Genomic DNA, 72,089 nt, shown 5'->3' on the forward strand with positions numbered 1-72,089 from the left:
TATTTGAAGTTTATTAAATGACAATTTTAAATAGAACACTTAAAAAATTTTCTTGCAAGAAACATTAACTAACTTATTGCTTTTTAGTAAAATCAATTTCCCTTGATGTAATATGCCAATGAGATGACCCCTTAATCCACAATAAAAATGCTAAGTCAACATATTAATGCATTTGGTTGAATTAATTCGACCTTCAAAGCGAACTATAAGCCCTGGACCATTGGCATTAATAACGCTCTAAAAACTGAACCTCTCCACTTTGCAGCGCTGCGCCCAGGATTAAATTTATCGTTCTTCCTTCGACGGACGTACTGTCTACCATCATTACCTATTCTATTGAACTTGCTTTCGTCGCTAAAAATCGCTTTCGACCAATATGAAGAGGCATGATCTTCATTTCATCTAACGTAGTTTAGACGGCGCTTTCTGTTCTTTACATAAATAATTGGAACACAGCCTCACAAATTAAATACTTTCAATCTGTTCTTAACTATAGAAAGAGAGTAGTTTTTAACAAGATTACACTGTTGTTGGACTTGATGAGCCGTTTCAAATCTGTTTTTGAGGCTGCTGATCTTCATAGAATTGTCTTCCCTGTAAGAAATAACTTTGGGACGACCAGATTTAGGGACGTCATAAACACTTCTGGTGTTTTGGCGTTTTTGAACAATCATTCGTACCATTTTCTCGTCACATTTCAATCTGCAACCGATTTCTCGATTTGATAAACCAGAACGTGGAGATTAATGAGCCCCTGGCGATCACTAAGAGAGACTCGCGCTATATGGACTAAATGTTACGTTGTATAACCTAGGACTAATAAAAGTTACGATTAGAGCTGCTAAAACGTGGATATTTTAAGCTGGTTTTCAGCTGGTTTTAATCTCATTTGTTTTAATCTGATTTGTTTTAAGCTCATTTGTTTTAATCTCATTTGTTTTAAGCTCATTTGTTTTAATCTCATTTGTTTTAAGCTCATTTGTTTTAAGCTCATTTAGGCAAATTAAATTTCTTTTTAAAAAATGAAAAACAAATATGAAAGTAAAAATACTCCCGGCCAACGTTTTCCAGATACGACTAGTAAATCAAATATATAAATGGCTATGTCTGTCTGTCGATCGGTCTGTTTGTCGGTCTGTCTTTTTCTCTATATCTATCCATATTTTCAAAATCTATCTCCTCCGAAACTAAAAGTCGCTGAGCGGCACTAGGGGCCTCAAATGATTGGGTTTTCTACGGGCCGATCTTTTATGGGTCTTTAGCCGTTTAAATTGTTTTTAAGGCGTCAAACATGAATCAAAGTTAAACATTTTGTGCATTCATCTTAGTTTATTTTTAGTTTTGGATCGGTTGATACGTTTTGTCACGTTGGTACAGTGGTAACGTCACCAGCTCCAAATGCTACAATTTCGGTTTCGAGTCTAGCTGATGACACCTAAATACTTTTTATTTTACTTTTGAAATCGCTTTGAAGGTCGAATTAATTCAACCAAATGCATTAATATGTTAACTTAGCATTTTTATTGTGGATTAAGGAGTCACCTCATTGGCATATTACATTAAGGGAAATATTGGAATAAATGCTGAAAATTTACTTACAATTGGATAATTCTGGGGTGTTTATTGATTTAAAATAAAATGATGCATTGGTTTGTGCATAAAAAATACTCTCGAAGTCTCGTAACCTTGTTCTGTAGATTTATGTGGTACATGTAATTCTAGCACCGATAGAATACAAGGATGACACTTGGTGCTAGGATTGACACGTGGCGCTATATAGTTGACACCTCAATATTCCACGAATGACGTGAACTTACGTAGTTTTGTTTACGTGGAGTAGCAAGGGAATTACGTAAATTCGGCGCTCAATCCACAATTGAACAGATAAATAGAATAAATAAGAACCTGTACACGAAGACACAACCAAAAACAGGTTCGCGAAGAACAAAGAAGAAAAAGCAAGAAAAAAAAGTAAGTGTCGTTCTATATTATTTTCCCTGTGTGTCTCTACTCTTGAAAAATAAAAAAAATGTATATATATATATATATATATATATATATATATATTAAGTACGTATTATATACGCTTGAAACCAAAAGCAATGCATTATTACAAAATAAACAGACATTTATTTTGTTTGAAAATTAAACCAGAATGAAAAATGGAAGAAACGAAAAATTATTTTTCTTTTACACATGTCTATTTCAAATTTGATACGATGAAACAAAACTGTACAGTTTTGTTTCATCGTATCAAATTTCATCGTAAAAAATAGCATAAAAGTTTTTTTCGGTATTTATGCAGATTTTTCCCCCGAACTTTCACGGACATTTCTGGGAAGATATCAGGAAGAATAGGGATAAACGAATAAAAGAATAGAGGAACGCGATAAAGACCAAAACCCCAAATAACGCAAAATAGTTTCTAATATGTCTTAAGGAGAAAATAATTAAAACACCACTGGTAATGTTAAACTTTTATTTTAACAAGAAAACGAAAACAAAGTAAAAGAATTTAAACGAGATATGAAAAAATATTTTGTAGATATCTTTTTATAAAACCTTTTAATTAAAATAATTTTTTTTTATTTATTGTTGTTTGGGGGCCATTGTGTTTTTTTTTCTGTGGGGAAGGACAGTGATATGAATTTTATTTCTTGTTAGTTTATACTTTTCTTGTTAGTTTATACTTTTTTATTGTTTTTTTTAATTTTCTTAAATATCGAGGGTAGGGTGGTTGACAAATTTTCTTTTGCTGCAAGAGCAGACGATAACCGCCAAGATAGAGAAGAGTGAATAGAGAAAGTGGAAGCTGAGGGTAATATTTAGCTTCTTTTTTTTTTTTTTTTTTTTTTTTGTTCATTATGCAGTCGAGAGGATCTTTGAATTTCTGTATCCAATAATTCCATATTGAACCCACATTCGATTTTGTTTCTTTGCTTTGCTTCCCTCTACATTCTCTCAACTTGGTTCGGTGTCGCATGTGTAATAGGGTCAACAAAAATTATAGATTCATTATCTTAATTATCTGGAAACTTTGGCAGAAAAGAAGTTTATTAAAGTGTGAATTTTGACAAAAAAAAAACAATTGAATAAAAAAAATCATTAAATTTTATTAGCGTCTGCTAAACTGATTTCGATTGACTAGGCATATTTCGGTTCTTCCGGAAACGCTCGTGAAGGTTTGGAAAAATCGTATTAATAAAACTGTTTAAGTACCGTTTTGGGTTTTTTTTTCTTCTAAATTTTAATATAAACCAAAAATATCGTTAACTCGGTTTCTTTTTCTTTCTATTCTTTTTTAAGTGTCTTGTTCTTTTCTTCGTAATTTTATTTTTCTCCCCATTTATTTATTATTATCATCACTTGATCCTCCTCTATTTTATTATTATTATTCGCTTCGTTTCATGAGTTGATAAAGCAGGTCGACTGTTACGTGTCTTTTTTTGTTTTTAAACCACCGTTTCCAATTTTACTTACTGATTGAAATTACTGTAAAAGAAATTAATTACTAAGTATTTAATAATTATTAGTATAAAAAGAATTATTGCAAAAGAATTTTTTTAAATTAAAGAAATATTTAAGTAATGCAATTCGATCGCCTATTTATAGTGGACGATTTTACTTCATTTTAAAACTTTTAAAAAATTAATCAGATCTTCAAAAAAGCGAAAATGCAAGGAAGTCGACAACAAATCAGGTATTAACGCCGCAGACAATGCATGACATAAAATGGAATTTGCCAAATTCAATATCGTTTCATTAATATAATTTCCAATTATCTTTATTTGTTTGCCATTTTATTTGTAAAATTACGCGGGAATGATTCCATAAAAATCTAAACTTCTAAAAATATTTGTTTTTTCTGTTTGTTTTTTTTTAATTCCTGTATTTAATTAAAAGACGTTTAACGCCATTAAACAAAAATATTTCTAGCCTTGTTTATTGAAGGAGGTAAACGAATATATAGACAAATGTATTATATGCCAAACCAGAAATTTGAAGAAGCAGGAGTGCGATTTGTCTCCTTTCCCTTTCGCTAAACTGGCATTAGATGTTTCCGGGCCCTACCCAAAGGCTCTTTCGGGTAACCAGTACATAATAGCTTTTACAAATATGTATAGTGGTTGGCATGAGGATTTTGCGGTCCCTAATAAAAAAAAGTAGAAACTGTGGTGCATCTGTTGATTGACGAGATTGTCCCCAGATTCGGGGCACCACTCCAGTTTTTAACGGGCCCGAAAATATTAATAAACTAGCTGTACCCGGCCACGCGTTGCTGTGGTTCAGTTTGTTAAAATGGAACACATTCCTCAAGAAAAATTTCATTTTGTTCGTTTATTTACTTTTATTATTTTTTGCAATTATTTTTAATCAATAAAAGTTGTTATTTTTTCTCCCCAAAAAATATTAATTTTTTACCATAAATTGTTAGGTGAAAGTTGTTTTTTCAGGAAAACTTGCACTTTTTTTTAAGAAATTTGTCAGTAAACGGTTCTCTTTGAAAACGGAATTTTTATTATAAAAAGAACAGATGAATGCTTTACATGAACACTGTAAATAGTTATGTGAAAGTAGAGTAAAATTTGATTCTTTTTTTCAAGAGAATGTACAAATTATTTTTTTTAATAGATGTTCAGAAAATAAACAGAAAAATACTTCCATCATTAATTATGCAAAAAATAAATAAAATGTTGATTTAGTGTTTCAACACAATGCTTATAAATTACGATAAAACTTGCTGAGTATGTGCTGTTTTACGGTTGTTGTAAAAATGGAACGGAAACTTAAATTTCGCTTCGTTTTAATCTTTCTTAATTTTTTTAATTGTGCCCCCCTCAAACGAATATAATCAAAACAGTAACATTCAACAATTCTACTTTATGTATATAAAACACAAAATATTTATTTAAAAAAAAAATTAATAACGAAAGGGAAATAATTCCATTTTTAAACGAAAAAGTCAGTTTGGTATATCTTTTTGTTATTTTTTACATAAGTCCAGCTTACCATTCAGATTGGAAATGTCGAAATTTATAGGTTGTAGGGTACGTTTACAATGAATAAACACTCCAATCTAGTAGATGTATCAGAATTTTTTGCACCCTTATCACGAAACTGCGAATAAAATATAAAAATCTCGTAATTTCTCTTTTAAAAGTGGGTTGTATATTTTCTTTATGGATTATACCTCCAAAATAAACTATGAAAGTTGTTTTAAAAGTAATAGAAATATTTTTTTATTTTTTTTAAAAACTAGTGAATTTTACAATTTTCAATTTTTAAACTTTAAAAATCTATCAAAATTTTTCTATTGATTCTATTTTTACGATATTTTCAGGATCAATATGAAATTTCATGCTCTTTCCGAATATAATATTTTAGTCAAACGTTTTTTTATTCACGCCCCCCCCCATTTTCAAGTGTCTATTAAAAAGTAAATAATTAATTTACTCACCAAAGTTTTATATATCACAAATTGAATAATAATAATAATAATAATAATAATAATAATAATAATAATAATAATTATAACTATAATAATAATGGTCAATAAGTAATATATTCAAATTTAAAACAAAAAAGTAGTGTTTTTTAGAAATTTACCTGTAAAGTTCGAAGTTTAAAACCTGTTTTTTTAAACCACGTTGTTTGTTTGTTCTTTTGTTTTTGTTTTTTATGAAACCTTGGTCCTTGCTCCTTTAATTGAAAAAAAATTAGGGTTTGAATTACATTTTTCGAGTAGTTATAAGCTTGGAAAGACAGGGGGTCGAATAATTCACACCTCCCATTTTGACAAGTCTATTAAAAAGTAAATAATTTACTCACCAAAGTGTTATATATCACAAATTGAAGAGAAAAGGTCAATAAATAATATATTCAAATTTAAAACAAAAAAGTAGTGTTTTTTAGAAATTTACCTGTAAAGTCCGAAGTTTAAAACCTTTTTTTTAAAAAAAACACGTTGTTTGTTTGTTTGTTTGTTTGTTTGTTTGTTTTTTGTTTGTTTTTTTAATGAAACCTTGGTCCTCGCTCCCTTAATTGAAAAAAATTAGGGCTTTAGTTACATTTTTCGAGGAGTTATAAGCTTGGAAAAACGGGGTGGAATTATTCACTATTTTTCACGAAATTTCTGACACACCTACCAATCTACCTATGTTAAGAACGGCTTTCGGAATAGACACCCCCTAACCTTGCCAGCATATCCGAAAAGCTATAAAAAGTTGATGTGTCGAATGTGAACGATGAGTTGGATGTAATGTAAAAATGTACCGAATTTAAAAAGGAACGAAATTCAAATTTCCGTTCCATTTTTACAACAACCGTAAAGCAGAGCATTCTATGCAAATTTTACCTAACTTACTGTATTAATGCTAATAATATTTAGGTTTGGCTATAAATTCCTAAACTCATTTCACCCTAAATAATTTAGGTGACTGAAATAGGAATCTAATTGAATCTTTAATTTCCTGAATAGTATGCGAGAATTCATTTTTCTTCGAGTTATATTGAATTCATTAATACGAACTTTAGGGGCTTTTTTCGTAATGTTACTATGAAAATTATGTTTTATTGTTACAAATTACGATGCTTTAAAAAAAGCAAAAATAAATTCTTGCGTTTTTTATTTACTACTGAAAACCATAACTTTAGTAAAGGTATTTTTGTTAAAACAAAATAAAACATTTTCACTAAGAGTTAAGTATAAATAATTAATTCATTATATTCTGCGATCATTATTTGATAAATACTGCAATTTTCATTAAAATTGGTTAATTTCCTGATTTTTTGTGAATTTTTAAGTAAAGGGAGGGGTCAAAATGTTTATACACTTTGAACGTCGGCATTCACTTTATCTGTACCTACCATTTTTCGATGAATATTTCATAGGAAAGCGACCACGTGTGGTTAATTTATCAATAATCATGTGATTAAACCCATTGAAAATTTACCGATATTGTAAACACATTCTGTTTACATTAAGCCTGTAGTGATGTTTTAGTGATGCAGCGTTGGCAACTGAGATTTAAAAAACCCGCGAGATCAGGAGAAAGAAATGTCCAGAAAATCGCTAGATTTTTTACTTTTATAATCTGAAATTTTCAAAAATCGCTAATTCCCCCTCCCAAAAAAAAACTCCCTATTTTAACTTCCTACCATAAAAAAAATTATAAATATAGTATATTCAATATATAAAATGTTCCGTGTTTTCTCACTATATGTTTCTGGAATTATATTGAAGCGGTTAGCTCCCGTATTTTATCAGCTAGTTTTACCTGTTTTTTCAGAGAGGGTAGTTTTTTTTTGCAGGAAACAAATCATAAACTCAAACTTTTTATAATAAAAGTTAAATTGCAAATTAAACATCACAATAACATATTTTGAAATTAGAAAAATAAAAAAACAAAAAAACTTTGTTTTAGCATGTTAAAAGTATTTAGGTTGGTAGATAATTAAATTCTACTGTATTGATATATATATATATATATATATATATATATATATATATATATATATATATATATATATATATATATATTTGCTGTTGTTTCTTGCTTTTTACAATTTTCGACTAAATACTTCTAAATTTCGTATTTTAAACTAAACTTCGAAGGTTGGAATGCCCCTCCACCTAAAATGTACTTGGAAAAATCGATTTTATAGCGAGATTTAAGAATGGTTAGCCGAAAAAAAGGTGAAAAACAAAACAAATAATCAATAAATAATTGTTACCAAATGCAATAAATGCTACTTTTTTTTTACTTACATGAATGAATTTATTTTATGTTTTAAAGTATTTTCGAGCGCTTGCGGGTGTGTGGGTGCGAAATATCTCCAGATTTTCTAGAATTTCCCGCTAGATTGCAAACGAAATCTCCAGATCTAGCAGGAAAACCGCTAAATTAGAAACACTGGCCACGTGACAGGAAGCGGTAATAAATAATTGTCCCTAAATAAAAAAATAGCCTATCGGTACAAAGAAACCCACCTATTTATCATAGAAAAATTAAGCATAATGTTATAATTAAAAAGAAATATATAAAAACACACATGGATATAGTAAACATATTATACGAAAACGTGGAAGCCATCCGTCCAGTGGTTTTTTAGACAATTAATTGCGAACGGACCAAGAATTACATTTTTATATACATATTGACGAGTGGGAGATCTCCACTGTAGAGAGGCCGTTAAGGAAAACTGCATTGGTCGCTCCGGAGGTATCAAGTGACTTGGAGAGCGATTCGGCACCATAAGATACTGGTTTTCCAATGCAGAAGTGTCGACATCAACGGGAGAATTCCGATGAGGAGTCTAATGTTCCGTTGATGGAGCGCCGTATCTTAACGCGTTGTGTGACGTCAGGAAGCGTAAAATAACAAATGACAGAAAGATTTGAAAATGTCATGAGTGGCTACGAAAATTTTTACGTCAGTCAAAAGAAAGAAGAGTCAGAAAAATGGTGGAGAACGGGAGAAAGGAGGATATTTAGGATGGGTTAAAAATATATTCTGTTTTTAGTCAAGTTACGAAACTCCGTCCCGAAATAATAAAAAAAATACTTTCTTCGTTTGTTCATTCATGGATGACATTAGGAAGGATAATAGCGTGTTCCCGTTTCCACATAGTATGTGGAAGTGTAAGAAGTTTAGGTTTAAAGAAATTAACTCGAGCAGAAGCACGCATGGGACTATGGAATGTCAATAAATGTATTACTTAAAATATTGCAACATCAGGATTTTTTAAATTCAATTTAACATAATATAATCAATTCTTAATTAATCCTGCAATGTCTTAAGTTGTGATTTACGTTACATTTAAACTTCTGCATATCACTACAGTCAGGGAAGCAGGTACTAGGAAGGGAATTCCGAAATTTAGCTATCCGACGGAAAGAAATTATTAGAATAGAACGGTTTTCTGACATTTAGGGACCTCAACAGTGAAGTGGTGACATTTTGTTGCTATGCGGATTTGTCGGGATATGTACGTTGAGGGGGGGGGCACAAGTGCAAAGAGTTCATCAGAGCACATTTATTAAAATATTTGTAAAACAGACACAGAGATGCCACATTACGACGATGGGACAGGGGTAAGCATATCTTACAGTTGGACAAATTGGATTGGAAACTTTTGGGGGGACTTTATCTAAGAGGGAGAGGTAGATGCACCGGCCCAGATGTGACAACAATATTCCATACATGGGTGAATGGTGGTCTTGTAGAGGTACAGGATACTCTCATGTGTGAATAGTCTTCTAGCTCGATAGTGAGAATCCACCTTCTTTGCAGCAGCCTTCGCAATGTCCTCCAGCTATTAGAGAAGCAAGATCCAGCAAGGTTACTACTAAGCCTACGAATATTTGTGAAAGCGAGCCTCAAGGGAGGAGGCGAATTGGTTTTGTTTTGGGTGGTTGTCTGGTTTGATCATCATATTTGTTTGGGTTGTCATTTCACAGCGTTTTTGCTTACTTTCATGTTAGGGGGAGAGTGTTGAGCAAAGTGGACCAGTTTTTACGCTTAGTATAGACACACTGTGATCTCTTAGCCAAGTTCTTCTCAGATCGTTGTGGCCTCGTGAAAGCCCACTGGAGATAGGTGCAGGGTCCCTTTCCATGCACGACATGGCACTACAACCATTCCGATATTATACAACTGATGATAGATCAGCCGCTCAAAGCACTACTAAAGAAAACAGCAGACACACAAACTATCAAGCAAGTACAATCAACCTCTCAGACAAGACCGGCCCAAACTAGCCGAGTGAGCACAACTGGCATGCAAGCAACCGCAATTTGCTCAGTTTCTGAGAGAAAGAGAGAAATTAAAAATAGGGAGTAAGGAAACGGCGTTCAATGTCCTAGTCAAGAAACAAGGCCAAGCACAGAGTGGTTTTGGTATTGTCCATATAAAGTTACTATAAAGTTTTGCTCTATTCTAAATAAATAAGCGTAGGATCGGAGATATATTTTCCTTTAACATAAAGAAATTGTGTATCTATTAAGTATTGTCAGGGAACCAATCTGTTTTAGTAATTAATTTGTTTGAAAATAAATGAATCTCTCTTTCTCTCTCTCTCTCTCTCTCTCTCTCTCTCTCTCTCTCTCTCTCTCTCTCTCTATCTATCTATCTATCTATCTCGATCTATCCCTGTCTCTATCTGTCTGTCTTTATCTCTATCAGTCTCTCTCTCTCTTTCTCTCTCTATCTCTATCTATCTATCTATCTATCTATCTATCTATCTATCTATCTATCTCAACAGTTTAATGTAACAAAGAAAAAAAAAACAAAGAAAAAAACAGATTAGAATTGCCCATTATAAAAAAGGGGAATAAAATGCTACAAGTTGTAAATAATATCCAACTAGTACCTGAGAAAGAAAGAAAGAAAGAAAGAAAGAAAGAAAGAAAAGAGGGGGATATAGTAAACAGAACTCGTTTTATTCAGATTATTCGGACTACTATTCTCATCTTCAGTGTTTTAGTTGATATAACCTGCGATCTTCTTCGGGTGCATATTTATGTCAAACACGGAAATCTTCATAGAATTTTGAACGGAACCCTTTACTCAATCCACGGGGTTAGCATGCTCTCATTTCGTCAGCAATCCTAAGTAATTCGCAATTGTATTTTTGAATGTCGCCCGCACTGAGGACTGAACCTTAAACCCCCAGGAGAATGTAAATTACCACTGAATTCTACCAAATACTTTATTCACTATTATTAACGAGTCTTTGTGCGAATAATACTCAAGATGAGAAGACTAGTCCGAATAATTCAAGCAATACAAATTATCAATCTTCATCTAAAAAATTCAAAACCGAAACAAAAAATGTTATATTATATTCAAAACCGAAACAAAAGTTTTTATTTTATATATACTAGTGGGACCTGTGGAAATTCCACGGCGGCATCTTTCATATTTAATATATTACTACTGGGCATTCTGTAGACGTTCAGCGTGAATGGAGACCCCGCCATCTTATTGTAGCCCTTTTCTTAAAACTGTAAAAGTATTTATCTAAGTAATCTAGTTAATGTTGTGTCAGAATATATCTGGTTAGTACAGTTTCTCTTTAATATCCTTATAGGAGTCTGTGAAATATTTCTATTGTATGGACGTTTCACGTCTTCGGTGATCGGGAGATCCTATTTATTAAAAAGGAGGATAGAACATAGATAGAGGATAACACACTACGAATATTAAATTAGCGTATCCATATATTAATGATTTAATGTTATTAGTATTTAGTTAATGAAGACAAACAAAAGGAAGCCTCATTTTGACATTTCAAAGCAGCTTTATTTGTCATTTTCGTTAGTAGCATTTGTATAAGAAAAACGGGTGAGTAGCTTGAAGTGTTCTTGTGTATAAGGATAGATTGAATATAATACTGGCTTGTTGAAGGAGAGAATAGTTCAGTTTACACTTGTTGTAGACAGTAGTAGTTGGGGCAAAGGATTAGACAGTTCTGAGACGTAAATTAGATCGGCCGGTTAACGAAGAAAGAAAGAGAAAAGTATTTACTGTGTTTACGTGTTGTAGGGGGGGTAGGAGAGTTCAGTATTCGTGCGCGCTTATATTTATAGTAGTGGTGAAAAGAAATTCTGATGTGAAAACATAAGTAGTCTTGTAGCATAATAAAAATAGTTCGCGCGTGTACCGCTTGTGGAAAAAGAATTAAAGGATCTCGTAGCATGAGGGAGAAGTTCGTGTATAAAATAGCCATGTTGGCCCGTGGTACTCACGCTATCCCGGGGCCAAAGGGCCAAGGCTATGTTTGCTGCAGCCAGAACAGTGAGAAAGGGGGAGAGCGTTGTCGGTTTCACCTCTTATACACTCGGTTACGTGACTGAGAGTTAGCTTGTGATTATACAAGCCAGGAAGACAGTAGATTTAAATCTCGAGTCGCGAGATTTCGTTCTTGCCTGTTATTGTAGCGATTTTCCACTGCTATAAGTATGTTATCACCTTCTATCCTCCTTATTAATAAATAGGATCGCCCGATTAAATAATTTATAATCTGGAAACCGTGACACACGTACGTATGTAGTACTACGTACGTACGTACGTACTACGTTAAAGATACTACGGCATTAATATATAGATAACTGGCTTTGCACACACTTTCTTCAAACAACCTAACCCCACCCCAACGTGTGATCCAACAGATAACTTTTTCTAGTATAAAAGATTATTATATTTTTAATTCCAGATATTCTTTCAACCGAGCTCTAGAAGAATTTTCCCGTGCAAACAAACAAACAGAAAAAGAAAATGGTCGTTTTATTTGCCCTAACTCTTGTGGCGTCCTCCATGTTTAGCCTATGTTTAACGAAAAACTACACAGTCACAGACGAAGCCTGGTTCATCATCAAAATCGCTGCCTACAATTCATCCGAGGACAATTTCTATGGCTACTTTGAGATCGCTCTCTTCGGCGTCTCTGCTCCGACGACCGTCAAGAAATTTAAAGCAATTACAAACAGATACAAACGGGAAAACGTGAGCCCTTTTTTCTTGTTTTGTTCTCTCTCTCTCTCTCTCTCTCTCTCTCTCTCTCTCTCTCTCTCTCTCTCTCTCTCTCTCTCTCTTTATGCATTTTTCTGACATTTCTTATTTAAATATTTAAATTGTCAGGTATTTATAACAATAGCCAAGAAAAGTGGGGGTGACAAAAGACAAAAATAAATACATTAAATAAATGTTATCAAAGGCAAGTTACTCTTCTACCTACGTGAATAAGTTTTATTTGTGTCTAACATATTTTAAAGCGTTTTCTTTGTTTAAAACAACACCCCGTGTCCATTCTATTCAATTAGATCGAAAAATCAACATGGCTGCCATAAATATTGCATGGGGACTTGATAATCACTCAAAAATCGAAAATTAGACAAAATACTTTTAGATAATTAAATTCTCGCAACAATTGGTGATATATATTGGCCGTTCTTCTACCAGTATCCCTACTATTATATAAAATGAATGTGTGTGTGAGAGAGAGAGAGAGAGAGAGAGAGAGAGAGAGAGAGCCCTATGGACTCGAAAACAGCTGGAATTATTTTTATGAAATTTCACACGAAGGTACATTATATGCCTGGCAGTGTTCTTGGGTAGGTTTTGTATTGGAATGTCTCCGATAAGTATCGATAATCTATAATCAAAATGATGCGATGAAAGAAAGAACGAGCGATTTTGACCAAAGTTGATATCTTATACAGTCTAACAGCACAAGTGCATTTGAGAAATTTTATTACCACATAAGTCGAAAAGCCTAACATATAAAGTCAACAGCAGGTTCTTTGATGTGACGAGGGGGGGCGTTCAAAATGAATGTTTCTGTTTAAAGCACAATTGAACCATGATACTGGACTTTTGCCTTCTAAACTTAAATTCAAGCGATTATCACCGCACAAGTAGTAAGACCAGGCATATAAAATAAACAGCAGGTTCTTTGATATGACAGAGGCGCGTTCGAAATAAATGTTTCTGTTTAGAGCATGATACTCGACTTTTGCTTTCTAAACTTTAATTCAAGCCATTATATATAAAATATAATTTATAAAATCAACAATAGGTTCTCTACAGTGCAATGTACACTGCAATGTATAATAGACTAAGTCACAAGGTGTATCAGAATTTTTGTAGGAATATTTGACACCCCTAACACGAAACTGCGTATAAAATACAAATATCTCGTAATTTCTCTTTTAAAAGTGGGTTGTTTATTTTCTTTATGGATTATACTTCCAAAATAAACTATGAAAGTTGTTTTAAAAGTAATAGAAATATTTTTTTATATTAAACAAAAACAGTAATGAATTTTACGAACTCAATATTTTTCAATTTTTAAACTTTAAAAATCTATTAAAATTTTTCTATTGATTTTATTTTTACGATATTTTCAGGGTCAATGTGAAATTTCATGCTCTTTCCAATAAACCGAATATAATATTTTAGTCAAACGTTTTTTTTTTAATTCACGCCCCCCCCCATTTTCAAGTGTCTATTAAAAAGTAAATAATTAATTTACTCACCAAAGTTTTATATATCACAAATTGAAGAGAAAATGTCAATAAATAATATATTCAAATTTAAAACAAAAAATGTAGTGTTTTTTAGGAATTTACCTGTAAAGTTCGAAGTTTAAAACATTTTTTTTAACCACGTTGTTTGTTTTTTCTTTTGTTTTTTTATGAAACCTTGGTCCTTGCTCCTTTAATTGAAAAAAAATTAAGGCTTGAATTACATTTTTCGAGTAGTTATAAGCTTGGAAAGACAGGGGATCGAATAATTCACGCCTCCCATTTTGAAATGCCTATTAAAAAGTAAATAATTAATTTACTCACCAAAGTGTTATATATCCCAAATTGAAGAGAAAGGGTCAATAAATAATATATTCAAATTTAAAACAAAAAAAGTAGTGTTTTTTAGAAATTTACCTGTAAAGTTCGAAGTTTAAAACCTTTTTTAAAAAATAAACCACGTGGTTTTTTTTTTTTTTTTTTTTTTTTTTTGCTTTTTATGAAACCTTGGTCCTTGCTCCTTTAATTGAAAAAACATAGGGCTTGAATTACATTTTTCGAGGAGTTATAAGCTTGGAAAGATGGAGTGGAATTATTCACTATTTCTCACGAAATTTCTGACACACCTACTAAGTCACTACGGGGGTGTATGGAAAGTTTCCTCCCGGTGCACCGCGATTGGGTTTTCAACTAGAGCAAGCAATCAATTTAATTGAAAAATGGGCGATTTCGTCGATTTCGATGACAATAAAAATATGGGAGTGTAAAACATTCGTTGATCCTAATTCAATCCCGAGCAACGTCGAGTCTCCCTGCTAGTTATGTATAATTTTCGGTTTTAAGTGATTATCAAAAGTCATCGTGCCATGATATTTTTGTTTTTGTTATAACTGAACACACACAGTTTTAAAAGTTTTAACCATTATATACTTTGAGATGAATTAAAACAAAAAAAAATCTTCCAGATAGAAAAGTGTCATATCTTCTCTCTCTCTCTCTCTCTCTCTCTCTATATATATATATATATATATATATATATATATATATATATATATATATATATAATATTATATTATATATATATATATATATATATATATATATATATATATATATATATTATGCCCCATTTCGCCATTTATATTTCTGTTTCTCTCTCTATCTTTCTCTGTCTTTCTTCCTTTCTGTCTATCTATTTATTTATATCTGTCTTACGCCCTCTCTCACAATCTATATCTCTATATTTTCTCTCTCTTCCTCTGTCTCTCTCTATATATCTATCTACAAATGTCTGAAAGTAATAATAATAATAATAATAATAATAATAATAATAATAATAATAATAATAATAATAATAATAATAATCGTGTCAAATCGTAGATTTTACTGTCCCAACTGACCACAGGGTGAGTATGAAAGAAAGGGAGAAACGAAGCAAATACACAGAGATAGCCAGAGAGTTAAAACGGATTTGAATGATGAAGAAAATCAAAATAATACCTATAATAATAGGAGCACTAGGAATAATTCTGAAAAACTTTGAAAAAAGAATGGGAGAAATTGGAATCACAGGAATGACTGGAAAAATACAACGACTAACGATAATGAAAACGGCTGAAATATTAAGGAAACCCCCTTGAATGCGGAGAATAATACACATGAACCAACCATATGCGCGAGCCAAACAAACTGTTGCAGAGGAAAAACAGGAAAAAGCGTTACAGGGAATGACGAACACTGAAGCTGCATATCAACAAGTTCTACATCCCCATTACATATCCCCTCCCATTGTCCCATCACCGGCCCTCCACCACCCCCCCCCCAAAAAGTGTAATTCAAAATAGACGAGAAATGTCAAGGAGGGTGGAACGATCGGAGAGAGAGAGAGAGAGAGAGCGCGCTGACCAGACCTCCGCTGGACAAGCGCAAAGAGAACTGGGACGTTGGGGAGGCTTAGTGGCACTTAAATTCCAGTATAGACCAATGGCCACTGCCAGCGAGAAATCAATGGTGAGCGGCTGCTGCGATAACGCAAATTTATTAGCAAATGCTATCGAAGGAGGTGGAGTTATTACTCAGCTTCCAGGGAACACCACAGGTATTTAATCAAAGATCTTTGATGACCTATGTAAAAGCTCCATGTGAACCAATAACAGCAACAACAACAACAACAACAATAATAATAATAATAAATATTTTCTGATGATAAAATAATAACTTCTGATAATAAAAATAATAATAACTTATAATAATAATAATAATAATAATAATAATAATAATAATAATAATAATAATAATAATGTTATGGCGAGATGAGCAATTCACCGCCGGAACTTTTTATCGAATGAACGTTATCACCGGTCACCGGTTGTGAGAGCCTTACCTGGGCGGGAACACTTAAAAAAACATAACATGCTGTCTCTGTAAATAGTCTCAATAAACTTTTCTATTTCTTTATTACTTCAGAACCTCTTTATTCATTTATTTCCCTGGTGGAATACCTTTCTTGAATATCCTTTTATTACGGCCACCCACCGCAGGATATATCAACTGGCGACGAAGATAAGATACGAACTGTAAATTCATCTAAAAAAAAAAAAACACGTGGTAACCGAGAACATTCTGAAAATTGTTGTTCACAAAGTTCACTTTTAATGGAAGAAAAAGCGTCTTAGAAAGCGAAAGACTGGTGTCTGCCACAAATTTACGCAAGTAAAAAATAATTTTTATATTATTGACGAGTTAAACTCCGTTTTTCTCTTTTTAAACTCCCAAAGAGTTGACGTTATATAACGTGTGTGTGTGTGTGTGCGTGTGTGTGTGTGTGTGTGTGCGTGTGTGTGTGTGTGTGTGTGTGTAAATTGTGACTTTCTTCATGATTAACGGACATGTTTTTTGTATTTGGTTAATACGATAAAAAACCAACAAATGAACAATACTGAGAAATCTGTGTTTATTTAATAAGGAACATTTTTAAAAGAAGTTTACGTGTGTCTGCTGAAGTAGACGAAAAAAAGAGTCTCTTGAAATTTTGTCAAGTGATATTTTAACGGTGATTTTTTTTTTTTCGGAACTTTCGTATGTGTTGACAATTTTCTGTGAAAATAAGCATCTTGTTTTTGAACAATATTTTTTTCTTCTCTGCGGTATACGTTAACTTGCTATTGATACATTTAAAAAGAAAATGACATCGAAACAAATAGCGATGTTGACGAAAACGTTAACTGAGAGTTTAATCGCTCAACAAAAAGCCCAAATGGATTTTCAAAAACAAATGCTAATTCAACAAGAACGTTTCGGAACTCTTGTAATACAACAAACGACGGATAATCGCTTATTTTGTGAAACGATTTTGTCAGAAAAATCTAAGGAGGGTGCATCCAGATTTTTTTCGGCTGAGGGTATAGCGAACTCGCTTTCAGAGTTTAAATATGAGCCAGAAAAAGGTGACACTTTTCCAGCCTATTATCGTAGGTTTGAAACGATATTTACAAAACGATGCGAGAAGTGGTCGGATGAGGAAAAAATAACACTGTTACTCCAAAAAAAGGGCACAGAAGAAAATACTAAATTCACCAATTTGATATTGCCTAAAAAACCGGAAGAGATCTCTTTTTCCGAAACGGTGAAAATTTTGTGTGTTATATTCGGTGAAAGAGATAGTCTTTTTCATACACGGTATAGGTGTTTAAATATGTCAAAAGACGAAACTGGTGACATTGTCACATAGGCGGGCAAAGTCAACGCCCAGTGTGAACTGTTTAAATTAAAGGATTTATCAGTGGACATGTTTAAGTGCTACATATTTGTCCAGGGACTGACAGCACCGAAGGACAAGGATTTAAGGTCAAGGATATTATCAATCATGAAACAAGACCCGGAAATTAACTTGCAAAAGTGACAGAAGAATATCAAAAGTTGATAAATGTAAAAAGGGACACTACGAGGATAGAGGGAAAAGTCACATCCCAAGTCCAGGTAGTAAAACAGAAGACATTTCCAAAAGACAAAGGGAAAAGTTTTGAATGTTGAAGTTGTGCGGGTTCGCACTTAAGAAAAAACTGCCCTTATAAAGACCAACGTTGTACCAAATGTGGCCTAGTGGGACACCGGGCATCCCACTGCCGAGCTAAGCAAGACAAAAGACGGAAATGGAAGCCAAAAGTAAATGTGGTCTTGTCCAAAGAAGAAATAAAACAAGGAGGGAAACGGGAATTCGTTCACACACAAATAAATGGTCACTCAGTGAAGCTACTTTTAGACACAGGTAGCGACATATCAATTATTGACGAAGTGACCTGGAAGAGAATTGGTGGTCCAAAATTGAGAAAAACACAAAAAATTGCAAAACGTGTTTCCGGAGAGCGATTAAAATTCATGGGAAAATTTAATTGCAGTGTTTCTCTTGGATCGAAAACTTTCTCCTCAAACCTTTCAGTTGTTCTAGGAATAAATTCTTGCCTTTTTGAAATTGATTGGATTGTTTTGTTTGATTTATGGGAGCTACCCATAAATTCATTTTGCAATAATGTAAGAGCGTTGGAAAAGAAAAATTCCAAACAAAATGACCATTTTCTGGCAGTGTTAAAAAGTGAATTCCCCAAAGTTTTTTTCAGAGGGATTAGGAGTGTGCACCAAATCTGATGTAAATTTTGAATTAAAACAGAATGTGAAACCTGTTTTTAGACCAAAAAGAAATTTGCCTTTTTCTTCAAAAGAAGATATTGAAATTGAACTAAAAAGACTACAGAAGAATGGTTTAGTCGAAAAAGTTTACTATTCTGAGTGGGCGAGCCCCACTGTGTATGTTAAAAAGAAAAAAAGAAAAATAAGAAGATTTGGGTATGTGCCGATTTTTCTATAGGCCTTAATGGCTGTCTGATGGATCATAGTTATCCACTTCCATCTCCTGAAGACATTTTTACAAAGCTGAATGGAGGTAGAATTTTCTCCAAAATCGATTTATCGGAAGCTTACCTTCAGGTAAAAATCAGTGAAGAATGTTCTAAGTATTTGTGTATCAATACACATCTAGGACTTTTCCGACTAAAAAGACTTCCTTTTGGATTAAAAGTGGCCCTAGCACTATTTCAGCAAATAATGGATACGATGCTTGCTGATTTAGATGTTGCAATCGCATATTTGGATGACACCCTTGTCAAAAGTAAAACTGTACAGGAACATAAGGAACACATCAGAGCAGTTTTCCAAAGAATTGAGGAATTTGTGCCGAAAAATGTGAATTCTTTTTAAAACAGATAAAATATCTTGGTCAAATTATCGACAGCCAAGGCAGAAAACCGGATCCTCAGAGAACAGAAGCAATCGAGAGGATGCCAGCACCCAATAATGTTGCCCAGTTACAATCTTTTTTGGGTTTGGCTCAATATTATGCTATTTATATTCCAAACATGCATAAGTTGAGAGCCCCATTGAATGATTTGTTAAAAAAAAGGAAAAGGTGGATTTGGTCAAAAGAATGCCAAAATTCGTTTGAAGATATTAAGAAATGCCTGCTATCAGATTTAGCTCTAGCACATTTTGATCCACAGAAAGAATTGCTTGTTGCATCAGATGCAAGTGACTACGGAGTAGGAGCAGTTCTTCTCCATAAACTTGACAGAATATTCTTCCTGAATTACAGGAGTGGAAAAAATTTTTGGGAGGAGGGGATTATCATGAAAAGAATCGGACACATGCTATATTCTGTAAGAAGTAATAAATTCGACTGTCGCAGGCATATAAATCAGCTAAGACCTCGACACACTGGTGACTACAAACAGGCAGAAGAAAATGACCTGCCCCTAGAGGTTTTGTATGATTCTTTTAATATTCCCCAACCCTTAACAGAACTTACTCCAGATTTGAGAGTTCCAGCTTCTCCGCCAACTCCACCCACTCAAACGATATTGAGGAGAAAAAGTACAAGGGTGAAAAGAAAAGTTAACCGGCTGAACCCCAAGCCAAAAAGCAAACGATATTAAGCCAAATTCTCTTGGGAGAAATTGTCTTAGGGGGAGGTGTTATGGCGAGATGAACAATTCACCGCCGGAACTTTTTATCGAATGAACGTTATCACCGGTCACCGGTTGTGAGAGCCTTACCTGGGCGGGAACACTTAAAAAACGTAACATGCTGTCTCTGTAAATATTCTCAATAAACTTCTCTATTTCTTTATTACTTCAGAACCTCTTTTTTCATTTATTTCCCTGGTGGAATACCTTTCTTGAATATCCTTTTATTACGGCCACCCACCGCAGGATATATCAAATAATAATAATAATAATAATAATAATAATAATAATAATAATTATAATAATAATAATAAGAATAATAATAATAATAATTATAATAATAATAATAAGAATAATAATAATAATAATAATAATAATAATAATAATAATACTGATGATAAAATAGTAATAATACTACTACTAGCACAACTCATTCTACTCCACTTTTTATCTCATTCCAGGATGTTAAGCAATCATACAAAATTAGTAGTTTTCTATAAAAATAAAACAGCAGATAAATGCATGTGTGTGTTAAACGAATAAACTCTTAAACTACTGATCATATTAGACTACAATTAACAGGAAATAGTAATCATTCGTCGCAACGAGTAAAAGCTTTATTTTGATGGATGAATAACGCGTACAGAAATACGTCAGCAAATTGAAATATAAATTTCAACTTGCCAACCAATTTTTATTAGATTTACGTATGCGCAAATTAAATCATGGCTAGAAATGGTTTAATTTTAAGCCCTTCTCATCTATCTGTCGAGTTAGCTCAAACGGTAGGGAACACAGATGGGGCGCTAAATGCTTTGGTTTCGATTCTAGCTGATGACACCCAAGTCATTTTTTAAGTACTGAAATCAGTAATCTATACAATTATAAAATTCAAATGACCTTGTAACGGGTGTTGTAATTCGGTTTGCGACTCCCGGTTGCGCATGCGTACATAAACATAAACCCATAACAGCGTAAACAAATAAACACAAATCGCTACTTTTGCAGAATTTGACCTGCCCACTGAAATATTAACGTTATTATTTAGAAATTATTATTTGTTTTTAATTTATTCTCCATTTTTTAATACACCTTTCTTAGAAAACATTCATACATTTTCTTCTACACTACTAACATAAATAAATAACCCCGAAAATATGTTTTTTAATTTGCGTTACAAATAAATAATCAACGCGACAATAAAACGTATTGTTTTACTGTGTACATTTTCAGCGTCCCAATTGTTTTTTTTTGCGTTTAAATTATCCAAATGAATAATTGTTAATACTTTCTGCTTTTTTTACATCGTTCATTTCCGCACTATCTAAATTAGTTTTATTGACCTTATTATTAACATATAAATTAAATATTTGACCCAATGGGCCATGAATCTTTGTTTAAAGTTACAGTTTATTTTCATTTTCTATTTAAAATGTCATTCTTAACATGGGGAGAGTGTTTTTAACTATTCAGTACTTTCAACTAACAATTTCATTCAAAAAAGATATATCAAAATTTGAATTTAACTTTAAGTATTATGGTATCTGTACAGTGTACATTTACCTATTAGTATAGCAAAATACTTATAATTCAATTGTTGTAAGTTTTTTTTTTCAAAAATGAACAATTATAAACAGAAGGACTCATAGAAATCTATCTATAGTCTTTTTTCATTTTAATATACTTTCATAGAAATGTTTTTGTCATGTCATAAAAAACTATTTTCTTTACGTCCCAAGTGTCACGGTCATACATTAATTCCATGGTTAATATAACATAATGACCCAAGGGGTCACGGGTAGTCTAGTATATATATATATATATATATATATATATATATATATATATATATATATATATATATATATATATATATATATGAAAACTATTATAAATTCTAACAATGCAAAAATAAATAAAGAGCCAAATGCAGGAGGATTACTAAATAATCACAACATTGAAGAGAATTCACTTTGCGATTGTAGGAATATTAACGAATGTCCATTAGAAGGTAAATGTCCCATTTCTAATGTAGTATATAAATGTGATGTAATAGAGAATAACAGAATTAGAACATATGTTGGGGCCACAGATTGTAGCTTTAAAGAAAGATTCAATAATCATGAAACATCATTCAAAATATCATATGTCAAGAATAAGAAGAAAACAACATCATTAGTTAATTGGATTAGGGAATTGAGGAAAAACAATATTGAATACAAATTGAGATGGTCGATATTGGGTAATGCCAGCAAATACTCACCAAACAAGTCAGGCCGTTGTAACCTATGTAATCTCGAATCGTATGATATAATAATATCTAATGAAAACCTTCTTAACAAACGGTAGGAAGTAATTCAAAACTGTTTACATAAATCAAAATATGCATTATCGCGATTAAAAGCTGATTAGTAAAATTGTTAAATTGAAATTGAATTAATGTACTTAGTAAAGTTAATTTAGATTTATTGAGACACAAATGTAAATACATAAAGTTGAGAATTAAAATGTAAATAGTAAATTTAAAGTAATAATAAAGTTACAACAAATAACGGTAATAAAAAAATAAATAAATATACAATAAAAAAATATTATAGATATAAAGCATGAATATATTAATTTAAATTTAATTTAGATTAATTTTCAAATAAATAAAAACTTAAAGATAAAAAATGTAAATGAAATAAAAATTTTAAAGGAAATATTAAAAAATGTAAATACTTTTTTTAAAAATTGATATAAATGTTAAGGAGGAAATTAAAATAATTAAAGTAATTTAAAAATTATCCAGTAGTAAATTACACTTAAGGGTTATAAAGGAGGACCAGCACATATAAATATATAGAAAATATATATTAAAATGTAATATATAGATATCTATTATGAGAGAGTCCTACTACTTTCCGAAAAATTACTAATACTGACACTATTATTATTATTATTATTATTATTATTATTATTATTATTATTATTATTATTATTATTATTATTATTATTATTAATCACTAGGGGAACAAGACGACTAGAAATACTTGAGAATTTTGAAAGCGGACACCATCAGAGCAACAGAAATGAAAGAGAAAATTGGAAAGGAATACCTTAGGAGAACAAGAAAACTCCTGGAAACCAAATTATATAGCAGAAAACTAATAAAAGGTATAAATACATGCGCAGTATCACTAGTAAGATATTCTGGACCGTTTATAGGGTGGACAAAAGAAGAACTGAGACAACTCGACCAGAAAACCAGGAAACTCCTGACCATGCATAATACACTACACCCAAAGGACGATATTGACAGACTCTACGTGAAAAGGAAAGACGGCGGGAGAGGACTGTATAGAAGACTGTGTGAAGGACATGAAAAAAGAACTAGAAAAATACATAATGCAAAACACTGAAAGGATAATTATGGCAGCGAGAGACACGGAAAATTAAACAAAACAGAAAACAGAGAGACAAACAACAAAACGAGAAAAGAGAAGTGGGAAGAGAAACAACTCCACGGAAGATTCATAAGAATGACAAAAGATGAGAATAACGAAAACACCTGGACATGGATGCGAAAAAGATATATAAACCGAGAAACTGAATCTCTAATAACTGCAGCACAAGATAACTCGATAAGAACCCACCATATCAAAGCAACGATCGATAAAACACAAGACAGCAGCAAATTCAGACTCTGTGGACAAAGAGACGAAACGATAAATCATATAGTAAGTGAATGCAGCAAACTGGCCCAAAAGGAATACAAAAACAGGCATGACCAAGTGGAGAGGGTGGTATACTGGGAATTGTGCAAACGACTGCATTTTGAGCGTACAGACAAATGGTACAAGCATAAACCCGGAACAGCACTCGAAAACGAGAACCACAAAATCCTATGAGAATGGACATACAGACTGACAAACCCATCCAAGCAAGAAGACCAGATGCCGTAATAATTAACAAGAAAGAAAAATCCAGTCAAATCGTAGACTTTGCAGTCTCAGCTGACCACATGGTAAGTATGAAAGAAAATGAGAAACGAAGCAAATACACAGAGCTAGCCAAAGAGTTAAAAGGGATTTGGATGATGAAGAAAATCAAAATAGTACCGATAATAGTAGGAGCACTAGGAGCAATTCCGAAAAACTTCGATAAAAGAATGTCAGAAATTGGAATCAGAGGAATAACTGCAAAAGTACAACGACTAACGATAATAAGAACGACTAAAATATTAAGGAAACCCCTTGAATACGGAGAATAATACAAGAAGACAATATAACGAATAAGCGTAACAGGGAATGAAGAACACCGAAGTTGCATATCTACAAGTTCTACACCCTCATCATGCATCCCCCTCATTATTTCATCGCCGTTCCCCCCAATAAAAAAGTGATATTAAAGGGCCGAGAAGAGTCGATAAGGACTGAAAGACCGAGGAGCGACTGCTAAGCAGACCTCAGCTGGACAAGCGCAAAAAGAACTGGGACCTTGGGACTGAGTGCCGCTCAAATTCCAGTATAAACCAATGGCCACTACCAGCGAGAAATCAATGTTAAGCGACTGTTGCGATGATGCAAATTTATTTGCAAATGCTATCGAAGGAGGTGGAGAGAGCTGGACATCTGGGGAGACTTGTTGTCACCCAGCTTTCAGAGAACACCACAGGTTTCCAATCAGATCGTGTGTTGACATGTGTGAAAGCTCCATGTGAGCCAATAATAATAATAATAATAATAATAATAATAATAATAATAACAACAACAACATTATTAATAATAAAATAAATATACGTATACATATAAATAATGAAAATTACAGAAGCAAAAACCTAAAAAAACATGGGAGGGGGGAGAAGAAATGGATCGATTGTAACGGTACTGAAAATAAGATTAGGAGAAGAGTTCAAATTACGTAGCATGGTAAGAGAAATGAAAGGTACCAAGGACCAGGGAGTGTATAACAGCTCTATATAAGTTTTTCCTTATCATCGTGGGCGGGGGGCTTAATACGGTTAAGGTAAGAGGGTTAGGTAATGAGTAAGGCTAAAAAATGAATATATAATTTTAGAACGTTTGGATGTATCTAACTGATGAGCCTAAACTCGAGTCTTGGATTTGCTGTCTGTTGGTTGTCATGGCTCTTGTGAGCTGCGACGTTGTTTGACTGTCGAAATATATATATATATATATATATATATATATATATATATATATATATATATATATATATATGCAATAGAGAATTGGCTTTGTAATATTAAATACGAAATCTGTATGAATTAAAATACATTTAAGCGTATTTTACAGGACAACACTGTACAACAATAATAAATGAAAAGTTTATTCGTCAACTTATATGTTATTTGGGTCTGACTTTGAAAATCCGACAAGATAACTTCGTGTTAGAATGGTGAACACCTCAAAACATACCATAACCGCATTGTTGGTAACTAATTTACCAAATATTGAAAAAGTTCTATTGAAACCGGATAAGTATGAAATGCCCCAAAAGTGCTGATGTGCCGTTAAGCGCAAACAAAATAAATCGAATAAACGGTATCGATTGTAATCGCTTTAAGTACATTTGTTTTCTTTGCAATTCTTTTCAGGTATTGGTCTGTTATAAAAAAAAACCTACATTCATCGGGTGATTGCAGATTTTATGATCGAAATAGGCGCCAAAACCCTTGGTGATGGATCAAAAGGTAAGCGGAACACAATGGCGCCTCTTGTGCGTAACAAAAATAAAACACACTTTGTCACATGACGCAAATATAGCAAATGGTAGATAATTACTCGTACACACTTTCAAGATTTGGCGTCATTATTCATGATAACGAAGATTTATTGTAGAAATTTACTTGGAATATACGTACTGGAGTGTTATTTACGCCTGAAAATATCCTGTACATCATTCACCCATTTATGGAGTATTGTTGCCACATTTGGGCTTCTACACCAAATCTCTCACTTTTAAAAAGGGTTCAAAAAAGAGTCGCTAAATTAATAAGCCCCACACTGTCAGCTAGACTTCAACCTCTGTTCGATCGACAAAATGTTGCATGCCTGTGTTTTTGTTGTTTTTTTATTATTATATTTTCACTCCAAACAAGGCACGTTGCCACTTTGATGTAGGGGGCTACTATCAGGGACATAAGCTACAAGGGTACTATGTAGGGAGTTGGACAGCAAGATGTCTGTTCACGTTACACTTGAATTTCTGCATGTCAGTACAGTTAGGGAAGCAGGGATCCGAAAGAGAATTTCAAAGTCTAGCGGTTCTGGGGAAGAAACTACTGGAGTAGAAGGCTCTCTTACATTTAGGGATCTCCACTGTGAAGAGGTGGAATTTAGCTGCTTGTCAGGTTTGTCGGGAGTGTTTACGTCGAGGGGGTATAAGTGCTTGCAGTTTGTCAGAGCATTCACCGTTAAAGTGCGTGTAGAACAGGCAGAGGGATGCAACATTTCGCCGATGGGACAGAGGCTGAAGCTTAGATGACAGTTCAGGACCTATCAGGTTTCCGACTCTTTTTTGAACCTTGTATAGGAGCGAGAGACTAGTAGCAGATGCCCCAGCCCAAATATGACAACAATACTCCATACATGGGCGAATGGTGGTCTTATAGAGTTTGAGTTTTGGCCTGGTTTAAGCGTAAATTTTTTATTGTACTGTCATTTTTTTAAGAGTTTCCGTTTAAGTAAGGGGTGCTAAACAAGTGGTTATGCAGAATACCAGACATGCAACACAAGTAGACCATCAGTTGACCTTCCATCTACTAGGATTGTGGCCTAAGAAAAGCCCACCGTGGATGAGTGCAGGGTCCCTTTCAATACCCGACATGGCCCTACAAACATTCCGATATTATACAATTGTTGATGGAGCAGTCGCTCTAAGCGCTACCAAAGAGTTAGGCTACCTGTACCACCAGTCGGGAACAGCAGCCAGTAACTGTCAATCCGGTACCCTCAACTCATCAGACGATGCACTGGCATTACGGCATTCAAGCACTCCCAAGTGACCAGTATTAAGGGATGGGAATGTGTCGGGAGTGGGGAAAACGGCGTTCATTGCCCTAGTCAGGAAACAAGACCGATCACCGAGTGTTTCTGTCGAATCACAGAGATTCGACCTCTACGCCTGGCTTATAGGCAAAGAAAGAGTATGGAAGCCGGACGATAGACAGTGCATATCTACCCCTTAAGCAGTTTAGATTTTCAGACTGGTAATTTGTTTGAGTCACCAGCTCTAGGAAGGTTGTCATCCAACACTGGAGAAGCTTCCCTCCCCTTATGTTTAGCTTCAGAGCTTTCCTTCTCCTAAACGGATGATCTGGGAAGATCTACGGGTCCATTAGTACCACGCCTGGGTCCTAATCCAGGTATTTCTGCGACCCCGCATGGGTAGTTAATATGACTGGGTTAGTTTATAAAGGTTATATATCTACTGAAAAATTACACTCCTCAAAGTGATTAAGGGACATTGCTATTTCATTGTTTCCATAAATATTGACAAATTGCAAATATCCTCTATGTATAATTATCAACTTGATGGAACTTGATGCTACAGAAAAGGGGATTAAGCAAAGTTTTTAAGTTTTCAACGATTCGTATAGTCATTTTATTTTTTTATATTGTCTGCATATTTTTAATGCCATACATGAAACGACATAATATTTTATTTTGATTCAATTCCTCCGACTCAGAATAGAAAAAAGTACTTAAAAACCTGTCTTGTGCAGCGAACTTTAGCACGGACTCTTTTTCTATTCTGATCGTGCTCATTCACTATATCACCTTAAGATCTTGGAGACTATTCACGTTCGACTTAGAAAACCTTCCTTTTGCAAGCAAAGGGAATGCCTCTTGGGTTTGAACGTTATTAATCTCTAGGGTATTCGACCATAACGCTGTTTTATTTTAATCGTTTCCCACTTTTTTTTTTCTTCCCGTAAATTGAATAAAACGCAATTTTAATCGCTTTTTCATTCTTTGTTTTAAATATTCCCTCGATACAGCTTTGAGAAGCGAGGGTCAAAACCGGTCAGCTGGCTCCCCATTTCTCTTTCTTTCCTCTCCTGTTCCCCTTTCCCCCCTTTTTTGAGAGAAGATCAAAGGAATATATATATATATATATATATATATATATATATATATATATATATATATATATAAATTTACTTTTAATCATGAATCATAAAAGTCTTCCCTTCCTAATTGATATATATATATATATGCATATATATATATATAACAAAAATGGTAATTAACCTTGACAGAGTGCTCAATACTATTGCAGAGAAAATATATGTATTTATTCTTACCGTTTTATCTGCTTAGTTACATATGTTTCGACTACCGAATCGTATCAACGATCCTATAATTTTATCAGACTTAACAAAAATAAGTATTATGATTAGGAAAAAAAATAGAAAAAGCACCAACAAACGATGCATTTAATCCTTCTTTTACATGAATAAATGCACTTAAGTTGGATGTAACTAAGCTTACTTTGAGAGGACGCATCTTAGTTATTGCAAACAACACTCGACCTCCCAAACCGCATGGATATTTAACGTGTCAAACTCCGTTTGACATATATTCAACGACCAACCGTTATGCCTCTCTCCATCACACAAGTAAGCGCTACAATATTAACTGCTTGTCTTTCTCCTCTTCTCTCATTTCTTATCTCTCTCTTTCTCTCCCCCTGCCTCCGCCTCCAAAGTTGTATCTATCTCACACCCTTCTTTTCCATCCTTTCTCTTTCTCTCTATCCTCCCTTTTATTCCTATCCGTGCCTGGTTTAATATTTTAAACTCTCTTTCACCCCTTAACACCTTCCAATGTTTTTAAAACTTAACTGCTGCTGATGTCTAATCGAAGTTCTCCTTTTTTGTGCTTTTTCTACTACGTTCTTTTCCTAATCATAATAATCTATATAATTATGAAACTCAAATGTCCTTGTAACGGGTCTAACATCAGGTTTACGAATTCTGGTTTCGCATTTGTACATAAACAAATAATCAACGCGATAAAAAAAACCTATTGTTTTACTGTGTACGTTTACAGTGTTCTAATTGTTGTTTTTTTTTCGTGTTTAAATTATCCAAATAAACAAGTGTTAATACTTTCTGCATTTTTTTACATCATTCATTTCCGTATTACGTTTAAGTTATTTTAACTCATTTTCACACAAATAAATCTGCTTTAATCCGTGGAAAACCATAAGAGTATTTTATAACGGCAATTTTACCACTGCCTTCCCTTCTTTTTTAGTTTATTGTCCATTTTTAATACACCTTTCTTAAAAAGCATTCATACATCATCTTCTACCCAACCAACATAAATAAATGTTCATTTTTAATTTGCGTTACAAATAAATAATTAACGCAACAGTAAAACGTATTACTGTGTATGTTTTTAGCGTCTCAATTGTTTCTTTTTTTGTTTTCGCGTTTAAATTAAAAGATATATCAAAATTTGAATTTTACTTGAAGTATTATGGTATCTGTTCAGTGCACATTTACCTATAAATATGAACAACCTCTTATAATTCAATGGCTGTAAGTTTTGGGGGGTTTTTTCAAAAATAAACAATTATAAAACGAACGACTCATTGAAATCTATCTATAGTCTTTTTTCATTTTAATATACTTTCATAGAAATGTTTCTGTTATGTCACAAAAAACTATTTTCTTTACGTCACAAGTGCCACGCTCATACATTAATTCCATAGTCAATATAACATACTGACACACCGGATCACGGGCAGTTATTTCTGAAAAAGCTGGTGAAATTATCGGATCCGATGGTTGATATGATTCGGTAATCGAAATATGTAACCAAGCAGATAAAACGATAATATATATATAAATATATATATATATATATATATATATATATATATATACTTTTTATTTAATTTACATAAGCATGTATATGTCTCTACACATTCATGAGCATGTTTAAATTTCTAGTTACTTGTAATCGGCTGACTGAAACATAGCCATGAATGCGTAGTGTTATGTTCAAAGGTGTAACAATTAAAAATATGGACGATATGAAATATGGTTTTCGGAAAATGATATTTTCCTTTATTTTCAATAATAAAAAATAAACAAATCAGGTTATTGTTAGTGAGACGCCCACTAATTAACATAGGCGGGTGAGTGAGATATATAAAGGTATCAATCCCCAATACCAGGGGAGTTCTGCAACGACCGCCAAGTAGGCAAGACGCCTATGTTGCCTCCAGTAAGACATGCAATACGCCACCTGCCGGAATATCTCCAACTGAAGTAAATCTGAAGACATGTAAATATGTATATAAATTTTTTGCCTAATATATTATTGTTATACCTTTACTTTCCGTGTTCTTGTTAATTATTTTTGTAACCACAACAGTGGCGACGGAAATTCGGAAAAAGACTTACGCGGGATAAAATCCACTATTAAACACAACAGTGGCGTCCAGAATTCGAAAAAAGACATACGTGGGAAAATCCACTACTAAACTCAACAGTGGTTTACGAAAAATACTTACTCGAGAAAGATTGAAAAAAAAACAGAAGAAAAACAAACGAAAGTAACTACAAAATTGTTGAACAAAGATTGACTCGGGAATTCACTGTTAGACACAAAAATAAGCGAACCTAGGAACGGTTGTTCGTAGTTATTGTAAAAAGTGAATTAGTAAAATAGACTGATTTTTCTAATTTTTAAAAAAAGAAAACAAGACGGAGGAATTTGCTAAAATAATGACACAGTTCATGCAGAATCAGCAGATCTTACAAAAAGAACGGCAAGCGCTACACGCAGAAAGAGACGAAAGACAAAATGAACGACTCATAAAATGCCTAGAAAGGCAGGAAGAAAGGTTGGCGCAGATGCAACTTGAACAGAAAGAACTATTAGAAAGATTAACAGCTAATTCCAGACGAGAAAGTAATACAACCTTCTCACACAACAATTGTTAATAGCATAGATGTGTTCACATACGTACCGGAAGAGGATAAAACTTTTGATGCATACTTCAAGAGGTATGAAGATATTTTCGAAACAGACTGCGAAAACTGGCCAAATGGGAAGAAAGTAAGTTTATTACTTCGAAAGCTTGGTACCAGTGAACATTGCAAATTTGTTGATTTCATATTGCCAAGGAGAACGAATCAGTTAGATTTCGCTGAGACCGTAAAGCTTCTTAAGGAGTTATTCGGACCGAACATGTCTCTTTTCCACAAGAGATGGTCATGTATGAATCTTAAGAAAACTGAGGAACAGGACTACCTGACATACACGTCAGTAATAAACAAAAACTGCGACAACTTACAATAATCGGTACTCACGGTGGACGATTTCAAATGCTTAATCTTTGCACAGGGTCTAGTATCCACAAAAAATTCAGAGATCCGAAGACGCGTTCTCTCAAAATTAGAGACAGAACAAGGCCTGACATTGCAGAAATTAGCAGAAGACTGCCAGTATCACTAAAAAAAAAAAAAAAGGATTCTAGCGATATAGAAGAAACAGGAGTGGCGTACATTAGGAAGAGTAAAAACCCTTTCAGAAACTCAGGACAAAGAAATTTTGAGACTTGTCAAAATTCAAAAAAATACTCAAATTATAAATACTCAAATTATAATAACTACAGAAAACGAAATTACGATAATAATCAAAGGAATTATAAAAAGACAGTATCAGGTAATAATTGCAGATAAAGTTGGACATAAGAGTGTTTGCTGCAGAACAAAAAACAGAGTACACCAAATGAGAACAAACGACAAAGGGAAAAATAATTTACGAAAATATGTATCAGTAAATATTTTCGACAAAAAGGTGATATTTCAGTTTGACTCTGGATCGGATTTGTCGTTAATAAACGTCAACACTTGGAAAAAGCTCGGTAAACCGACTTTTCAAAAGTCAAGTAAAGGTGCACGAACAGTGACAGGAGACGAAATAAAATTCGAAGGAGAGGTAATCCTGCCCATTAATTTAAATGGCACGACGAAGAAATTGAAAATCTTCGTAATTAAAGAAAGCGAGAACTTAGTGGGAATTGACTAGATTGAAAAATTCAATCTTTGGGATAAACCGATGAACGCTTTTTGTAGAAAAATAACCAGTTGCATCCCAACATCAGAAAATATTAAAAACGATCTAAAAAAAGAAATTCCCAGAAATATTTACTACTAGACTGGGAAGATGCAATACATTTCGTTCGAGCTAAAAAATGATGCAACACCGGTGTTTAAGATAAAACGGAACGTACCGTTCGCCGGTTAAGACAAAATAAATAGCGAGCCAGATTGACTCAAAAAAACAGGCATCCTATCGAAAATCGAAACTAGCGTCTGGGCAGCCCCTACGGTGTATGTAAAAAAAGTCGGAACAAATTCGAGTCTGTGTAGATTTTCTACGCGCCTAAACGATAAATTAAAGGACCACCACTACCTTTTACCAAGCCCTGGGGAGATATTTGCCAGACTAAATGGTAGCAAAATTTTTTCAAAAATAGATTTGTCCGAACCCTATTTACAAATTCCGATGGAAGAAGAATGCTCAAAGATATTATGTATTAACACGCACAAAGGATTGTTCAAATACAACCGCGTACCCTTCCGGATCAAAGTCGCGCCGGCGACTTTCCAGCAAGCAATGGATACAATGCTAAACGGAATAGATTGTGTTTGTGCATACCTGGATGACATAATCATCAGGAGCGCGTCTATAAGTGAACACCAAGAGCGTCCAAAAGAAATATTCACAAGAATAAATGAATAAGGATTCAAGGTGAAAGAAAACAAATGCGAATTTTGTTTAGACGAAAACAAATATTTGGGGCAAATAATAAATAAAGACGGTCGACGCCCAGACCCGGAAAGATCGACAGCAATTAAAAACATGCCGGCACCACATAACGTGACGACTCTACAGAGTTTCTTAGGTCTCGCAAACTACTACCAAGTATTTATCAAAGGAATGCACGACCTAAGAGCTCCGCTTAACGAGTTATTAATGAAAGAAACACCATGGATATGAACAAAAGAATGCCAAGACGCATTTGAGAAAATTAAAAAGACGCTGACGTCCGATCTATGTTTAACCTATTACGACCCAAAATTAGAAATAAGTGTTGCGAGCGACGCGAGCTCGTATGGTATAGGAGCATGTATACAGCATATCCTGCCAGATGGATCGAAGAAACCTTTAGCTCACGCCTCAAGGACACTACTTCCGGCAGAAAAGGCTTACTCTCAAATAGAAAAAGAGGGGTTAAGCATTATTTTCGCGGTGACGAAATTCCACCGTTACCTGTACGGGAGACACTTTATACTGGAAACAGATCACAAGCCCCTAGTGACAATCTTCGGCTCAAAAAAGGGCTTGCCAGTATATACGGAAAATCGCCTACTTCGTTGGGGTACGATCTTGCTAAATTATGACTTTCAAATAAAACATCTGGGTTCGGAAAAAATAGGTCATGCGGATGGCCTATCAAGGCTTATACCGAAAATGGAGGAAACCCTTGAAGAGTCAGTAATTGCAGCTATACGTTCCACTTATGAGGAAAAAAACATGGTGCCGAATATAATAAAAGAATCACCAGTCACCTTAACCGATCTAAAAACGGAGGCTGAAAATGAAGATGTCATCACAGACATAAAGAAAAAATAAGGGAAAATGATGAAAAAACGCAAAGCATATTTTCCGTATGCAATGATGTTTTATTATATAGTGAAAGAGTTGTTATCCCGAAAACGTTGCAGAAAAAGTGATTTTCATAAAGGAATCCCGGGTATAAATAGGATGAAGGCACTTATGCGGAGTTACGTTTACAGGCGTAATATGGATGTGGATATTGCACTAACAGTAAACAAATGTAAAGGTTGTGCGTTAGCCGCAAAGGCACCACCGATAGTCCATAAACCTTGGAAAAACTGACCATCCATGGTCACACATTCATATAGACTTTGCTGACCAACCGAAGGATAATACTACTTAATCGTAGTTTTTTTCCAGATGGTCTGAAGTAAAGCGTTTCAAGAACCGACGACAAATAACACAATAAGTTTTCTGCATGAAATATTTGCACGTTTTGGTGTGCCAGACATTATAGTCACAGATAACGGAACCCAATTTACATAAAGTGATTTCAAGGTCTTTTGTGACACTTTTCAGGTAAAACATATAACTACACCACCGTTCCATCTGTGATCAAATGGATTAGCGGAAAGGTTCGTAGACACGATAAAGCGTGCACTTACAAAATCAATAGGGACCCCGACGGATAAAGCATTACAACAATTCCTGCAAATATACAATAACTAAGAACCCAAATACACCGTCGAAATTATCGCCAGCAGAATTAATGTTTGCTAGAAAAATAAAATCACCATTCTATAAATTAATGCCAAAGCAAGCAATCGTCCATCACACTACGCACACATCACGTAAAAGGTTTAGACCTGATGATCGTGTATATTTTAAATGTATGAAAAATAATATTTCATATTGGGAGTTTGGTACGGTAGATAAACGTATCGGCGACTTGGTCTACATGATAAAAGGTCCAAAAGGGATACACAAAAGACATCAAAGTCAATTGAGAAAACGTCATATAAAAGACAACGAACATGACAAACCTGATGAAAAGGAAGATCCAATTGATATACTATCCAAAGCGTTTGATATCAAACCACCACAAACCATGCCCGAACCAAGAAGATCGGGAAAAGAAAAGAAAGTTTACAGAACCAATTATAATGAACCCCAAGAGAAAAAGATATTGAAATCTACACGACTTCAAATCTGTGGAGGGGGTTGTTGTGGAGACGCCCACTAATTAACATAGGTGGGTGAGTGAGATATATAAAGGTATCAATCACCAATACCGGGGAGTTCTGCAACGACCACCAAATAGGCAAGACGCCTATGTTGCCTCCAGTAAAACATGCAACACGCCACCTGCCGGAATATCTCCAATTGAAGTATATCTGAAGACATGTAAATATGTATATAACTTTTCTGCCTAATATATTATTGTTATACCTTTACTTTCTGTGTTCTTGTTAATTATTTGTTAATTATTTGTGCAGACACAACAGTTATTCACAAATATTTACAATAACAAAACAAACGAAAAAAACGTCAATTAACAAAGATACAGTTATTTTGGATTACTACTATCAAATACAAATGAAAAGACGGCTTGTTGAAACTCGGTCGAAAACTAGGACGAGGAAGTGGAGTGTTACGAGTCAAAATTAAGAACTGCTAACAGTTTTTATTCACTGTATTTACAACGAAATTCAATGACAATAAAATTTCTTTTTGTTTTTCTTTTAAAAGTTTGGTCAATGAGATTATTTCAAAATTGTATTTACCACTAGTCCAGAGGGCATTTTCTGCAACTTTCCGTGGGTTGAAGGGAAGCATTTTTCTTTTTGTGTTTTGGATTCTTTCGGCTGGACTTATCCATGAATCATAGACTTAACGGGTACAAGCTGATAACTAATATGTTTTTTCCTCTCCACTTTTATTTATATTGCATCTAAACCTATTCTACATTATTGCAGAACCCTCTGGGCATTCTAGATGCTTCTAAAACTTCTAAACTTTCTATTACTATACTCTGGCCTTAAAACTATCTCGTGAATTCAAAATCTTTGGAAAGTTGATCATTAGGACAGCCTAGAATACGTTAGCACACATTTTAAACTGTTTTATTGATTTTTTTATTATTATTTTATAGAAATACTCCCTCGTAACAGTAGCGATATATAAATACTTCAACCTTTCGGAAAATATCACTTTTCCAAGTGCCACGGGTTGTTGCGGATACAATTGTAAAAGTGATATTCTCCTGAAGATTAATTCAGGAAAATATCATTTACAATTAATTCTCCAAGTACTCTGACCACTGCGCCACGGGTCGTTGTAAAAGTGATATCCTCCTGAAGATTAAAGGTTCAATTCTCAGTGCGGGCGACCGAAAAATACAATTGGAATTTACTTAGGGCCTCTATCCAGTCATTACTGACGGAACGAGAACATATTATCTTCGTGAAGTAAATAAAGGGTTATGTTCGAAACTCCGTCTAAATTCCTGAGTTCGACAAGATACATTTGAAGAAGGTCAGAGATTATATCGACCAAAGCTTTGTGAAAATCAAATTCAAGATGAGAACAGTAGTCAGATGACACTAAATAATACAAATCATCTCGTGTAGTTTGCAAAATTTATTTATTTATCATGTTTTCGTCGATCAATTCTTGACGCCTTTAATCTTCATAATCTGTGGTCCTGCATATGACCTTAAACTATATCCGAAGGTGAGGCCCCAGCTTGTGAGCTTTGGGAATGTGGAGCCATCCCTTAATTGACATTGCTTCCAGGTCCACTCTGACCCAGAGTAGTAGTAGTACCTGTTAGAGTCCCAACTATAGGTCAAATAAAAATGGAAAAAACAAATATATCTTATTAAAATATTTTTCTTCAAAATCACTGGATTTGGCATTAAATAACCTGAAAAGGGTTGATATGCCATAAAACAAACACCAAACCAACTTCATAATATGTTTTCTCTTCTTGTTCATATTAGGGCGGGATGTCTATGGAGAGAAATTTAATGATAAAGACTTTATCCTGGGGCACAATTCAGCCGGTTATGTCTCAATGGCAAACCATGGGAATGACACCAATGGGTCACAGTTCTTCATCCTGCTCAGCAAGACAAAATGGTTTGATGGTAAATATGTGGTACTCGGGAAAGTTATTAAAGGAATGGTAAGTATACTTGTGCATCTCAAAGCTAATATTTTTTTAAACATTTCCAAATGATTAAAAAAGAAGAACAAATCTTAAGATGAATCCATTACATCTTTTTGTTTTAATTTTCATATCATGTTGTTCTAGTTGAGAATAGGGCATCCTACTGGATTCCAGACACCCATCCACTATCTCATACATTCCAAATAAGAAATCTTCTAAGATTCCAACCGCCCCTTTAAATGCAATTTTGTGTATCTCTCTTGCACTTGGTTCACCGGGTATATTTGCACGATAGTTTTTGACATTCTTTTTCATAAGCCCAGTTGTTCTTATAATTACTAGAATGATGGAGATCTTCCTAAGATTCCAGTTTCTTTTCATGTCGTATATAAGAACTTGGTATTTCGTTCCCTTTTCCCTCTTGACTCTATTTGACTCAGCATCGAACTTTTACTAAGGTTGCTTCTTTCCTCTTTTTTGTCTCATATCACTATGCCAAGTTTAATAGCTCCGTTTTCTAGTTAAGTAGCTGTAAAAATTGTATAGTCATAAGTAATGGAGTATAACTTCTTTCCAACTGTTCCTTCTGGTATATGTTCCTAGGTCCCATCGACGAAATGTTGCATCCATCTGCTTGTTCTACAAATATTTAATGGTGAATGATCTGACGAACTACAAGCACTTGTACCCCTCGACGTAAATACCTCCGACAAGAAGCTAAATCCCACCACTATACAGAAAAGATCCCTAGGTGTAAGAAAGTCTTCTACTCCAATAGTTTCTTCCCCATAACTGCTAGACTTTGTAACTCTCTTCCGAGAGTTTGCTTTCCAAACTGCATTGACATGCAGAAGTTCAAGTGTAATGTGAATAGACATCTTGCTGCTCATCTCTTTTCTTAATATCCCTGCAACTTATGTCCCCGATAGAGGCCCCCTACTTCGAAGTGACACTGTGCCTTGTTTGGGGTGAAAATTGAATTAAAAATAAAAAAGGAAAGGACTGCTGCTACATTTGCTATTAAACGTTTTACAGAGGGTCTAATGGAGATATTAACACACTCCATTGTGTTGCATTGGTAATAAAAACATAAAAGTAATAAACCAACGGAAATGATATTTCCAACACATGCACCACAGACCAAAGCTCCTACAAGAATTATTAAAATGCAAATCAATTCAAAATTATTCGAACACATAAATTTCCAACGTTATGTAAAATACGTTTATAAACTGATCTTAATAAGACGGCTGCTATTGCAATTTTTTGCTAGAAATTAATAATAAATTCAACTCAATTTTCTCCTCACACAGAAAAATACCAAACCTGTCATGGAAGAAGGCGACGAGCAAATCTACTTTTGCGTCCTTCTGCCCTCGGAAAACGTTTCGTACATTAAACAGTAAACTGAAATCTCACCTTCGTATCAATATGTTTTTCACCGTAGTTTTATATAATATAAGCAGGGGCGCCCGCATACATGTGATATTTTAATTTCCGCAGATTTTGTATTTAATATCATAGAGGCGATTCTGTATCGAATGTTTCATATTATTTTGTACCCAATATATAGTCACGATTTCAAAAGTAAGAAAAAATATGATTTGATTGCTATCAGCTAGAATCGAAACCGAAAACAGCAGGTAAGAAATACCGAGATATATGTAAAGATATATATACAAGGGTAATAAAGATATATATAAAAGGGTAATATATATATATATATATATATATATATATATATATATATATATATATATATATATATATATATAGTTATATATATATATATATAAATATATATATATATATATATATATATATATATATAATTTAGGAATTTAAAATTTGTGATTTGAAAAAGTTAAATTTCAAATATAGAAATATTTATTGTACGCAAGACACAGAATACAGTATAGTAAAATATATTTCCTTAACCCATGAGTTTTCGATATTTATACATCTCCTCGGAGGAAAAATAGCAAATATAAAAGGTTTGCACCTGATTTGCTAAAGGTAATAAACATAGAAAATCTAATTAAATGTTTTTAAAGATTTTAAATCATTTTAGCTACATAGAATAAGGGAAATTGGATATTGATGCAGAAAAAAAAGGATATTGAACTTCAAATCGAAAGTGTATACTAAATCATGTAATGGAAGCTCTTGGTATTCGGCAGGTAAAAAGATCCAACGCGTATTGTAATAAATCCAAGGAAACTGGTAACAATCCAATATATACATATTTCCACAGTTTTTTAAGGAAATATATTTTACTATACTGCATTCTTTGTTTTACATATTATAAAAGTTCTATATTTGAAATTTAACTTTTTCAAATCAAAAACTTTAAATTCCTAAATTATGATTTATTTGCTCTATCAAAGGATATTGCACAATTTTATTTAGCTGGGACGGTCTGATATAAAATATTACATCTATTAATATGTTTTAAGATCGATAATCACTGGATTTGCACACCAGTAGATTTATTGTATTTCATTATTCTGAATAATATATTTATATATATGTATGTGTATATATATATATATATATAAATATATTCATATATATATACATATATATATAAATATATATATAAATATATATATATAACTATATATATAAATATATTTATATATAAATATATATATATATAAATATATATATACATAAATATATATAAATATAAATATATATATATTTATATATATAAATATATTTATATATATATATATATATATATATATATATATATATATATATATATATAAATTTGTTGAATATTAAAACTAGTGACTACACATATGCAAATATGTTTCAGTGACCACCCTGCTAGGGAAAATCACATCATCAGGCCAAGAATATCTCCGAAAGTATCAGTCAAAAACATTACCTTTTTATATTAAAACCAGTCTATAAGATTATATCATTGCCAAGGGTAAAAGGGGTAATCAGATAAAATAAGTTATCACATTATACAAATTGATGTGGGATCTCCCAATATAATTTTATACTTATGCTTTTTTTAGTTAAAACATCCGGCTCAACTTTTAGTGGTTATTAAAGGAATGCATAAGCTATCATTAACGTTTTTTTCATTTAAATTTATTATTAACGTTTTTAATATTTAAATAGAGATAAAATCATACATATATCAATATAAACGCAAATATATATATATATATATATATATATATATATATATATATATATATATATATATATATATATCAGTCTAGTTAAATATTTATTTACTTATTTTATCTGATTACCCCTTTTATCCTTGGCAATGATGTAATCTTATAGATTGGTGTAATATAAAAAGGTAATGTTTTTGACTGATACTTTCGGAGATATTCTTGGCCTGATGATGTGATTTTCCCTAGCAGGGTTGTCACTGAAACATATCTGTATATGTGTAGCCACTAGTTTTCATATTCAACATATTCATATTGCTCTGTCTAAACATTGAGCACTCTTTGGTAGACATATTGTCTTTTTTTTGTTTTTGTTTAAATAACTAAACAATACTACCAATAATATATATATATATATATATATATATATATATATATATATATATATATATAAGTGAAATTGTCTGTCTGTGTACATTTTCCTACAAAATAACTCTGTCAATTTTCAATCTATAGACTCGAAATTGGATATACAGAGTACTGAGACTTGGGAAAATCTTTGTAATCGGTTTTCGGCCAGAAATTTGGCTGTTTAGCGGCCAAAGTTCAACGATTTAACCTTTGAGAACTCTACCAAACTCCTTCGCCAATTTTGGGTATAAACACTTGAAATTTTAGATATAGGTTCCTTGGACATAGATCTAACTAAAAAACTTGATTTCAGCCCAAAACAATAAATGTTAAGGGGTCATAATAGGGGTCAAAATGTAAAAGAAAATTGACTTATGCGGTCTCTACCAAATTACTCAGACAATTTCTGGTCTAAACATTTGAAATTTTACATAAAGTGTATTCAGAGATAGGGCAAGCTTTTTAATCAGTTTGGGTCGAAAATTTGAGTTACCAATATATAAATGTATGTATGTTTGATTGCATGTCTGCCTAAAACTTTCGACGGTGCCGACGGATTTTCACAAGATCAGAATCGTTTTGAAGCTAAATCCTTCAGACGAAAAATACCGAAAAATTGGCTAAAAACATTAATTCCTTCCCCCTCAACTGGGCACTTTTCTAAAGGGAGGGGTAGCTTTTTCCGTCGATATTTTCGAAAGTCATCCCCTCTTTCCGATTGTCTAGCCTTAATTTAAACCTACGTCAGTTACAGTTTGGTTGTGGTCGTAACAGCAAAGACGTCAGGATTTTCCCCATTCTGTTCCTTCTTCGCGGTACGGATTCGAGGCTGCCTCCTTACTACCACTTTTTTTTTTTTTTTTTTTGCTCAACACATACCGCCAAACACCCGGACAACACCGGGCACCACAACTAGTCTATCTACAAAAGTGAAAATGTCTCTCTGTGTGTCTGTGTGTCTGTGTGTCAATCTGTGTACATTTCTCTACCAAATCACTCTGTCATTTTCCGGTCTAGAGACTCGAGATTTAGAATTTGAGCCCTCAAAAATAAATGTTAAGGGATCAAGAGTGGCGTAAAAATATTTTTAAAAAATGATCTCTGCGGTGTCTACCAAATTACTCAGCCAATTTCATGTTTAAATATTTGAAATTTTATATAAAAGGTATTCAGAGATAGGGCAAGCTTTTTAATCGGTTTGGTCGAAAATTTCAGCTGACAAGGGGTCAAATTGGAAAGATTTGACATTCGCCGTGTCTAGCAAACTACTCAGCCAATTTTGTGTCTAAGCATTTGAAATGTATACATAATGAGGATTCAGACATGCGGCATGCATTTTAATCAGTTTTGGGGCGAGAATTTGGCTGTCAAAAGGTCAAAGTTGAAAGAGTTGACCTTTGTAGATTCTACCAAATACCTACGCCAATTTTTGGTCTAAACATTTGAAATTTTAGATGTAGGTAACTTGAATAAGGGTAAAACTTTGTATTTTGATTTGAGACCAAAATAATAAATGTTAAGTGTACTTGAACTTCTGCACGTCAGTACAGTTGGGGAAGCAGGGACCTGGAATGGAATTCCAAAGTCTAGCGGTTCTGGGGAAGAAACTACTGGAGTAGAAAGATCTTTTAAATCTAGGGATCTCTACAGTGTGGGGGTGGGATTTAGCAGCCTGTCGGGTTTGTCGAGGATGCTCACGTCGTGGGGGCACAAGTACTTGCAGTTCGTCAGAGCATTCACCATTAAAATACTTGTAGAACAGGCAGAGAGATGCACGTTTCATCGATGGGACAGAGGCTGAAGCTTAGATGCCAGTTCATGGCCTATCAGATTTGCGACTCTCTTTTGAACCTTGTCGAGAGATTAGTAGCAGATTCACCAGTCCAAATATGACAGCAATACTCCATACATGGGCGAGTGGTTGCCTTATAGAGGTACAGGATCCTTTCGGGTGTTAGTAGTTTTCTAGCACGGTAGAGAGCCCACCTTCCTTGCAGTGGCCTTGGCAATGCCTTCAATGTAATTGTTCCAACTCATGTTTCCTGTGAACGTTAGGCCAAGGAGTTTGATAGATGTACTCTCAGATAAAGAGTCGTTGGCCATTGCTATAGGTGGTAGAGAAGGTTTCTTGTAATTATTGAATGAAACTAATTTAGTCTTGGCGGCATTGGGCGTGACCATCCATTTTTGTCCCCATTCCACTACAGATTGGAGGCCATCCTCTAGTGTTTCTGCCATTTCTTTAGATATGTGTTCATTTGCTTTCCTGTCGTGCCTGCTATAGAGTATGGTGTCATCAGCATATATACCCATCTCAGAGGCAATTTTGTCGGAGAGGTCATTTATGAATATCAGGAACAGTAGAGGTCCCAAGATAGACCCCTGGGGCACTCCCGCATTTATATCATATTCTTTAGATGTACGACCGTCGCGGACAACCTGGATTTTTCTCTTATCTAAGAAGGATTTAATTATATTAATTATTCTACCAGTGGTACCGTATGATCTAATTTTCCTGGGGAGACCCTCATGCCATACCCTGTCAAAAGCCTAAGATATATCTATAGCTACCGCTCTGCCCTCCCCTGCTTTGTCCAGTGAATGGTATATACGTTCAGAGATCACAGTTAGGATGTCTGCTGTGGAACGGGCTTGTCTAAATCCATATTGTTGGTCGGTCAGAAGTTTAGCATCTGTAAGGTGTTGGACTAAAGCATGGTTAATTATGGTCTCAAATAAGATTTTTTATGATAGCATGCACCTGAGCAGGGGTGATTTTCAGATCGTCTAGCGTGGCGTCTGTCCGCATAGGAAATTCAGGTAGGGAGTGGTTGGAGGGTCCAGTGTGGAGTTTGAGGCAAACCAACTGGCAAACATGTTAGCCTTCTCGGTTGCTGAGCAAACAACCTCGTGATTTTTGGTTAGTGAGGGAATTGTTGATTGCCCATTATTTACTACACTGTTGTAGATTTTCCAGAAGTCACGAGTTCCTAGTTTTTGTGCTTCGATGCGTTTTTAGTGGTTTCCGTAAATTCTCTCTTAGCTGTCGTTATTTCTTTCTTAACGTTACTTCTAGCTTCTATGTACTTTTTTACACAGGTATCACCACTTATCAAGGCCAACAGTCCACTCGAGGATAAGGGTTAAAGGGTGTAAAGTAGAAATTGGATAATATAGTAATCATTAGTAATAGAAATTCTGTAAATTTGTTAACTTATATGGAACGGCTTATCAAGAACTTGTTTACGTTAGACTTGAAGACAACCATATTGTAATCAGCTGGAAAGCAAGAAAACGGAAAACAATTCCACAAGCGTGCAGTTCTAAGAAAGAAGCTTTGTTCATAGAATCTACGTTTAGGTTTAGGCACAGATAAAGAGTGGGGGGGGGGAATTATTGATAGTGTTTTCAGCTAGACGAGTGTTTCTTGTGAAGGTTTGGCGAGGGGGGACCATAGACTGAAGCTCAGTCGAACACTTTCCATGAAAATAACGATATATCAGAACCAAACTCACAACATATCTTCTGTGAGATAGAGGTTGCAAGGAAGAGAAAAGGACATCTCCTACGAGGCTACGAAGTCTATTTTGAACTCTATTAAGGCAGGACAAGTCCTTTCTAGCAGCTCCTGCCCAGATGTGGCAACAGTATTCCATCCTTGGACGTATATGGCTCTTATATAAATAGAGCTGTCTGTTTGAACTGGACTTATGTTGGTTAAATCTGCGGTATGCATGCTGCCTTTGAGCAATGGCAGTTGTACAAGTTGAAGTAAACCATTGGGGAGAGTGGGGCTTGCTATAAAATTTTCGCATGGGAACATGCGCTTCGATTGCAGTTTTGAACCATTCAGTGGTCTCGTTTGCGTACTGTTCAGCAGGAAGAGAAAAATATTTCCCCATGGGCATCTTCCCAATCAGCCTTTTTATAATATCTCGTTGTTTTCAGTTTTGGCTCTAGAGTTTAGGGCGATTTCAACCATTATCACTGTATGATCAGCGTTCCCAAGTGGGCTGGAAGTTAAAGATTCCACTACAAATGCTGTGATATATCGGAGTTAAGTGGCGGCTTGGTGGGAAGGAGCAGATTATTAGCGTTGAAGAGACAGGGGTTATTTACTTACAAATAACAGTAGATCTCCATTAGAATTAGAGTTTCAGGTAAGGTTTAGTTTGAAGTAAAAAAAGATGGGGGGGCATGCAGGTTAGACAGAGGTAAAATGTATATTGGCATTTCGTAGCTAGCCGTTAGGTGGGGTTTTTTCCAGTTATAAGAATAACTAATTCATTTTCTCCATTGTGTGTTATGCGCAGCCAAACATTGTCTGATGAAGCAATGGTTTCAAGTTAGATAAAAAGACAACTTATCACTAATCCTCCTAACCTTCAAGCTAAACTTCATCATTTTATTGCATAAAAATGATTTATGAGTAGAAAATTTTGATTATTTTTGTGATAATTTAATGTTCGTAGTATATTACCACATTCTATCTTCCTTTTTAATAAATAGGATTTCCCGATCAGCGAAGACGCAATGTAAAAAAATAAAATAAAATTTAAAAAAAATGATATCGCTTTTGGAATATACGTGAAACTAAAATATGCCTCCTTCGCCTTCTGGCTAGTATCCAATGGTAATATCTGTTCTGTCTAAAGATGGTATAATGATATTGTGAGGTTTCCGTTCGTATCGGCGCCATACAATGGAAATATATCACAGACTTGGAGATAAACCTTAATAACCAGATATATTCTGTTATTATATTCATCAGATTACTTTTTCAGTTTTAACAATACGTCCACAGAATGCCCAGCTGCAATATATTACATATGAAAGATGGCACTGTGGAATTTTCGCAGCTCCCGTTAGTAATGGTGAATACTTGAAATCTGGATCTCACATGAATTGGAGATAAACATTTTCTGTCTCTATTGTGTGTTATGTGAAGCCAAACATTGTCTAATAAAGCAACTGTTTCAAATTAGATAAAAAGACACCTGACTACTAGTCCTCCTAACCTTCAAGCAAAACTTTATCATTTTATTGTATAATTATTATTGTATGATTTATGAGTAGAAAAATTTCATTGTTTTTTGTAATAAGTGTGTCGTGAGAATTTGCAGAGTCCAATAGTGTGTCGCCATGAAAAAACAGTTTGGGCACCACTGTTGTAATCAGTTGAGAAGCAGCCTCTTATACCGTTTGTTTTTCCATTTTTTAAATTTCTACCTTCTCTCTTTTCTTTCGCCTTCTTCGTTCTAATATAACTTTTCTTTCTTTTTATACTAATTAGTCAAAATGCCATTAGAGGATAAGGCTTAATGAGATCATCAATTGTATTGATAATTAATATTATGAGAGGATTCGAAACGATAAAGAGAAAATGCAGGATTTGATTACTTAACCGAATTTGTTCATAAAGGGAGATTCGCGTTAACTGAGAAATTTGTATATCAATAAATCAACGATTATCAAAACCCAAAAGCTATTCGAGGATGAGGCTTAATGAAATTTTCGATTAAATTGATGAACAGTATTATGAGAGGACTGGAAAATATGGGTGAAAAGGACACAAATTGATTACCTAAGAGAACGCTTTGACGAGTTTTTGTTTACATTAGACTTGAAGGCGACTATGCTGTAGTCAGCAGTTCTGTAGCATCGACAAGGGTCATGTGACACTGTTCTGTTAAGATGAAGCCGCTTTATGAATCTTATTTCAACTTTTAACAACGACGAGTGGATTATCTTGTCCGTTTTGCAAAATCTCATAACTGTGTTCACCTTCATCAAAGAAGCTGATAAAAGTTTCCTTCTATGTGACTTCAATATGCTCCTAAACCAAAATAAAACCAGTAATATTTTCTTGCGCCCCTATCGTATCAAAGACATTTTAATTATTATGTTTTTCTTTTTTGTTTAACAGGATGTTATCAACACCATAGCGGATGTTCCGTCTGATCCAGCCTCAGCGATTCCCAAGAAAAAAATAAAAATTGTCGATTGTACACTGAAGTCACTCGAGAAGAAATACATATTGACTGAGCAACAAACAGTTAGCAATGACGATATTGTATAAAACTGTTACACGTGTCCTCCATTGTTCTTAAATTTTTTAATTTTCTTTTCTTTTTCATTTTCTTTAATCTTATATTTTTTATTTTTTATTTTACTACTCATGTAGTGCAATTTGTCTGATTTCTGATTTGTTTAATAAATAAATAGTAGAAACTGTTTTGTTCATATTTTTTTTAAATTTAGTTGATGGAAAAATCACAATTTTTGTTTGTTTTGGGATTTTTTAAAAACTTTTTTTTTATTTATAAAGTTTACAGTTTCGCCCAGGCAATATTTCAAAATAAATTTTTAAAAAAAACGAAAATCTTGATTTACTTGCTTCTTTTCTCTCTCTCTCTCTCTCTCTCTCTCTCTCTCTCTCTCTCTCTCTCTCTCTTTGGTCTATAATATTCAATGGGCTTGTGTCACGTTCGGTTTATTTGAATGCTCGATGTCTTAGCAGATGTAAATTGAAGTATTAATGTATCATATGTGTTTAGGAAAATAAGTGAACGCTTTGCAATTTTTTTATAAGTACATACCCAGGTTGACAACACTTAGAAGTTTTCATATATATATGTGTGTGTGTGTGTGTGTGTGTGTGTGTGTGTGTGTGTGTGTGTGTGTGTGTGTGTGTGTGTGTGTAAAATTGAAACTCTTGGTTTGTTAGTTTTTGAAAAACTAAAAAAAAACACCGAATCGATTGCTTCGACTTTTTTGTATAGTATTTTCACTGTACTCATGCGTGTTTTTATATATTTCTTTTTAATTATAAAATTATACTTAATTTTTATTTAATAAATTATGTGCTTAAATTCGAAACGATGTGGCACTTTTTTTATTTGGGGAGATATCACCATCACCGCCCGTCGTCACGTGACATCACTAAACGGAACCTTTTGTCTCGCTTCATAATGTGTTTACAGTATGGGTAAATTTTAAATGGATAACATTTAACCACGCGATTAGTGAAAATGCAATCACGTGATTGAAATTTAATTTAAATTAATCACATGTGGGCGCTTTCCTATCAAATATTCATCGAAAATGGATATTAGCAGCAAATCGACTATTGTGGATCATGTTTTTACTTTTCAGGAAATGAAAGATTCAATGATGTTCCTATTTCAGTCATCTAAATTATTTAGAGTAAAATGAATTTAGGAATTTTTATCCAAACTTAAATATTTTTACTTGAAAAATAACACCAATATGCTAAGTTAGGTAAAGCTTGTGAAGAATGCTCTGTTTTACCGTTGTAAAAATGGAACAGAAATTTAAATTTTGTTCCATTTTAAATTCAGTAAATTTTTACATTACGTCCAACTCATTGTTCACATTCAACATATCAACTTTTAAGGGTTTTTTGGTATGCTGACAAGGTTAAAGACGTCTATTCCGAAAGCTGTTCTGAAGATATGTAGGTTGGGGGTGTCTATTCCGAAAGCCGTTCTTAACATGGGGAGGTTGGGATGTTTATTCGTTGTAAGCATACCCGAAAACCTATAAAAATCGACATTTTCACTGTACTCACTATTGGTTTCACTTAAAAGTTTCGTAAATATATTTTAAAAAAATCTTGCTCACAAACATTCGAACATGTCTGCTATTTGACGTGTTTACAAACAACCAACGGCAATGTCAAGGTCGAACAACCGGTGTCACTTGAAATGTTCGCCTATCTTTGTCTTCTGCTCCTAGATATCTAATCTTTATTTTAATCCGAAAAACTTTTCTGTACTTTCATCTAACAATTTACAGTTTTCATAAAAAGCATTCATCTTTTCTGATAATAAAAAATTCTGTTTGCAAAGAGAAACGTTTACTGCCAATTTGCTTTTTAAAAAAATGTAAGCTTTCTTGGAAAAAACTTTCGCCAACCAATTTACGATAAAAAAATAAATTTGTTTTATAAAAATTGCAACAAAAAAAATAAAAGTAAATAAACGATACAAAATTCGATTTTTCTGGAATATATATATATATATATATATATATATATATATATATATATATATATATATATATATATATATATATATATATATATATATTAAATAAATTTTTGTTATTTTATAATTATTGTATTTCTATTTTTCCCGGTTTGTTTGTTTGGAAATTCGTCTGCATCTATTACTTTGCTCGGCTTTTCCGGTGATTGCCGGTCGAGCCAGAATCATAATTAACGAAAAATCCCGAGGATCTAGGTCAAATTATGCAAGAGTACCAAAAAATATATACGAGGTCTTTCATTGTACATGTCTGCAAAAAGTGTCAAAGGGTGCTTCCTCATTATTATAGTGAAATAGGCCAGCCGAAAAGTTGATATTTAATTAAAAAAAAAAACTTGATAACTCCTTACATTTTTTGTCAATTACAACAATAAGCAGTGTTATCTACCTAATTGTCATGTGAAAATTATTTCGCTCTTCAATGATTACACGAAAAACTGATTTTGGCTTTGCTTGTTTGGTCACGTGACATGTGACGTAAACACAAAGGAAATAGCTAAAATTTCTAATTTCTTCGAAAATGATTTCATTTAATCATTAATTTCTCCCTCATCGTTTTTCGTAAGTGTTGGCTATTTTCATTACTGTGACATGGCAATTCAGTGGATACTATTGGTGTCACTTGAAAATCAATATTTCGATTTCTGAATTAGCAGCAATAGAGAAAAAGCACCAAAATGTTTGCGAATATTCTCATTAATTATATTTGAAAGCAATATATTATATTTTTCGGAATAAAAACAACAACAGTTGACCAAACTATTTTTTTTTTTTGAAAACTTATCCTACAACATTTTTACATTCTTTTCTTCTTTCTTTCTTTCTTTCTTTCTTTCTTTATTCTTTTCAATTTTTCCATGAGTTTATCTTTGATAAAACACTATACTTACATACAAAAAGAAAATAGCTATTTTTTTTTAAACTTTTCGAGGTTTTCCAGTCCGTGTTCACATACATGTCTATAGTAAAATTAAACCCTCGTATTTTCCCCTCTGTCAACCGTCAGGAAGAACAGGCAGTTAACGTTCATTGTATGATTTAAACGGATATACCACTTTAATTTAAGATATTGTGTGTTCACAATTCGCTTGGCGTTTGAAATGACCATTAACACGGCTCCGGGACAATTTCTACTTTTGTATGTCTTACATCAACACCATGATTTCTTCTCACATGTATATGCAACAGTCGGAAAATTAAGCAATCTCTACATCTGCACAGAAAAAGGTATTGTCTATCCACAAATATTGAGAATATAAACATAAGACATATATTTTGTCTTTTTCGTTTTTGTGTTCCATTTAAAGAAACTGAGCCACGGCAACGCGTGGCCGAGTACAGCTAATATTTATATAAGTATGTAAGTGTTTTTGTGTTTCAGAATATCAGAAGAAGATCACTACCGTCGGTTTCAAATCCAAATAAAAGGGACCTATAGTTGATCAAACTCTCTCTAGCCTCATTTTATGTATGTCTTATTGGAAAATATTTCCCTTTGTTTAGATTTGAAACCGGCGGTACCGCTCTTATTCTGATATCCTTTTGTACATATAAATGAATATTACGCTCTTATTTTTATATTTGTCTTAATAATCGAGCACTATGCTAAGATTCTCTCCCACTAACCTTACACACACACACACACACACACACACACACACACAAGTATACATATATAGATGTATCAAATTAGCTCAAATGTATTGAACTAAAATACAATATTTTCTTAAAGGTGCTTAATATGCAGGTAGAGCTTTTATAATTTAAATTAAACGGCAGAAAAATCCCTGCGCCGAGGTTGCGAGTGACCTGACTAGACAATAAATACCATATTTTAGTTGGTGTCAGATTGCTAAATGTCATCTTGGCTAATACTATTTTTATTATATAAGCTATTCTCTAGTTACATTAACCATTAATGACCCTCTAAGAATTTTATATGCTTTACTCATATTTAGCTAGTTTCGCTAAATAAATAAACGTAAAGTTTTATCTTTCACTTAGTAATATAGTCGTTACATGTCAACACTCTGGACTCATAGATTGTATGCAGACAGTCGCAAAGAAACAAAGACAAGAAAATAATTCAACTCACCTTTTTCAGTTAAAACAACAGACATTTATTTACAGGTACTTCCAGAATAACGCCTTGTCGAACACGTGGTACTCTGTCTTTGTAGGGGCCATGTTTAGGATATGTCTTTTCCTGTCGCTCTCGGGCCACGTTTGTAACACGCCTATTTCCCCGATTACGTTTTTCTTTCCTTCTGACTCGGTCATTTTCATACAACCGCTGCTGCTGCTGCTGCTGCTGCTGCTGCTGCTGTCATATGCGCGTCCGTGTTCTGTTACAATGATAAGGCTATTGATAAAGAACGGCATGGTAATAATATAAAAGTCGGAAAAGACGGAATGAACAACACATCGCAGTACAAACGATGAATGACGTGAGATATGATTTTTATCTTTAGCGTTAAGGTCGCAACTCCGGATAAGTTAGTTTATAACAACGACTGCGAGTTGTAAATAGACGAGTCATGGACCAATATTTAGCTCCAGTCTAATCTATAGAAAATCTTAATTATTACATGATGGGATGAGATCTTTATTGTCCTGAATCATAAAATCAATCCGCATAAAATGGAAATGAGTATGTCCATCTCCTAAAAACACGGCCCGGTTTCTAACTCGATTAATCGAGACGTGTGAACTAGTCTGTTAAAGATTAATATTTTTTTTTATTTACCTCCTGTCTAAAAGGTTAGACGCCCTTTCTCTGCATCCTCATTTTTCTTTCTCTCGCGCACACACAGGCGTATTGTTGTTAGTCTCAGTCTTTTCTATAAATGCTATTGTGTCATGTTGTTTAAGATTGTTTGATATATTCTCTGCTTTCTTTGCTCAAGTAGTGTCTAGTGGCCTCCGTCAATTCGTTTTGATATCTCATTGCAATATGGCGTATTATTCCACTAGCTTCTTTCCAAGAACTACAAGCTTATGGAACTCTTTTTTTTTTCTTTTCTTTTTTTTTTTTTTTTGCTATTTTCCTTCTATCTATAGCCTTGTCTTTTCAAGCCTAAAGTGAAAATGCATCTCCTGTCTTTGTAATCATCATCTTTCGTTCTTGCTAGCTCCTTATATCAAGTATCTTCACGTCTTATCTGGAATGATTTCCAGAAAAAGTAAAACATGTTGGAAACCTATTACGAAATTTGAAAAGGCTCTTTTTTTTTTCATCTGAGTATATAGAAACCCAAGGACGAATTATAGAAATGATCGACGATTCAATTGTGAGATTCAGAAATTTCAGTCGACTTTGCGTTATGGTAGCTCACAATATCATTATAGTTCCTCGCAATAAGAGGAATGACAGTAGGCGAGGTTCTTAGGATTAAGCAGTCCGTTGGGAAATACACGAGGCGTTTTGATGTGAATATTATATGAACTGATAAAAATAAGGGTACTTATGCATTTAACGAAGCAGACGTAACTCAGCGTTTGCCTCGGATTTCTCCGGAACACGACGTCAACAGCTCGGGTTTAGTTGCTGCCTGACGTAACATGTCGAGCAGCTAATCAAAACGCCGCGCGCTGGGTTTCTACTCGACGCGCGTACGCGCGCGAGCAGAAGGCGAGAATTATTATACCAATTGGAAGAGAGAAAAAAAGAACGAAAGAAAGAAACAAACAATCCGATCGTTTCTTGCTTAAAATTTGCTTACTATTCAAGAAACGCTGACGCTTCAAGAAACGCTGATATGAACATGATCATCCTAGCTTAATTTTGTAGATCCTGAAACACAGGCAACAACAAATCATGTGGAGCGGATGTGGAAGGAAGCAAAGCAACACAATAAACAATGCGGAACCAACCGGGAGCTTTTGGACACATATCTTTTAGAGACAAAAATTTGGTAGACAGCCTTTTGACTCCATATTAACTCAGATGGCCGAAAGCTACCCGGTTGGTAAGGAGCTTCCTATCACGTCCGTTATCTCATCTCCGTCCACTTTATCGTCTGATGCCCTCCAAAAGTCTGAGGAAAATACATCCTCCAGAGAAAAATGTTCTTCGCATAAAAAAAAAAATACAACTACTCGCAGAGATTCGGAAAAAATTTAAAAAAAAAAATTGTTTTTTTTTTTACATAAATACTTGCAAAAAAAAAACAAACAAAAGTTTATTTCACTTTTTCTAAACTATAAAAATACTTAAAAGTTACTATTATTCATTGAAAATTGCTTAAAAATTATTTATTGATAAAAGAAATTACATTTTCTACAAACATTTAATTAAAAAAAATATAAATTAACGGTAGGTTTTTGTTTTGTTTTTTTCTTTTGATGTTTCTAGACTTAAAATTTAACTTTATTTTTTTCTTTTACGTAGCGTTGTTATTATTTCATCGGCAACGCTTGGCTTTATCCTGCTGTTAACGTCATGCGCCGAAGAAATCCGAGCCGAACGTTGTGTTACGACTTGTTCGAAAAATGCATAAGTACCAAAATAAGAATTATCATATTATCATATTATCATAAATTAGTATACGAAGTGTATAAATTTATGCGTAAACTTTAAGTATTTACTTAAACAGTGCTCAATACGTAGGTAGAACTAGGTTGTAAGTTATAAAATTTATATGGCAATTAAGCTACACAGAATATTCCGCGTTTCATCAACGCTAGGATTCATCACGCTTACATATATATATATATATATATATATATATATATATATGTGTGTGTGTGTGTGTGTGTGCGTGTGTGTGTGTGTGTGTGTGTGTGTGTGTGTGTGTGTGTGTGTGTGCATATACATATATATATATATTTATATATATATATGTATATATATAAGATTGTTGAATTTTATTAATTTCTTTATTAGCGAATTATTTCTTTCTTTTGCCCTTTGTTTACAATTTTTCGCCCACATTTTAGGACGTATTTACTTTTTTATTTTATTTAAATATTATTTATTCATTATTAATTACTAATTACTAATGGTTACATTTATGCACGTAGTAATTATTAATTAATAATTAATAAATAATATTTAAATGAAATACATATATATGTATACATATATATGTATACATTTATATATATATATATATATATATATATATATATATATATATATATATATATATATACTGACAAGTCGCTCAGCATTGACCGGTTATACAATACGCTTAAATATAATATTTTCATTAATACAGATTTCGTATTTATTATTATATTAGCCTGGGTGTCTGGCGTTGCCCGGGTAATAGTAGGTGTATGCTGAGCAAAAAAAAAAAACAAAGTTGTAGTAGGCAGGCAGTCTCGAACCCGTGATGCGAAGGCGAAAAATAAAGTGGGTGTGTGTGTAAGAGTGTTAGTTGAGCAAAACAAAAAAAAGGGGGGAAATTGCGAGCGCAAAAAAAAAACGTGAAGTGTTATCTGTTACGCCCATCGTCAAACCGGAAATGACGTAGGTTTAAATTAAGGCTAGACAATCGAAAAGAGGCGATGACTTTCGAAAGTATCGACGAAAAAGGCGACCCCTTCCTGTAAAAAAGTACCCAGTGGAGGATGAAGGAATTAATGTTTCTGGCTAATTTTTCGATGTTTGTCGTCTGAAGGATTGAGCTTTAAAATGATATCGATCTCGTGAAAATCCGTCGCTTATGTCGAAAGTTTTAGGTAGACATACAAACATACATACATACATACATTTAAAAAACATGTGAGATTTATATTATAGGTTATATTGTACCTAATATATAGTAATGATTTAAAAAGTTTTTAAAATATGACTCGTGCGCCACCACCGAGAATCGTAACATAACGTTTAGCTTACAATTTACTTTTTCCGTTGACATTAATGCCTGAGTCGTGAAGACATGTTTACTTCAAGGCTAAAAATTAAAACATGAACCAATAGCTATTATGTTATGCATGCATATTCGTAACGCTGTCGTAATCACCTGGCAAATTTCATTTTTTTTTTTTAATTTTCACATTTTTGCACCGATATCCCGGCAACCCCCCTCCCAAATATAAAGTTTCGCAAGGGTTCAAATTACGTATATATTAAGTTTCATATCTGTAGACCAAAATATTACTGAGGAGTTTGGTAGGCTAAATTTTTTTGAACAAAAATATATACGTATGCATATATATATATATATATATATATATATATATATAAAGAGGTTTTTGTTTATTATAACTTTTTACGCAAATATTACGCAAGTATCAATCATGTAGAATATCTATATAAATATAATTACACGTAATAGTTAACTAGATAATCATTGCATGGGAAAACAGAAAAAAACTAATAGGGAATTAATTAAAATGAATATTAAAAGAATATCCGAATTAGCTAGATCTTTTGCTAGTGAATGCAATTCCACGATCTATATTATTACAAAGTTGCATTTTCTATTTAAATAAATAGGACAAAAGAGCTTTTAATATGAATATCAATGCACAAACAAATTTATAGGAGTATAGATATATATAGGGTGTAAACGATAAATTGACAGTTTAAGATCTCAAACTTTAAACCTTGAAAAGGAAGGGGCACTTTCTGCATATACAACTTGCTGAATGTGAGCCCTAATGGAACAACAGGCCTTGACAGCTGACTTTTTGATAACTCGAATTGCTCACATTATGAAGGTCTTCAGGGAGGCCACACTGCTATGGGGGCGAACATAAGAGACTTTCTCAACATTGCCCCATAACCAATAGTCGCAGGAGGTTAAATCTGGCGAGCTAAAAGGCCAGTGGCCAGTTATTTGAGGACACAAAAAGCAGCAACTCTCTATTCAAGAAGGTCTGCACTGTTTTTGACCCATAAGCAGGTGTAGAGTCCTGGATGAATATCACTTTCTTGGGATCAGGGTAAGAATCTTCAGATATTCCACCGTATTGATCTTCAGGTCTACTTTAACAACTTTCCCATTGCTGGCAACACCTCCAAATACCATGACAGACTCAAAGTGTTTACTCTGTCTGATTGGAGGAATATCAGAAGGGTCATTGACGGTAACTCGAGTATTTGCAGTTGGAGTCTTTGTCTGCCACGAACTTTATATCGTCCACAAAAAATGCGTACGGTACCAACATGGTATTTCAGGTGATTGAGTAGTAAGTTGCTTCTCTCTTGGTTCACCGGGTATGTTTGGCAGGTAGTTTTTTAACCATAATGTTGAATACTATATTAAGTAAAGTTTTATGGAGAAATGCAAAAGATGCAAGTTTTCTGATTATGGTCATTTATATTATATATTATTTGTATATATATATATATATATATATATATATATATATAGAGAGAGAGAGAGAGAGAGAGAGAGAGAGAGAGAGAGAGAGGAAGAGAGAGTATACATCGATGTAACTACTTAAAAATCATGCTTTAACTCTGAATTTTCTTCCGGTACGAAGTATACTAGACACAACGGAAACGTAACGAGGGAGTCAGTATTTTTTGATGGAATCTCTCTTTAAAAATCTATCAAAAGTCAAGTAATTATCCAATCAATACGAAATTTTCCCTAATTATTAAGTAAAGAATGGACTTTATAATAGTGTACGTTTTTTTCATAATCGATATATAATATATATATATATATATATATATTGCCTAAAAACCTGCCTTCTTTATTTATGGATACAAATATGCTTAAAATTGTATTGTGGGGAGGGTGAGGTAAATAAAACAAACAGAAAAAACAACTGCGCACGTATCAGATTTTAAGGTTGAAAATCCGAATTTTGAATGTGTTTTATTTTTTAATTTTTGTGGTTTGAAGTGTGAAATTCGTGAATATGTTTATAATTATTATTATCTTTCAAATTAGCAAAAAGAATTATATATTTTCATTATTTTTGCGAAAAACACTAATTTTAAATATTTGAAAAATAAATTAATAATTTTCATTTAGTGAGCCCAAGATTGCTAATACACCTTTAATTAAAAAATGTTTAGAAAAATCGATACCAAAAAAAAAATAAATCGGTAAATAACTGCGTATTTTGCTAAAAATACGATAATTTCTTTCGGCAATTTCTTGTTTAATCACCCATGGTGGTCCAACCGTGATACTAGGTGCAGAAGTTGTTTTAAACACATACGACGCCTAGTATTCCAAAAATGGTCACCGAACTGGTACTTGCCAGCCTCATCGTTGCTTAACTGTGATGGTTATGTAAGCAGCATATACAGACACACACACACACAAACACATACACACACACATACACATATATATATATACATATATGTATACATATATATATATATATATATATATATCGCTTATGAAAAAAAATTTAACCCTTCCCCTAATCGTCAAATCAAACGTTAAAAATACATGCCTAAATATAGTTTTTTAGTCCACTCAAGGCTTCCGTACTTAATTCGAAATATCAATATTTTTCTTTTTAATTTCGCTACGCAAATCTATAGAGTGATGTAAAAGGGTGGAATTATTTGAAATTCATATTTTTGCATATTCTTATAGCAAATAATTCTAAATCTTATTTAGACGAAACAAAATTATTTGGTTCAAAACTTCTGAAAAATTATGTTTTAGCGATAGAGAGAAAAAATGGCGGTAAATAGTGTTGTTTTAGAAAATTTTAAATTTAAAATTCTTTTTAAAATAGTAGAACAAAGTTTTATATTATTCTGCTTTTCATATGATAAAATTGAGGTATTTATCTTTCTAGAAAAAAAATTACTCAAGAATAATAGATTTTAATAAATTTTAATTTGTTTTAAAAACAACTACTTGTATATTTTTTCATTTTTGAAGGATACATAAGCTTAAAAAGTTATCTATTTATTAAGTTTATTAACATACAAAACTGTATTTCCGATAATAACAAAACTTATACACAATGAACAATATATACCAATATTAATATTTTTACCATATATCAATATATCAGCAATATATATATATCAATATAAATATTTCAACAATACATATCAATATTAAAATTTCAAAAATATAGATCAATATTAATATATAAACAATATATATTCATATCAATATTCAAAATATGTCTGTCAATATTAATGTGTAAACAATACATATCAATATCAATATATCAACAATGTATCAATATCAATATATCAACGATATATCAATGCAAATAGTTCATTAATATATATCAATATATCAATATATCAACAATATATATCAATATCAATATTTCAATGGTATATATTAATACCAATATTTCAACAATATTTATCAAACTAAATATTTAAACAATCTGTGTCAATATAAAACATCCAAATTATATGTCAATATCAATATATCAAAAATATAATAATATCGATATATCAACCAGATATGCCTATATAAAACATAAAAAATATATATCAATATCTATATTTCAACTATATATGTCAATATCAATATTTCACCAATATATATCAACATCAATATTTCAATATTATATTAATATCGATATTTCACAAATCTATATCGATATCGAACATCAACAGTATATATCAACATAATTATATAATGAATATATATCCATAAAATATATATTAACTATACATAAATATCAATATATAAAAAATATATATCAATATTATTATTTCAACAATATATGTCAATGTCAATATTTAAACTATATATGTAAATATCAATATTTAACAATATATGCCAATATAAATATTTATTCAATATATGTCAATGTCAATATTTCAACGATATACATCAATATAAATATTTAAGCAAAATATATCAACATCAATATTTCAACAATATATATCAATATAAATATTTCAACACAATATGTCAATATCAGTATTTCAACAATATATATCAACATAAATATTTCAACACTATATATCAATATCAAACATCAACAATATATATTAAGATTAATATTATAACAATATATGTCAATATCAATATTTCAACAATATATATCAATGTTAAATATTAAACAAAATATGACAATATCAATATTTCAACCATATAAATAAATATCAACATATCAATAATATATAAATACCAATATATAAACAATATATATCAATATCAATATATAAACTATATATATTAATATAACTATATAAGAAATATATACCAGTATCAATATGTAAACAATATGTATCAATATCAATATATAAAAAGTATGTATCAGTTTCAATATATAAATAATATATGCCAATATCAACGTATCAAAAGGATACATAAATATAAATATATTAACAATATATAACAATATCAGTATATAACAATGTTTATGTATATCGAGATATAAACAATATATATCAATATCAATATATAAATATATATATATATCAATATATAAAAAATATCTATCTATATCAATATATTACCTATATATATCGATATCAATATATAAAGTATTTATATATATATCAATATCAATACATATAAAATATATATGAATATCAATATATAAACAGCATATATCAATTTCAATATATCAACAATATATATATATATGAATAGTAATAGATATCCAATATATATCAATATCAATATATAAACAATATATATCAATATCAATATATACATGATGTATATCAATATATAAATAATATATATCAATGTCAATATATGAACAATATATATAAATAGCAATATATAAACAAAAAAAATTAATAGCAATATATAAAAATACATATCAATAGTAATAAATAAACGATATATACATAACAAAATATGAAAGTATATATCAATATTAATATATAAACAATATATATCAATATCAATATATAAATAATATACATCAATATCAATATATACTCAATATATATCAATATCAATATAAAAACAATATATATATATCAATATAAATATATACACAATATATATATCAATATTCATATATTAACAATATATATCAAGTATTAATGTATAAACAATATATATGAATATCAATATATAAACAATATATTTCAATATCAATGTATAAACAATATATAAATATCAATATATAAAAAAATATATATCAATATAAATATATAAATAATATATATCAACATGAATATATAAATAAAATATATCAATATTAATATTTAAACAATAAATATATCACTTTCAATACGTAAACAATATATTTCAATATCAATATATACACAATATATATAAATATTCATATACTAAACAATATATATCAAGTGCAATATATGAAATAAATTTTTGTATCGATAAACATATATCAAGCATATATCAATATAATAAAATCAACAATATATATCGATATTAATATAAAACAATATATATCAATATCAATATATAATTATTATATATCAGTTAAAATATATAAGCGATATATTTCAAAAGCCATATATATAAGATATATATCAAAGGTAGTATATATATATATATGTAAATATCAATATATAAAACAATATATATAAATAACAATATATCAACAATATATATATTAATAACAATATATCAACAATGCATATCAATATCAATATATAAAGAATATATATCAATTTCAATATATATACAATATATATGTACAGCAATATATAAACAATATATGTATAATATTAATATATAATCAATATATATCAATATTAATAAATCAACAATATATGTCAATATCATTAAATATATATATATGAATATCAATATATAAACTACGTATATCAATTTCAATAAATCAACTATATGTATCAATATAAATGGATGAAAAATATATATAAATATCAATATATAAACAATATATAGCAATATCAATATATGAAAAATATATATTAATAGCAATTTATAGACAATATATATCAATATCAATGCAGAAAAATATATCGATATTAATATACAAACAATATATATCAATGAAAATATATAAAATTATATATCAATATTCATATATACATCAAATATATCAATATTAATGTAAAACAATATATATCAATATCAATATATAAAAAATATATATCAATATTAATATATCAACAATATATATGAATATGAATATTTCAACAATAGATATCAATATCTATATTTCACCAATATAAATTAATATCAACATTGAAACGATACATATCAATATCAATATTTCAGCAATATATATCAATATCAATATATCAACAACACATCAATATCAATATTTCAATAATATATGTCAATATCAATATTTCAACAAAATATATCAATAGCAATATTCCAACAATATATGTAAATCTCAATATTTAATAATATATGTCACTATCAATATTTCAACTATATATATATCAATATAAATATTTCAACAATTTACATCTCAATATAAATATTTCAATAATATATATCAATGTACATATTTCAACAAAATATTTCAGTATAAATATTTAACAATATATATCAATATTAATACATCAACAATATAGCAATATCTATATACAAACAATATATATCAATATCAATATATATCAATAATATTATATAAATTATTTATTAATTAAAATACATAAGCAATATATATATTAGTATCAATATATACACAATATATACTAATATCAATATATAAAAATATATATCGACATGAATATATAACCAATCTATAATAATATCAATATATAAGCAACATATATCAATATCAATATATAAAAAATGTATATCGTTATGAATATATAAACAGAATATATCAATATCAATATATCAAAATTATATATCAATGTAACAATATATACAATATATCATATGAGTATCAATATAGAAACCGCATGTATAAATTTAAATATATCAACTATAAATAGGGCAATAGTAATAGATAAACAATATGTATCAATATATAAAGAATATATATTAATAGCAATATATGAACAATACATACTAATAATAATTTAACAGCAATATATATCAATATTAATATATAGAAAATATATATCAATATTCATATATAAACAATATTTTTTCATATAAATAGATTAAAAATATGAATCAATATTAATATGAACACAATATATAAAAAATCTAGGCGGATATCAACGTATAAACAATAAATATCTATATCAATATATAAACAATATATATCAATATCAATATATCAACAATATATATCAATATCAATATATCAACAATATATATAATTACGAATATGTAAAAATATATACCAATATTAATATGTAAACAATAGATATCTATATTAATATATAAACAATATATAATATATTCAATATGTAAACAATATATATCAATATCAATATATAAACAATATATATCAATATTAATATATAACAAACAATATATATCAATAACTGTTGTGGTGGCACCCACTCATTTACATATGTGAATAATATTACACATAAATAGCAAGACTCGGTTAGTCTGAGTGTGTGTTACCCAGAAGACACCAAAGGCCGAGCCGAGATCAGATATGTTCTCCAGCCAAGACTCTCTTACCTGACAACCATTATGTAAATATACTGTGAATATACTTTTCCTAATACACTTCTTATTGATCTATCTTTGTTTGTTGAGTCTTCATTTGTATTGCCTTATACATTATTTGGTTCAACCTGCAAACATAACAGTTGGCGACGAAGATGAACGTCAAACATAACAGTTGGCGACGAGGATGAACGTCAAACATAACAGTTTGACGAAGAAATGGAAAGAACTCACTAAAAAAAAGAGTACAACGCAACGGTTGACCGTTCTAAGAAATACAAGTTTTGACGAACGAAATAGTCATAAAAACGGATTTCACGCTAAAGAGAAGTTCGACTGAAGCGGAAAAAATTAGTAATTCAGCGAACATTGGAAAGCGGTAAAATATTTTCCTCGCGGAAGTACAACACTAAAAGAAAGAAACAGTTGTTTCCCAAGTTCCAATAACAATATCTGACGAAGGCCATCAACTCCCCATATTTCCTCCTATAACACAGAACAAACAGGTAACATACAAATATCCGTGCATGAGGTCGCCAAGCTAATAAAGAACCTAGATTTCAGTAAAGCAACTGGCCCTGTTGGCATCCCAATTATAGTGTTAAAAAAGCTTCAACCAGAACTTGCTCCCATACTTACGAAACTATTTAAGCGCTGCCTTAAGGAGAAGTGCTTTCCGACTCCCTGGAAGACCTCATCAGTTTGTCCTGTATTTAAGAATTCAGGTGATAAGTCATCTCCCTCTCAGTACAGACCAATAAGTCTCCTCTGTGTTATGAGTAAGTTGCTGGAATCCATATTAAATAGAGAAATAGTCAACCACCTCAGGTTTGCAGGAATAACCTTCTTAGTGACACACAATATGGTTTCCGCTCTGCAAGATCTACCGCAGATGTGCTGACGGTTATATCCCACAGGATTAGTGAATCTCTTGACAAAGGCTTCCTTTCTATGGCAATTGCTCTTGACATATCAAAGGCCTTCGACAAGGTATGGCATAAGGGTCTACTTCACAAGATTTCCAGCTACGGTATTACTGGAAATGTTTTCTCAATCATTAAATCATTTCTCTCCGATAGGCTCATAAGAGTAGTGGTTGATGGACAAAAATCGGAGGCCTGCAATATAAATGCTGGAGTCCCTCAGGGGTCAATCCTAGGCCCAACTCTCTTCCTGATCTACATCAATGACCTCCCTAAACACATACTTAAATCATTCGTTGAAATCTATGCTGATGACACGACCATCTACGGCAACACATCAAAGGCTGTAAATGACAAAGTTCTCTCTGATTCTCTCTCCTCTGATCTCGAGTGCGTGGTTCAGTGGGGGAAGATGTGGCTGGTTACCTTTAATGCATCCAAAACCAAACTCCTATCCTTACATCATCAACGCTCTGATCCCCATCTGGCATCAATTGTGATGGATGGCTCTCGTCTAGGTGAGGCCCCGTGTTTTGACAAGCTTCTGGGTTTGACCTTTACTCCTGATCTGAAATGGAACATGTACATCAAGTCTGTTGCCAAGGTCGCTGGAAAGATGGTGGGATCCTTCTACCGCTCTAGAAGATATCTTACTACTGATGCAATTCTCTATCTATATAAAAGCCAAGTACGTCCAAGGATGGAATACTGTTGCCATATCTGGGCAGGAGCTGCTAAAAACAGCCTATCCTGCCTTGACAGAGTACAAAATAGACTTCGTGGCTTAGTGGGGGATGCCCTTTTCTCTACCCTGCAACCTCTCTCCCACAGAAGAGACGTTGCGAGCCTATCCTTGTTATATCGTTATTTCCATGGCAGGTACTCGTCTGAACTCCAATCTCTGGTCCCCCCTCGCCAATCTTTCACGAAAAACACCCGTCTAGCTGAATCCACTATGAAAAATTTCCCCCACTCTATATCTGTGCCTAAATCAAAACGCGGATTCCATGAACAAAGCTTCTTTCTTAGAACTGCACGCCTGTGGAACTCTGTTCCGTCTGTCTGCTTCCCACCGGACTACAACTTGGATGTCTTCAAGTCCAATATTAACAAATTCCTAATGAACTGCCCCCTTAAGTAAACACTTCATCAAATCTGCACACTAACGTAATGTACTTGCAATAACCCTTATCCCTGAGTGGCTTCCGGGCTTTGATAAGTGGTGATCACTGTGTAAAAAAAAATTTTTTTAAACTGCATTCAGGTTAAAAAAAAAAAAAAAAATAGTAATCTCGATTAATAGTATTTTATTTACTAAAATACTAGTCGGGAAAAAAAGACAAACCAAACCCGCTAATTGCAGTCTCAAAGAAAAAAAAAAAAGAAAATGAAACTCGAACGTGGCAAAAGCGAGAATTTACGCCGTTTCTCTTGGAATCCATCTTGAGAAAAAAAAAACAACAAACTATAAAAGTGAATTTTTGTTTTGTTGTAAAACGACAAACAGATTCGTATTACTAAATTACGAAGAGCAAGAAAGTAACATACGGAAAAAAAAAGTTCACCAGTGGATTTCCTAATTGCTGCTCTCCGTTAGCAAAACATCAACTAAAGACTTTTTAGTAAACCAAATTTTTTTCTATCTTTGGTATTAAAAAATACCACAGTTAAACTAGAATTAAGGAAATAATTTTTTTTTAAACTGAAGTTGTCACTGGATAACGGATATAAGACGGTAAAACGTCACGTAAGAAAAAAAAAACAAATGAAAGAATTAAATGTAGTCCATACATTTTATTTTTTTTTCAATTGTGACTCGAGTTGAAAAAAAATTTTTTGGTGGAAAGAGTTGTACTTAAGTTCTGCTGTTACTTATTAGGAAGTGCCTAAAACGGAAAAGTCAATCGTATTTGGTGGTTTCAGTAAAAGCATCAGTTTTTTTTTATTTTGGGGTTGGATGAGCTTGACTCGCTAGCGAAGTGAGAAAATATTATTCGAGCAGCGATATTATTATTTATTTAAAACAGGACCTCTGAACAATTTTTGTTGTAACACAAGTCATTTTATATTTTAAAATACACTAAAAAAATGGAAGATTTATCTAGAATGTTAATGCAATTTTTGCAGACACAACAACAGGCACAAGCCGAGCGAGATTAACGAAGAGATGAGAGATTATTGAAATGGCAACTGGAACAAGAAGAAAGGCAGAAGAAATTACAATTTGAACAAGAAAAAAGGCAGAAGAAATTACAATTTGAACAAGAAGAAAGGCAGAAGAAAGTATAATTTGAACATAAAGAAAGGCAAAATGAACGTTTTGCTAAAACACTGGAACTACTAAAGAATAATCGAGAAAATGTCGACAGTGCTAATTTCTCCCATACAACTATTTTTAATAGTATGGACACATTTAATTATGTGTCGGAGGAAGAAAAGACTTTTGAAGCATACTATACAAGATACGAGGATGTCTTTCAACTGGACTGCAAAAGCTGGCCAAATAGCCAGAAAGTGAGCCTCTTACTCAGAAAGTTTGGTGTAGCAGAACACAGTAAATTCGAAGATTACATATTACCTAAAAAAACTACGGAATTAGATTTCAAAGAAGCTGTAAAATTACTAAAAGAATTATTTAATCCGAATATATCTCTTTTTCATAAGAGATGGTTGTGTATGAATCTAAGGAAGATGGACAACCAAGATTATTTGACATACGCATCAGTTGCCAATAAAAACTATGATAATTTTAAGCTAGCGGAACTAACAGTAGAAGATTTCAAATACCTAATCTTCGCACAAGGGTCAGTTTCCACGAAAAATGCAGAAATACGCAGGCGAATGTTGTCTAAGCTGGAATCTGAGCAAGATTTAACACTTCAGAAATTAGCAGAGGATTGTGAAAGGGCCATTACACTAAAAAAGGATTTAAAAACGATAGAAGAATCCGGAGTGGCATATGTAAGAAAGTTTAGAAAACCACACACACCAACCAAGAATTATACAAATAAAAGCAGTCAAAACGGAACGAGATATTCCAAATATAACAATTATAATTATAGTAAAGAATATAACAAGTCTCTTCCTAGATATAACTGTAAGAGATGCACAGAAAGACATTGGGGATCAGATTACCTTATAAGAAGAAAATATGCTACATTTGCAAGAAAGTCGGACACAAAAGCGATTGTTGCAGATATAAAGATTTCACCAGAAAGAGAGAACAGCAAACAAAATCAAATGAAAAATTAGACAAAAATCGGTGAAAATACATAAAAGTGGAAATATTTAAAACGCCAATAAAATTACAACTGGATTCAGGATCCGATATTTCTATAATAAACTTGAATACATGGAAAAAGTTGGGTAAACCAATCATGATGAAAACAAGTAAATCAGCTCGGACGGTAACTGGTGGTGAGATAAAATTTGAAGAAGTTATGCTTCCGATAACATTAAAAGGGATTACGAAGAAATTAAAAATGTTCGTTTTGAAAAATAGCGAAAAGCTGTTTCGAATAGATTTAATTGAGAAATTTGCACTGTGGGATAAGCCAATCAATACATTCTGTAAAAAAATAGAATGTACTACTCCAACAAAAGAAAATATAAAAGAGGACTTAAAAAAAGTATTCCCTGAAGTATTCATGACTAAATTAGGTCGTTGCAATAAATTTAAGGCCTCGTTTGAACTTATAGAAAACACCAGCCCAATTTTTAGAAAAAAGCGAAACGTTCCGTTCGCTGGGTTAGAAAAGATTAATAAAGAATTAGACAGATTGGAGCCGACAGGCATACTATCAAAAATATAACACAGCGATTGGGCAGCCTCCACCGTATATGTAAAGAAAAAGAATGATGAAATCAGAGTGTGCGCGGACTTTTCGACAGGTCTAAACTCCATATTACAAGATTACCATTATCCGCTACCAAGCCCAGAGGAAATATTCACAAAGTTGAATGGTGGTAATATCTTCTCATAGATATACTTGAGCGACGCGTATTTACAAATACCGGTCGAGGAGAATTGCTCAAAAATACTATGCATCAACACGCATAAGGGATTGAACAAATACAACTGGTTGCCCTTTGGGATCAAAGTAGCGCCTCCCATTTTTCAACAAGCGATGGACACCATGCTAAGTGGTATTGAGTGCGCATGTGCATACCTGGACGACATTGTTATCAGGAGCAAATCCCTAGAAGAACATAAGGAGCATTTAAAACAAGTATTCACTCGAATACAATAATTCGGGTTTAAAGTAAAAGAAAATAAATGCGACTTTTGTATGAGCGAAATTAAGTATCTTGGACATATAATAAATAAACATGAGCTGCTAAAAAAGGGCACACCTTGAAACTGGACGCAAGAATGTCAAACCGCTTTTGAAAAAATAAAGAGCGCACTAACATCCGAATTATTTCTAACTCACTATGACACAAAATTAAATATAGTTGTCGCTAGTGACGCTAGTTCCTACGGCATAGGAGCATGCATTCAACATAACATGCCTAATGGATCTAGAAAGATAGTTCACGCTTCGAGAACGCTGCTTCCAGCAGAGAAGGCGTATTCACAGATTGAAAAAGAAGCGTTGAGTATAATCTTTGCAGTGACTAAGTTCCACCGATATTGATATGGTAGACATTTTATACTTGAAACTAATCCATAAACCATTAGTCACAATCTACGGATCAAAAAAAGGATTGCCTGTATACACCGCAAATAGATTGCTGTGCTGGGGTACGATCCTACTGAATTACGATGTCCAGATACAATATCTAGCATCGAAAAAGATTTGCCATGCGGATGGACTTTCAAGACTGATACCACAGAAACATAATTTGGAAGAATCAGTGATTGCAGCAATTCGAACAAATGTCGAAGTGAAAACTATGGTAGCAAACATCATTAAAGAACTACCGGTAACATTGTCGGGCATTAAAAGAGAAACCGATAAAGATGAATACATAAATTATATAAAAGAAAAAATTATAAATGACAAAAAGGTTCAGGAATTTTTTCCATATGTAACGATGTGTTATTATACAACGAGAGAGTAGTAATACCTAAAACGTTGCAGAAGAGGATTTTGAGAGACTTCCACACAGGACATCCGGGGATAAATCGGATGAAGTCTCTAATGAGAAGCTACGTATACTGGCGTAACATGGACATCGACATAGCTACAACAATAAACAGATGTAAAGGATGCCAGTTAGCGGCAAAATCCCCACCTATAGTACACAAACCTTGGCAGAAAACCTACCACCCATGGTTGAGAATCCACATGGACTTCGCTAGTCCAGTAGGAGAAAATTACTACTTAATTGTAGTAGATAGTTACACAAAATGGCCTGAGGTAATGCGTTGCAGGAATCCAACAACGAACAACCCAATAGGATTCCTACACGAGTTATTTGCCCGATTTGGTGTACCAGACACATTGGTCACTGACAATGGAACTCAATTCACATCCACATACTTTAAGGAATTTTGTGACACGTTCAAAGTAAAGCATATCACTACTCCTTCGTACCATCGAAGGTCCAACGGCCTCGCGGAGAGGCTCGTGGAGACGTTAAAACGAGCGTTGAAAAAATCCATAGGGATACCAACGGAAAAAGCTTTGCAACAATTTTTGCAAATATATAGGATAACACCGCACCCTAATACACCGTCAAACATATCACCAGCTGATTAAAATTTTGACAGAAAAGTGAAATCGGCGTTTGATAAACTATTGCCAAGACAGGCAATTGTCCGAAACACTACACACATGATAAGAAAGAAATATAACTCGGAAGATCGGGTATATTTCAAGTGCTACAGGAATGTGGAGTAGTGGATAAACGCATTGGTGATTGTACATACCTGATTAAAGGTCCAGAAAATATACATAAAAGTCACATGAACAAAATAAAAAACGCCACATTTAAGATGGTGATTATACAACAGCAGTCAAAGAGGAGGAAACCATGGACATCATAGACGAATCCTTTAATTTGGAACGGCCTCAATATACACCTGAAACCCGAAGATCAGGTAGAAAAAGAATATTTAATGAACCATTAATGTTAAATCCCAAGAGAAAAAGATATTGAAATCTATGTGACTTCAAATCTTGGGAGGAGGGTGTTGTGGTGGCACACACTCATTTACATATTCGGATAATATTACACATAAATAGCAAAACTCGGTTAGTCTGAGTGTGTGTTAACCAGAAGCTACCGAAGGTCGAGCTGAGAGCAGATATGTTCTCTAGCCAAGACTCTTTTACCTGACAACCATTATGTAAATATACTGTAAAAATACTTTTCCTCATACATTTCTTATTGATCTACCTTTGTTTGTTGAGTCTTCATTTGTATTGCCTTATACATTATTTGGTTCAACCTGCAAACATAACAGTTGGCGACTTAGATGAACATCAAACATAACGATATCAATATCAATATATAAACAATATATATCTATATCAATATATAAACAATATATATAAATATCAATACATCAACAATGTATATCAATATCAATATATCAACAATATATATCAATATCAATATATAAACAATATATATCAATATCAATATATAAACTATATCGATATCAATATATAAACATTATATATAAATAGCAATATATAAACAATATATATCAATAACAATATATAGACTATATATATATATCAGTATATATATCAATATATAAAAAATATATATATCAATATATAAACAATATATATCGTTATCAATATATAAACAATATATATCATTATCAATATATAAACAATATATATCAATATCAATATATAAACAATATATAACAATATCAATATATAAATATTATATATCAATAAAAATATATCAACAATGCATATCAAAATCAATATATTAACATTATATATCAATACCATTATATCAGCAATGTATATCAATATCAATATATAAAGAGTATATATCAATATCAATGTATAAACAATATATATCTATATCAATATATATCTATATCAATATCAATATATCAAGAATATATATCAATATGTAAACAATATATATATATATATATATATATATCAATATCAATATATAAACAACATATATCAATATCAATATATAAACATTATATATCAATAACAATATATCCATAATATATATCAATATCAATATATTTACATTATATATCAATAACAATATATCAACAATATATATCAATATCAATATATAAACAATATATATCAATATCAATATATAAACAATATATATCTATATCAATATATAAGCAGTATATATCAATATCAATATATCAACAATATATATCAATATCAATATATCAACAATATATATCAATATCAATATATCAACAATATATATCAATATCAATATATCAACAATATATTTTAACATCAATATCAATATATTAGCAATATATACTAATAGCAATATAGCAACAATATATATCAATATCAATATATAAACAATATATATCAATATCAATATATAAACAATATATATCAATATCAATATATAAACAATATATATCAATATCAATATATGAACAATATATATCAATATATAAACAATATATATCAATATCAATGTATAAACCATATATATCTATAGCAATATATGGACAATATATATCAATAGCAATATATAAACGATATATATCAATATCAATATATCAACAATATACATCAATATATATAAACAATATATATCAATATATAAACAATATTAATCAATATCATTATATAAACAATATATATCAATATCAATATATAAACAATATATATCAATATCAATATATAAACAATATATATCAATATCAATATATAAACATTATATATCAATATCAATATATAAACATTATATATCAATGTCACTATAAGATAAAAAATTGTCTCTTGTTTAGCATTAGAGTTAAATTGTTGTTTGGAGGGAAATCCTTTTGATACAATTGTTACATGATAAGGGCCGTCCCCTGTTCATGTAAGTATAAAAATAGAGAGATTAGTTAAAATGAAAATAAGAGAAAGCAGAAATCGAACCCTGGACATAAGTTTTAAAGAACAATAGGTTTAAATGGAATGTCCAGTAAATTGTTAATTCGGATGAAATAAATAATAAATAAACTATTCAATTGTTAAAAGAATGTGGATAATAAAATATGGGTTAAATAAATTAGATATGTAGGTTAAATTCCTTTGTGGAAACAACCCAAGAAAAATAGGTTATTGGGAAATCAATGTCGGAAACGTGCAAAGTCGCGCATGTTGAAACACGTGAATTTTACTCACGTGGCCGGGATGCATGGATTTCTCAATATAGGAAGTGGGAGTTAGTTGGTCGCAGAGACAGTCAGAGAGACAGTCAGGAGAGACAGTCAGGGGAGACGGTCAGTGAGAAAACTCAGAGACAGGCGGACGTCTGAAGCGAGACGTTACTTCAGAAACTAAAATGTGAAACTTTGAGTTCTTAATGAGGAAATCCCGATCGGTCGTAAGGAAATAAATTCATCATGTGTTTTGGATAAAGCTCATCTTTGTGTTTGTGATTTCTACAAAAAGGTAAATTGTATTGTTATTATATGTCTGTGTATAAAATGTCATTACATACACATCTCTCTCTCTAAAGATACAACATCATATGTAATAAGACAAGAACTCTCACTAAGACTCATATCTTACTAATAAGAACTCACGTAACATACGCGCACAAGTGGTATCGTCTAATAATAATAATAATAATAATAACTATATAACACAATGGCCACGTTTATCTTTGATTTATATTCGCCAGCTTTTTTTTACTTTGCCCTTTTTCACTTACATGATTTTGACGAGGGGAGGGGTTTTAATTGATGTTTTTTGGATCCTATTCTATCCATCTCACAATTATCATAAGCTCATCTTTTTTCTTGAAATACTTTTCTTTTAGCCATTTACATTAAATAGCTTCATCCTTTGAAAATAAATTCAGTATAGAACTGGAGAAGGTAGACGCCATTGTTATCCACGCTTCCCACGCCATACATTACCTGATGCGTTCATTTTCCATGATTGTATCCCACTTGAGCATTGAAATCGCGAAGAAGGAAACATCTTCTGTGATGAAGATTAACACCGTTCTGAAATCTTAGTACACGGACAGGATTTATCCCCTCGTCGTTGCTAAGAGTTGAGGCATAAGCTGAGATAAAATTCATAAAGCGGTATAACTGTAATGAAACCTAATGTTACATGACCAACATTAATGCTACATGACTGCTTCCCTACTACAACATAGTCCTCTTCAAGTCCAATGTAAACAAATAATCGTCGAGCCGTTCTTTTAAGTAATCAATTCTTGTCATTTCAAATC

At 32.3% G+C, this 72,089-nt stretch overlaps 1 protein-coding gene across 1 annotated transcript; it reads left to right on the plus strand.

The window, feature by feature from the left end:
- Positions 1-12,278: 12,278 nt before the first annotated feature.
- On the plus strand, positions 12,279-46,704 carry LOC145259660 (uncharacterized). Its single transcript, XM_080117317.1, has 4 exons — positions 12,279-12,506; positions 35,785-35,878; positions 36,635-36,819; positions 46,282-46,704. Exons 1-4 carry the CDS (start codon positions 12,279-12,281, stop codon positions 46,432-46,434), a joined length of 660 nt encoding a protein of 219 aa, XP_079973443.1. The 3' UTR covers positions 46,435-46,704.
- Positions 46,705-72,089: the final 25,385 nt, after the last annotated feature.

The sequence above is a fragment of the Euprymna scolopes genome, chromosome 35 (assembly GCF_053919585.1).
Source record: "Euprymna scolopes isolate OS-2025 chromosome 35, ASM5391958v1, whole genome shotgun sequence".
NCBI classification, from domain to species: domain Eukaryota; kingdom Metazoa; phylum Mollusca; class Cephalopoda; order Sepiida; family Sepiolidae; genus Euprymna; species Euprymna scolopes.

Excerpts from the sequence above, each read along its gene's own strand:
- LOC145259660 (XM_080117317.1), top strand. The coding sequence starts at position 12,279 with ATGGTCGTTTTATTTGCCCTAACTCTTGTGGCGTCCTCCATGTTTAGC. Across the intron at positions 12,507-35,784 it reads ACAGATACAAACGGGAAAAC|AAATACTCCCTCGTAACAGT; the intron begins GTGAGCCCTTTT and ends ATTATTTTATAG. Across the intron at positions 36,820-46,281 it reads GGAAAGTTATTAAAGGAATG|GATGTTATCAACACCATAGC; the intron begins GTAAGTATACTT and ends TTTGTTTAACAG.